Below are 72,089 nucleotides of genomic sequence, written 5' to 3'. Positions count from 1 at the left end.
GCAGAAAGGGATGATGCTGACCTGTTCGGTAGGGATGAAAAGGAAAATGCAGAGTTCGCAAGATTCAGAGAGGAGAGATTGCCTCAGTACATCAAGGAGAAATCTAAAAAACGCGGACTGATTGCCAAATCCTCCACCTTGTTGGATGTGAAACCGTGGGATGATGAGACATAGCAAAACTGGAAGAATGCACGTGCAGCATTCGGATGCACAGGCTGCTGTGGGGATCCTCCAAAGGCCGCTTTCACACAAGCGAGTTTTCCGCGCAGGTGCAATGCGTGACGTGAACACATAGCACCCGCACTGAATCCTGACCCATTCATTTCCATGTATCTGTGTACATGAGCGTTGTTTTTCATGCATCAGTTCTGCATTGCGTGAAAAACGCAGCATGTTCTATATTCTGCGTTTTTCACGCAGCCCTGGCCCCATAGAAGTGAATGGGGCTTCAGTGAAAAACGCATTGTATCCGGAAGCAAGTGCGGGTGCGATGCCTTTTTCCCTGATGGTTGCTAAGAGATGTTGTTTGTCAGTTTTTTTTCTTATCACGCGCGTGAAAAACGCATCAAAACGCATTGCACCCGCGCGGAAAAAACTGAACAACTGAACGCACTCGCAGACAAAACTGACTGAACTTGCTTTCAAAATGGTGCGAGTTTCACTGAACGTACCCTGAACGCATCCGGACCTAATCCGTCACGCTCGTGTGAAAGAGGCCAAACTGGTGCATGTGGGTTCCTGAAAAGAAGCTGCACATCCAGTGTGTGGTGGAGGATGACAAAGTCTGCAAAGACACGCAGGAGGAGATCACTTTGGCCCCTTTCACACGAGCGAGTACCATGGTAAAAGATCATGTGACGTACCATGTGATGACCGGAGTGACGTCATCACAGGTCCTTGAACTATAATTAATGCTCACCACAGGTCTTTCAACAAAGGAGACACAAGGGGATGCCGGGCTACGCGAGCAAGTGGATTAAGGTGAGTTAAATTATTTATTTATTTTTTTTAACCCCTCCAGTGCTATTTTACTTTGCATTCTGTATTCAGAATGCTATTATTTTCCCTTATAACCATGTTATAAGGGAAAATAATACAATCCACAGAACACCGATCCCAAGCCCGAACTTCTGTGAAGAAGTTCGGGTTTGGGTACCAAACACGCACGATTTTTCTCACGCGAGTGCAAAACGCATTACAATGTTTTGCACTCGCGCGGAAAAATCACGGGTGTTCCCGCAACGCACCCGCACATTTTTCCGCAACGCCCGTGTGAAAGAGGCCTTTGGCTTTTAACAAGATTTAGCCTGAAGCATACAGACTGGAGTGTGAGCAACCTGTAACCTCACAGAAAGAAGAAAGAAGAAATGGGAAATGGTAACATACATTTCCAGAAGGAATAATGGTGGGACAACACAATGAAAAGGTGATCTGGCAGTGTTATTTCATATGGAATACAAGTATTTACTAAAAGTAAAGAAGAATGGACAGATAAGTTAAAGGGGTTATCCAATGCTTAAAAAGACCTCAGAGAGTGGCCGCAGTGGGGTTCATACATACCTGGTCCCGCCACTGGGTTCTGGCTCCATTTCTCCCCAGCCGTTTCGGCCGCTTTGTGATGCTCTGGCATTAACATCCTGTTGACGGGCACCACATGACTGCTGCAGCTAATCACCAGCCGCAACGGTGACCTATCACCCATGCTGCATGTGACTGGGCCATGTGTCTTTTTAAGGGCTCTTTCACACCTGCGTTCTTGTCTTCCGGCATAGAGTTCCGTCGTCGGGGCTCTATGCCGGAAGAATCCTGATCAGGATTATCCCCATGCATTCTGAATGGAGTGAAATCCGTTCAGGATGCATCAGGATGTCTTCAGTTCCGGAACGGAACGTTTTTTGGCTGGAGAAAATACCGCAGCATGCTGCGCTTTTTGCTCCGGCCAAAAATACGGAACACTTGCCGGATCCGGAATTAATGCCCATTGAAAGGCATTGATCCGGATCCGGCCTTAAGCTAAACGTCGTTTCGGTGCATTGCCGGAGCCGACATTTAGCTTTTTCTGAATGGTTACCATGGCTGCCGGGACGCTAAAGTCCTGGCAGCCATGGTAAAGTGTAGTGGGGAGCGGGGAGCAGTGTACTTACCGTCCGTGCGGCTCCCGGGGCGCTCCAGAGTGACGTCAGGGCGCCCCAAGCGCATGGATCATGTGATCGCATTGGACACGTCATCCATGCGCATGGGGCGCTCTGACGTCATTCTGGAGCGCCCCGGGAGCCGCACGGACTGTATACTGCTCCCCCGCTCCCTACTACTACTATGGCAACCAGGACTTTAATAGCGTCCTGGGTGCCATAGTAACACTGAACGCATTTTGAAGACGCATCCGTCTTCAAATGCTTTCAGTAAACTTGCGTTTTTCCGGATCCGGAGTGTAATTCCGGCAAGTGGAGTACATGCCGGATCCGGACAACGCAAGTGTGAAAGAGCCCTAAAGGGAACCTGTCACAATGAAAATGCTAATTAATCTGCCTGCAGCATGTTATAGAGCAGGAGGAGCAGAGCAGATTGATATATAGTTTTGTGGGAAAAGATTCAGTAAAACTTGTAATTTTTCCATTTATATCCCTGCTCATTCTGTGCCTTGACATCAAGGAGTCGGTCCTATCAGTGATTGACAGCCTTCCCTCTATGACTGTGTATAGAGATAGCCCCCTTGATTTCAAAACCCAGAATGAGCAGGAATATAAATGAATGAAATACAGGTTATACTGAATCTTTTCCAATAAAACTATATACGGTACATGCTATCTCAGCTTCAGTTCAGTTCATCATGACAGGTTCCCTTTAAATCTTGGATAACCAGGGTCGGGACCAGGTAGTTCGGATTCCTAGGTAGAGCAGGCAAATTGCACCCCTTTCCTCCAATCAATTTAAAGTGACCCTACTTACTAATAAAATGATTAAAAACCATTTAAAATAAGCAGTCAGGAGCAGATCCAGTGACTTACAGGTGACGTCTCCACGGATTTCAGTTCTTCACTTCCCTTTTCATCTCCATTTGGTACAGACAATCATGGCCAGATGTTGCTGGTCATTTTTGTGCAGCCCCCTCTGCAACATAAGAGTAAGAAGACCCCAGTATTGCTATATGGCGCATGGGGGACTGTTACAGATTTTGCAAATCGGCCCCCAAATTTATACAATTCACTGTCATCCTGCTGCTACTCCAGATACTGTGCCCCGCTGCGCTTCCTCATGCCCAAAAACACTATACTGTCAGAAATAACAGTACCATACAGATAACCCCCCTATAGTAATAGTGCTCCCCCCAATAGTGATAATACTACCCAGGAGTAGTTAGTAGCAATGCCATCCATAATATGCTCAATAATAATAATGCCCCTACAGTATGCCTAGTAGTATTAATATAACCATAATGCCCCCTATATTTATATTTCCCCTCCTGCAGTGCCCCCTGTAGCTCTATTGCCCCCTTGTAGTTATAACTCCCCTGTAGTGCCTATATATATATACACTGTATATATATTTATACCCCCTGTAATGCCAGTATATAATGCCCCCCTCCGTGTCAGTATATAATGCCCCCCCTTAGTGCCAGTATATAACGGTGCCCCCCCAATGCCAGTATATAATGATCCCCCCTTATAGTGCTAGTATATAATTCTGCCCCATTAGTGCCAGTATATAATGCTGCCCCCCCCCCCCCGTGACGGTATATAATACTAACCCCCAGGGCCAGTATATAATGCCACCCTTAGTGCCAGTACATAATGCTATTCCCCCTTAGTGCCAGTACATAATGCTCTCCCCCTTAGTGCCTGTATATAATCCTCCCCCTTAGTGCCAGTACATAATGCCCCCCCCCCCTTAGTGGCAGTAGACCACTGCCTAGTTTTAAAAAAAAACATCTCGCGCTGTTCCCCAGCCACTGTCTGTGCTGTAGGCCACAGACCTCCTCCGATCTGTGGCCTATGTTACTGCTTCCCGGCACAGACGGTCCACATGACATCCCCACTCCTGCACCGTGTCTCGCGCGACCTCTTGTGCTGCTCTACTCCCTCATAGGCTTCACGTCCGCAAATGCATCCATGATTGCACCCCCATCGTGGGTAGCAAGGTGGTGCCTTAGGTGGGTGCCTACCCTCACTCGCCCCTTGTCCTGGTCCTGTGAATAACCCCTTTAGAAGCTTTTTATCTCTTACACTCATTTATTCATAAATATGGCTACTTTCACACTGGCGTTTTGGCTTTCCGTTTAAGAGATCCGTTCAGGGCTCTCACAAGCGGTCCAAAACTGATCAGTTTTGCCCTAATGCATTCTGAATGGAAAAGGATCCGCTCAGAATACCTCAGTTTGCCTCCGTTCAGTCTCCATTCCGCTTTGGAGGCGGACACCAAAACGCTGTGTGCAGCGTTTTGGTGTCCGTCTGACGAAATGGAGCCAAACGTATCCGTTCTGACACACAATGTACACTGACCTAAAGAATTATTAGGAACACCATACTAATACGGTGTTGGACCCCCTTTTGCCTTCAGAACTGCCTTAGGCTACTTTCACACTAGCGTTCGGGGCTCCGCTTGTGAGTTCCGTTTGAAGGCTCTCACAAGCGGCCCCGAACGGATCCGTCCAGCCCTAATGCATTCTGAGTGGATGCGGATCCGCTCAGAATGCATCAGTCTGGCACCGTTTGTCCTCCGCTCCGCAGGCAGACACCCGAACGCAGCTTGCAGCCGTGCGGAGGCAAACGGATCCGTCCAGACTTACAATGTAAGTCAATGGGGACGGATCCGTTTGAAGTTGACACAATATGGCTCAATTTTCAAACGGATCCGTCCCCCATTGACTTTCAATGTAAAGTCAAAACGGATCCGTTTGCATTATCATGAACAAAAAAAAAAATATATATATATTTTTTTGTTCATGGTAATGCAAACGGATCCGTTCTGAACGGATCTAAGCGTTTGCATATAGGTGCGGATCCGTCTGTGCAGATACCAGATGGATCAGCAGCTAAACGCTGGTGTGAAAGTAGCCTTAATCGCTTCCTGACCGCCTAACGCACGGATGCGTCCTGCCGGCGGTCGATTCATTCCTCCTGGACGCATCCGTGCGTCATCTCGCGAGACGCGAGATTTCCTGTGAACGCGCGCACACGGGCGCGCGCGTTCACAGGAACTGCAGGTAAGCAAGTGGATCTACAGCCTGCCAGTGGCGATCGTTCGCTGGCAGGCTGTAGATGCGATTTTTTTTAACCCCTAAAAGGTATATTAGACGCTGTTTTGATAACAGCGTCTAATATACCTGCTACCTGGTCCTCTGGTGTTCCTTTTTGCTTGGATCGATCAGGAGAAGTTGGGGAATGTGTTTTGGGGTGTCATTTTACATATACCCATGCTGGGTGAGATAAATATCTTGGTCAAATGCCAACTTTGTATAAAAAAATGGGAAAAGTTGTCTTTTGCAGAGATATTTCTCTCACCCAGCATGGCTATATGTAAAAAGACCCTTTTGTGTCTATGTTTTGTTTGTCAGGTAGGGGTCCATTTCCCAGTTGGGATTCATAATTATCCTATTAAAAGTTAGGTTTTAAAACGTTACTACCCCTTTTTTTCATTTTTTCTGTCTATTTACGAGTAGTCTATTTGGGGGGTGCCCTTGCACCACCCCCAAGGGACCACCCTTTACTATTTAAAAAGTGGTCTGGTCATTAAGGGTGTTTAAGCTAGGGGAGCTGAGGTGGTTAATTCTACGTGGCATTGATTTAACAAGGTGCTGATAGCATTCTTTAGAAATGTTGGCCCATATTGATAGGATAGCATCTTGCAGTTGATGGAGATTTGAGGGATGCACATCCAGGGCATGAAGCTCCCGTTCCACCACATCCCAAAGATGCTCTATTGGGTTGAGATCTGGTGACTGTGGGGGCCATTTTAGTACAGTGAACTCATTGTCATGTTCAAGAAACCAATTTGAAATGATTCGAGCTTTGTGACATGGTGCATTATCCTGCTGGAAGTAGCCATCAGAGGATGGATACATGTTCTCATTCTGTTTACGCCAAATTCGGACTCTACCATTTGAATGTCTCAACAGAAATCGAGACTCATCAGACCAGGCAACATTTTTCCAGTCTTCAACAGTCCAATTTTGGTGAGCTCGTGCAAATTGTAGCCTCTTTTTCCTATTTGTAGTGGAAATGAGTGGTACCCAGTGGGGTCTTCTGCTGTTGTAGCCCATCCGCCTCAAGGTTGTGCGTGTTGTGGCTTCACAAATGCTTTGCTGCATACCTCGGTTGTAACGAGTGGTTATTTCAGTCAACGTTGCTCTTCTATCAGCTTGAATCAGTCGGCCCATTCTCCTCTGACCTCTAGCATCCACAAGGCCAGGGGTGTCCAAACTTTTTTCGAGGAGGGCCAGATTTGATAAAGTAAACATGTGCGAGGGTCGACCATTTTGCCCAACATTCTTTGAACCATTAAAATGACATGCAAATTAACTATTTTATGCAAATTTTATTGCAAACGGCATACCTTTCATTTTGTGACTTGGATGACAAATCTAAACAGGTGTTAAATAACTCTGCCTTCAATATAAAAAGCAGGAGGCAGAAATATGTCGGAAACAGTACATTACAAGTTTGTCTGTTAACTTTTAAATTCCAAAAATGTGAACAGGAACATAGCACCAAGTATACACATATGTTCAAATATATTTATAACTGATTGACCAACTGACATTGAAGGGAACCTGTTATCAACTTTATTCCGCCCATACTATACTAAAGGCAGAATAAAGTAGAGACAGGTGAGTTGATTTCAGCGGTCTGTCATTTATAAGTTAAAAGTAAGTGTTGCCAAGAACCAACATCACAATCATTGCAGACTGGGCCTGGAAAAGAGTCACGGCCACCTGAGAAGAGTCCTGGTTATCCATGAATTCCTGCTCTCCCTGCTGATGGTTGACCGTCTTCTACCTAGTTTTCTCCTTTTCTCTCTAGCAGAGAACTGCCAATCATCAGCAAACGGGTGAGAGAGCAGGAGATTATGAATAACCAGGACTCTTCCCAGGTAGATTTGACTCTTTTCAAGGCCTGGGCTGCAATGATTATGATGCTGGTTCTCAGCAACCACTTACTTCTAGCTCATGAGTGACACACCGCTGACTCAGCATTTCTGTCACTATTTTATGCTGCCCTCAGTGAGATTAGCATAAAGTTGATGACAGGTTCGCTTTAACTGAGATTTTACAATGTATTCATCTCAACTGAAAAAAATCTTGCCTGCACTAATGTGAAGGGTGAAACTGAGATCTGGACTGCAGCAGATAGGCTAGATCTGGTTCAAAGGCTGTGGTTTTGATGCGCAAAATATCACGCAAGTGAGAGTCACTTAGTCTTGTCCGCATGCGATTCTTGTTAAGGTTCATAACAGAGAATGTCTTCTCACACAAATATGTTGAGCCAAACAAGCTCAGCATTTTCTTTGCCAATGTTCGAATCTCTTTAAAACGGCTCTTATCCAGTTGGCTATAAAATTTCACAAGAGAGAGCTGTTGGTGCCGACTGCGTAACTCACTGTCACAATGCAGGTCAATGAGCTCGAGCTGCAGCTGATCTGGAGCATTGTCGGGGTCAACAGAGAATGGAGAGGAGAAAAGGCCGATCTCCTTATCAATAGCTGCAAAATCTTGAAAGCGCCGTCTAAACTCCCCAGCAAGAGATACGATGTCTGCTGCATACCTGCTAGTTTGCGCACTGATATCATCCTGTGGAAAACTGTTCATTATTTCCTGCAACGCTGAGAAATGAATGGTATTGGGCGGTGTTTGTGACAAATGCTTTTGGAAAAGTTGCAGCTTTGTTCCAAAGGCTTTGAGGTGTGAATAAAGCTGGTTCACCGCTGCATCTTTGCCCTGAAGACTCGTGTTCAGTACATTCAGAAACCCTAAATCAGCCAGCCAAATAGGATCAGATAGTTCTCGCATCGTTTGTCCCTTTGTTTCCAAGAATTCTCCAATTTCTTTTCTGAGAGAGTAGAAACGCTGCAGTGCAGACCCTCGACTGAGCCATCTTACATCGTTATGATATAAAACATATCTCGGACGTCGCCGCGAGATTTGGCCTTTGCTGATGCAGCCTCTTCCTGTGAAGCTGTGGGCTCCCGGTGAGTAGCTGGCGGTGACTGGTGAGAGAGGCCGGGGGCCGGAATACCAACGATTAAGGCTACTTTCACACTTGCGTTCAGAGCGGGTCCATCTGGTATCTGCACAGACGGATCCGCACCTATAATGCAAACGCTTAGATCCGTTCAGAACGGATCCGTTTGCATTACCATGAACAAAAAAAAAAAAAAATGTTTTTTTTTTTTTGTTCATGATAATGCAAATGGATCCGTTTTGACTTTACATTGAAAGTCAATGGGGGACGGATCCGTTTGAAAATTGAGCCATATTGTGTCAACTTCAAATGGATCCGTCCCCATTGACTTACATTGTAAGTCTGGATGGATCCGTTTGCCTCCGCACGGCCAGGCGGACACCCGAACGCTGCAAGCTGCGTTCAGGTGTCCGCCTGCTGAGCGGAGCGGAGGACAAACGGTGCCAGACTGATGCATTCTGAGCGGATCCGCATCCACTCAGAATGCATTAGGACTGGACGGATCCGTTCGGGGCCGCTTGTGAGAGCCTTCAAACAGAGCTCACAAGCGGAGCCCCGAACGCTAGTGTGAAAGTAGCCTTAATCAAACCTCTGGGGGGCCGTTTTACTCCGGACCGCGGGCCGCAATTGGCCCGCGGGCCGGACTTTGGACATGCCTGCACAAGGCATTTTTGCCCACAGGACTGCCGCATACTGGATGTTTTTCCCTTTTCGCACCATTCTTTGTAAACCCTAGAAATGGTTGTGCGTGAAAATCCCAGTAACTGAGCAGATTGTGAAATACTCAGACCGGCCCGTCTGGCACCAACAACCATGTCACGCTCAAAATTGCTTAAATCACCTTTCTTTCCCATTCTGACATTCAGTTTGGAGTTCAGGAGATTGTCTTGACCAGGACCACCCCCCTAAATGCATTGAAGCAACTGCCATGTGATTGGTTGACTAGATAATTGCATTAATGAGAAATAGAACAGGTGTTCCTAATAATTCTTTAGGTGAGTGTAAGTCAATGGGGATGGATCCGTTTTTTCAATGACACAATCTGGCACAATAGAAAACGGATCCGTCCTCCATTGACTTTCAATGGTGTTCCAGACGGATCCGTCTTGGCTATGTTAAAGATAATACAAACGGATCCGTTCTGAACAGATGCAGACGGTTGTGTCATCTGAACGGGTCCGTCTGTGCAGATCCATGACGGATCCGCACCAAACGCGAGTGTGAAAGTAGTCTAATATACATCAAAAATAGTTAAAAAGAATCACATCGCTACAGCCCTTGAAATTCAGGTAACTAACTGCAATATTCTGGAGCTGAGGTTAAACATCTGCTTTTACTTTCATGTCTGCTATGTGTATCGTTAGTATCTACCCTAAGACTCTTCTGAACCTCCAATTATCTTGTATCCATAAGCATTTAAGAACCCATGCTTGACCATCCAATTACATTTTGCTTATTTAAGCGACTAAAGAATGATAAGTATGCTAGACTATAATGAGTTACAGTATATTCTAGGATACAATGAAAGCACTGATGAAACCAAGTAATAGATATGGGATATAAAATCCAGAGACTCAGGGCAATTATTCCTATTATGGCTCTACTCTTTCATAATTCTTTACCGAAAATATGTCCCTAAAATTCTGACAAAAGGCAAGCTGTATGACGATAAAGTCAGAAGAGAAATTAGCTTCAATCGATGTCTCTGCTGACATCGGCAAGGGCAATTTTTAGGGCACAATTAAGAAATGTGGCGCACAGGAAGAATGTGCTGCTGTCACCGGAAGCACAACTTGCCATTTCTTTGGACCATCCAGCCAGTGACGTTGGTAGCCACTGCATCCTTCTGCAAAACTGTAAATCTGGTGTCATTTTAGCCAATATCTAGCTTTTTTTTAAAATTTATATTGAAGCTCAGATACATTTTTTACCTAAATTGCAACAAATTTATGACTGACTGCATTTGCCTTCTTTAATAAATCTGTCACAACTACATAATCGCCATTGACTTTCACATGGGCTAAAATTCCAGAACTTTTTCTTCACCGGGGTCTGGGTGGAGTAAGGGTACATGCACACGACCCATGCATTTCTATGGAGCTGTTAAAATTGCGGTGTAGTCAACCATTTCTTTTCCGCGTCCGCTGTCCGTGTTTCCCGTCCGTAAAAAAAAGTATTGCATGTCCTATTCTTGTCCGCAATAAACGTTTTGCGGACCCATTGAAGATCAAAGGAAGCCATCCGTATCCGTTTTTTTTTTGCGGATGGTTGCTGGGAAACCTGTATATATAAAATTTCAACAATTACAGCCTTAAAGTTTTTTTTGCGGACCGCAAAAAAAAACCTGAAGACACATGGAAACACAACCTACAAAATTTGCGGACAAACGGAACGGATGTGGATGTCAAAAAAACAGGAACACGGATCCACTATTTGCTGACCGCAAAAAAACAACTGTCGTGTGCATGTAGCCTAAAGGTGCAACTTTTTTTTATCATTTGGGATTTTTAGCCAAGCTCATTTTGTATAGACACTTTCAAAAGTGCATAAAATTGGATGCAAACCAGTAATAAAGAGAACCAGGGGTGTAGCTAAAGGCTCATGGGCCCTGGTGCAAAAGTTCAGCTTGGGCCCCCCTTCCCTCAATGCTTTGTGGACAGGGGCAGGGAAGCACCCCTGCCCCCTCCATCCCAAATTCTTACTTAAGAATTACCTAACCCCTTCACTAAAGCCAGAGGTGACCTTGACCAGCATGCACTTTCTATAATACCGGTGTCTTCTTATGCGGCAAAAGGGTCTCTGGCCCCCTCAGGCTCCTGTTCCCAGTAGTACGCCCCTGAATAGAACACTATTTACACCTAAAAGGCAAAAATGTTGCAAATACCCACAATGACTAATTCTATCACATGGTAAATATATCTGGGTAAATTACTAAAAGATTATTATCACTAATGTTGAGCTAAGCGCGCTTCGGAGGCTTTATCCGAAGTCGCTCTGCTCGCAACTTCGGAATAATACTGTACGGAGATTCGTCTCCGTCTCTTATGAGCCGAAGTAAGTTATTCACAAAGTCACTCGAGACTTTGTTGAATAACTTCGGTAGCTGATTTTTAAAGTGGAAAACAACTTTAAAACTGAACTCGGCTTCAGTTCCAAGGTACTAGTCGAGTTCAGTTTCAATTTTTAAAGTGGTTTTCCACTTTAAAAATCAACTAACGAAGTTATTCAATGAAGTCACGCGCAACTTCGAGAATAACTTACTTCGGCTCATCGAAGCCCATACATTCTAATACTGTACGGAGATGAATCTCTGTACAGTATTATTCCGAAGTTTTGAACAAAGCGACTTCGGATGAAGCATCCGAAGCTCGCTTCGCTCAACACTAATTATCACTATTTCTTGGTTGTTATAGGTCATAGAAGTGATGATGTCATAATGAGCAATGTCAGTGTGTGAGAATGGGTGATGATGTCACAGGTGAGGGCATGACAGTGACGGGACTATCTTTTTTTCACTGATGGTTGTTTGCACATTCTAAGATTATTCTTCAGGGTTTTTTTCACGCACGTGAAAATGCGCGAAAACTGATAACATCTGATTCAAAAAGAGTAAGAACTGAACAAATTTGCAGAAAACTGATGCAAAACTAAGGCCCCTTGCAGACGAGCGTGTCCGGATTAGGTCCGGATGCGTCCCGGTGCATTGCGGCAAACCCACGCGAGTAGGAACGCAATTGCAGTCAGTTTTGACTGCGATTGTGTTCCGATGTTCAGTTTTTATCGCGCGGGTGCAATGTGTTTTGCACGCGCGTAATAAAAAACTGACTGTGGTACCCAGACCCGAACTTCTTCACAGAAGTTCAGGTTTGGGTTAGTTGTAGTGTAGATTGTATTTCCCCTTATAACATGGTTATAAGGAAAAATAATAGCATTCTGAATACAGAATGCATAGTACAATAGGGCTGGAGGGGTTAAAAATAAATAAATAAATAATTTAACTCACCTTAATCCACTTGTTCGCGCAGCCGGCATCTCTCCTGTCTTGTTGTGTGAGGAATAGGACCTTTTGATGACGTCACTACGCTCATCACATGGTCCGTCACATGATCCATCACTATGATGATGGATCATGTGAAGGACCATGTGATGAACGTAGTGATGTCATCAAAGGTCCTATTCTTCACAAAAGAAGACAGAAGAGATGCCGGCTGCGCGAACAAGTGGATTAAGGTGAGTTAAATTATCATTTATTTATTTTTTAACCCCTCCAGCCCTATTGTACTATGCATTCTGTATTCAGAATGCTATTATTTTCCCTTATAACCATATTATAAGGGAAAATAATAATGATCGGGTCCCCATCCCGATCGTCACCTAGCAACCGTGCGTGAAAATCGCACTGCATCCGCACTTGCGATTTTCACGCAACCCCATTCATTTCTATGGGGCCTGCGTTACGTGAAAAACGCACAAAGAGGAGCATGCTGCGATTTTCACGCAACGCACAAGTGATGCGTGAAAATCACCGCTTATGTGCACAGCCCCATAGAAATGAATGGGTCCGGATTCAGTGCGGGTGCAATGCGTTCACCTCACGCATTGCACCCGCGCGGAAATCTCGCCCGTGTGAAAGGGGCCTAAGAGAACATCATCAGTTTTTCTGTATCACTTGTCTGCGAGAAGCCTAAGCCATTAATGCATGAATCTTCCAGAACAGGAGGTGAAATTACAGGTGGGGACATTGGAAGTTGTGTCAGCCCTATTAATGAAGTACCACTACCCATATCTGCCACACAGTGACTCCACACAGGAACACCGGTGACGTCATTGATTCTTGTGATGGTTGTAACGTGGTGTGTGATTGCGGAAATGATGGGAAAAATAACACTTCAGGTTCAAATTCGGATGCTGACGCTGCTTTTTAAGACCTTTTTAAGGCATTGCCAGATTCTACAGATCACCGCTGGATTCTTATTGACTATATTGGGATCTGGCAGTGATCCGGGCGCTTTCTGGCATAAATGCCGGGTTTCACCTGGACAAAAACTGTTGCATGCAATGGTTTTTGGTCTTGCTAATAGCCGGCATTTGTGCCGGTACCATGCAGCCAGATCATCTTGCTGCGCATGCGAACACAGCCTAACTCAACACCATGGGTGTACCTACCAAGAAAGCAGGCATAGCATCTGCCATGGAGGAGGGGCCAACAACTAAGGGGCCCATCTCCACACACGTAAAGTGTAGTTAGTGAAATGAAGGAACTTGTGGAAGATTGACTATAACCCCAGCTTTTCTAAGGAGCCCCATAGTTATCCCTGGTGTGTGCATTATACCACCTCTACGGCACTATATTTTACAGTATTCCTGTAATGTGGCATTACATGTGCAACTGTGCATGATATCTGCGTGGCACATCATTATTTTTTTTTTCAGCGCTGTGATGTCATAGTGTACATTGGAAGTTTGGTGCCCTTTTTGTGCCCTATATACCTGTACTGTTACATCATTGTGTACATACTTTTTGTAACATGATATCGCTTTCTGTTACACTGTTTTGCTGTGGGGCCCTATGGTTACTTGTTATGCCGCTGCTCGTCACTGAAGATGACATCACAAACGTGGGAGTGGTGGGTGCCAACCATATAAGCTGGGACCTACTGTGACTGCACCTGTGAGAAAGGATGGTCTGTGCTAAAAATGTGGCGTGTCCTTTTGTGCTACACAACATATGCCGAAGCTGTGGATATCATCGTAAATGCCTTGGTAATTTCACCGCTGATGATGTCATTGGAAGATTATCAGGGATATGGACTGGATGTAGGGTGCAGGTGCATGTGGCAAGGTCACAGGGTTAAGGGTAGTGTTGAGCACGAATATTCGAAAAGCTAATTTTTATCGCGAATATCGGCACTTCGAGAATTCACGAATATTTAGAATACAGTGCTTTATATTCGTAATGATGAATATTCGTTTTTTTTTTTTTAACACATTACACATCAGGTGATCATCCCTCCCTTCTTCTAGCTTGTGGGCCAATGAGAAGGCTTTGTCACAGCTTAGCAACATCCCTAGCAACCAATAGAAAAGTTGCCTGCCCCTTACTATACAAGTTGCACGTATTGCAAAAAAAAAAAATGTGCGTTTCATTAATTGCCGAGAATTTGCAAGCGCAAATATATTGGAGCTCTCTATCTGCATATAAAGCTATTGTAATATTCTGCTGTGCCAACCGTTTTCTCCAGTCTCAGGAAACTTATACCAGCATGAAAAATGTAGCATAAGTGACCCATAATAATCCGAGTTTCGCAATCAAGAATATAAGATTGAATTCTCGAATTCACGAATATATGACGAATATTCTACAAAATATTTGCGAAATATTGTGAATTTGAATATTGCCCCTGCCGCTCGTCACAAGTTAAGGGGTGACGCATGGTTAAATATTACATTTCTTTGCTAGATAATGCAAAATGTAAAGGCTGTGGACACCTCTGGATATTTTTCTTATTTTATTGCACGTATTTGGGGCCTAAAATCCTTTTTTTCCAGTTTAAGAAATCTGACCGTTTTCATTCTGAGGCTGCAGAATACCATACAAGGCAAACTCTGTCAGTCAGACTATCTGAAGGTTTGATCTCATCTGAGCTCCTGAATGCTGATCTAATCTCATTTATGATCAAATCAAAGTTGATCAACTGCAGAATGACAACAGTACAAAAGTCCTTATAAAAAAAACAAAAAGTATTTTTAGCCTAAAATACATGCAGTATAGCGAATAAACTATAGTCATTTAGCATGGCTGCTACATTACACTACATTTTGCCTGCAGTGAATGATCCTATTTGCAACAGAAGAGGGATTGAATTTTGAGTCCTTAAATGGTCTTTCCCACTATAAGAACATATTCCCTATCCACAGAAAAACGGTTAAGTATCTGATCGATAAAGGTGAGACCACTGGGACCCCCACTGATCACAAGGATAAGGGGACGGAATCCTGGGTTCTGATGTACCTTTCAACTGTGTGGGACTGCTGAAGTGGACCTGAGAACAGTGCTTGGGTGTCTCCATCAGTCTCACACAGTCGAATGGAGCACCAACACCTATGCGTGATCACCCCTCCATTCATTCCAGGGACTCTGCACCGAATAAGGGTGGGTTCACATCAGCGTTATGGATTCCGTTGTGGATTTCCGTTATAACATGGTTATAACGGAGAATAATGGAATCCATAAGACGGAAATCAAAACAGAAGCCGTTAAGAGGCATTCCGTTTTGATCCGTCATAATACAAGTCTATGGGCAGCAGAACCGATCCCTCCTGGTTTCCATTATGCAGGAGTCCAGTCCTGCATAACGGAAACCAGGACGGATCCCATAGACTTGTATTATGACGGAATGCAAAACGGAAGCCTTTAAAAGGCTTTCCGTCATAATAGAAGTCTATAAAAATCATAACGGATTCTTCCTGTTTCCGTTATGCAGAACGGACAAAAGAGTCCTGTCGACAGGACTTTGTTTTCCGTCTTGCATAACAGGAACCAGACGGATCCGTTATGATTGCCAATGACTTCTATTATGACGGATCAAAACGGAATGCCTCTTAAAGGCTTCCGTTATTTTCCGTTATAGCCATAAAATAACGGAAAGCTAAAACGGAATCCATAACGCTGATATGAACCCACCCTAATTCTGATTGGTGAGAGTCTCTGTGATAGTAACCCCCACAATCAGATCCTGTGGATAGTGGATACATTCTTATGGTAGGAAAACCATTTAAAGTGTGTTCACATAGGCGTGGCGATTTGAGGTAGCCTCTCTCCTTGGAGGCTGTGCCCCATTTGGGGTCATTGTGTGCTGTACAGAGAGGTGGATACCCAAATCAGTTGTGTTTGGCTCGGGTATAAACTGGCTATGCACAAATGAGATATGTGAACCGAGCCTAAAGCCGATCATACACGAGAATCAGTGGCGTAGCTAGAAATGACTGGGCCCCACAGCATATTTTTGAATGGGGCCTCCCTCCCCCAGTAATTTTTTCGCAACCCCTTCCTTTCATGCCGCCCCCATTCCTGTGGCTAGTAAAGATCAGTCTCTCAGACCAGACCCGGCAGCTGTTCCATCCGTTTCCTACACTGTCTATACTGCCACTGTATATCATTTATTGTGTAATACTGTTGAGGGGGCCCTGACAAAATCTTTTAGTCCTCCTCCTCCTGGATGGGCCCCTTCGGGGTCAGGGCCTCAAAGCAGCCGCTTCCCCTATAGTTACGCCCCTGACGAGAACGACTGTTCTGTCTACAGCTCTCTCTCCTGATTCTCCAATACATATGGAGGCTCACTTCAGCCGTTGGGGGAGAGTCCGGAGCCCCTATACACATTAGGTGGTCAGCTAAGTCGCTGAGATTGGTGGGTTTGGCCGTCATAGATCTAATACTTATGGATGAAATGAGTCCGTGCCTGCCCCTATAGCTCTATATCAGGGGTGCACAACCTGCAGCCCGAGGGCCACATGTGGTCATTGATACAATTCTATGTGGCCCCCAACTGTCTGACATGTATGTCTATATCTTGTGCCTGCTCACATGTATTTCTCCCATTAGATGGGAGTCCTGGAAGTGTAACTAGACATTAATGCTGTATACTGTGTATTCAATATGCCATAAATACAGTATTTCAGTTGTCAATACCCCTCCAAATGTTATTTTCGGCCCTTGTCATTGGTTCAGTCTGGCAATGTGGCCCCCAACCAGAGAACGTTGTGCACCCCTGCTCTATAATCTGTGACCTAAACCTCCTGGGAGCCCATACATACATAATTGTCCCTCTGCTTTGAGGAAAGGGGATCTCCTGGAGTCCTGTTATTTATGGTAGTGTGGTAGAAGTCTAGGGTAACAGGGAGAAGGCTCTCTTGGCCCGAACATTTTGGACCTGAGTGGTAAAGTGCAGCAACTTGTGCATATGACAAACTCCTAGAGAGCTGGCAGCCAGTGATTGTGAGGACTGTCCACACTACTACACCACCGCACTGCTCCAGTTGTGTCCTCTAGTGAGAAACCTGCAGCCAGAATACTCAGCCCCGGGATGTACCAAAATACTGCAAGATTCATATTCTCCTATAAACCTCGATGTATTGGTTTCACATATTTATCATATTTAGAGAAAGTGACTGGCCTAAGCTTATTCCTATAAGGCGCCCAAAGTGCATCACATGTCGCTTTTCCCTCCAATGTTGCCCCCCCATGTCTGGTGCTGAATGGTATGTTCCATTGAAATGCCTGTGCAGCGCTCGGCGCCGGGGCTCACAGAGGCTGAGCGCTCGCTGAGGGAGGGCAGGTGCTGCTGCCGCCGCCGGGTGTCCGCTGTGGAACTCCTGCAAATGGTTCTAAAAATCCCGCTTCGGAGATCTGTCAGCCTGAGCCCGGAACATCAGCCACCTGTGTCCCCAGCAGACATGACTGGACCCGCTGCGCTGAAAATGGAAGCAAATATCTTAGTCCTTGGTGCAGACGGGGTTGGAAAATCAGGTGAGTGGCTTTAACAGTGCTTTACAAACTGTGGTGGCACCACAACTCCAAGCATGCTCTGTCAGTCGCAGACCTGTGTGATATGTTGGGGGTTGTGCTTCCCCGTCAGGTATAGAGGTGTGATTTCATGGGGATGTGCAGAAGTCTGCTGTATTACTACATACCTGCTCCCACAAATCTCCTCAGATTGTCATAGGCTTTATGATATAATCACAATCCTTAAGTTTAGTTTCCTGTCATTTGGACATCAGATTTTTAGGCTTCATGCACACAGCGCGTAATGCTGTAATAGCAAAGTAGATGGGATTTTAATAAAATGTCATCCGCGTACAGCAGAAATCGTCAGTGTGGATTTTAAAACGTATTTTGCGAATTTCACTCCTTTTCTGGTACAACCCCACGGCGCCATCGTGATGCGACTGCACAGGGCTCCAAATAACGAATTAGGACTGCATTGTTAATGACCACGCGTTACCCACAAAACCACCCGCACACGTTGAGGAATACGTGCGGTTTTTGCACGTGGATTCCCGTGCAGAAAAACCACCGCGTAGCACAGTACCCGCAAAGTGTATGCAATAACACAAATCTCATGTACACTTTGCAGATAATTTTTTTTTTTTTTTTTGTGGATTTCAAAATCTGCGGCATCTCAATTATGTTTGTGGTTTTGGCTGCAGATTTCACACTGCTCAATGGAAAGCGTGAGATCTGCGGCAAAACCGCATCTGATCCTCGCCAAAAACCACGATTAAACATTGTAGATTTTGATGTGGATATGCTGCAGAAACTCACATAAATCTGCACGGAAATTCATGCGGATCTTGTGTGTATTCACCCACTCCCGTGTGCAGGTGGCCTAAAGGGGTATTCCGGTTACATTGAGTTATCCCTTATCCACAGGATAGGGGATAACTATTAGATCAGTGGGGGTCATTTATTTCTATGGGAGTTCCGGATATACATAGTTAAGTGCAGCGCTCGGCTGTCCCCAGAATTTCCATATAAATGAGTGGAGTGGACCTGCATGCCCGACCAGCTGTTCTGTTCATTACAGGGGGTACAAGGCCCCTGTTGTTGTGATAGGTGGGGGTCCCAGCGGTAGGTCCTCCACTGAACTAATAGTAATCCCCTATCCTGTGGATAAGGAATAATTTCATGTAACCAGAATCCCCCTTTAACAATGAAGACTGACTAAGCAGTGTAGTCCGAATTAGTTCATTGTAGTTCACTGCAGCTTGTGTAGTACTCTGCCACATCGCGAGCATGGCATGGCTACCCTGTGTGGTCATACCCTAAGGCCTCGTAGAACATGTCCTATTCTTGCTCGTATTACGGACAAGGATAGGACTAGTCGTTTTTTTCCACAACGCACATGGCTGGTATCCGTGTTTTGCGGATCCACAACTGTTTTTGGTCAGTGATTTCCAGCCAAAACCAGGTGCGGCTCTAAACACAGAACAGGAGCAGATCTTTCCCTTATACCTTATGTCTGTGGAGGCTCCAGTTCTGGTTTTGGCTCCCAATCACTGACGTGTGAATGAGGCTTAAGGCTGCTTTTACACAGTCAGTGATTTCCATCAGTGATAGTGAGCCAAAACAGACGTGGGTCAAAAACACAGAACAGGTACAAATCTTTCCCTTATACCTTATCGCTGTGTAGCCTCCAATCCTGGTTTTGGCTCAGTCACTGATGGAAATCACTGACCAAAACACTGACTGTCTAAAGGTCCCTTTACAGGGGGCGGCAGATTATCGGGAGGGAAGTGTTCCTTCCCTACAATCTGCTTCTCGCTGGTGGAGGAGACCATTACATTTCCATGCAGCGATCTCCTCCTGAGTATGGAAAGGAGCGATCGCTAATGCCATTGCTCTTCCTCATAATGGTACGTTGTTTGCCGACTGCAGATCGTGTTTGCACAGCACAGTCTGCTGGCGGCAAACGATGACTTTTGTGTACGCACAAACGATCTAATTATCAGATGAATGAGCGTTTCGCTCCATCGGGTAATTGGCGGTACATTTACACCGTGAGATAATCGCTAGCGAGCATTACTATGATTCTTTAATGTGAAGGGTGAAATCCGATGCAAAATCTGCCACATTTGCAAATGCCATATTAGTGGTGATGACTAACTACACTCACCTAAAGAATTATTAGGAACACCTGTTCTATTTCTCATTAATACAATTATCTAGTCAACAATGGCAGTTGCTTCAATGCATTTAGGGGGGTGGTCCTGGACAATCTCCTGAACTCCAAACTGAATGTCAGAATGGGAAAGAAAGGTGATTTAAGCAATTTTGAGCGTGGCATGGTTGTTGCTGCCAGACGGGCCGATCTGAGTATTTCACAATCTGCTCAGTTACTGGGATTTTCACGCACAACCATTTCTAGGGTTTACAAAGAATGGTGTGAAAAGGGAAAAACATCCAGTATGCGGCAGTCCTGTGGGCAAAAATGCCTTGTGGATGCTAGAGGTCAGAGGAGAATGGGCCGACTGATTCAAGCTGATAGAAGAGCAACGTTGACTGAAATAACCACTCGTTACAACCGAGGTATGCAGCAAAGCATTTGTGAAGCCACAACACCCACAACCTTGAGGCGGATGGGCTACAACAGCAGAAGACCCCTACCAATCATCTCCACTACAAATAGGAAAAAGAGGCTACAATTTGCACGAGCTCACCAAAATTGGACTGTTGAAGACTGGGAAATGTTGCCTGGTCTGAGTCTCGATTTCTGTTGAGACATTCAAATGGTTGAGTCCGAATTTGGCGTAAACAGAATGAGAACATGTATCCATCCTCTGATGGCTAATTCCAGCAGGATAATGCACCATGTCACAAAGCTCGAATCATTTCAAATTGGTTTCTTGAACATGACAATGAGTTCACTGTACTAAAATGGCCCCCACAGTCACCAGATCTCAACCCAATAGAGCATCTTTGGGATGTGGTGGAACGGGAGCTTCATGCCCTGGATGTGCATCCCTCAAATCTCCATCAACTGCAAGATGCTATCCTATCAATATGGGCCAACATTTCTAAAGAATGCTATCAGCACCTTGTTGAATCAATGACACGTAGAATTAAGGCAGTTCTGAAGGCAAAAGGGGGTCCAACACCGTATTAGTATGGTGTTCCTAATAATTCTTTAGGTGAGTGTATATGACAGTACCCATGTGAACCAGGGCCAGCGGGCACCTGCCATCATATTGTAAGTATCTGTTGATGTCCCCTTGATTTCCAGTATAAAGAGTCTATATAGCATTCAAACCCCCCGACTCTTCCATAGATTTCAGTTTCTGACATTTGAAAATATTCTGGCAAACTTCTGACTGGTCCTTTTGCTTAGGTCACATGCACACGACTGTATTTGGGATTCACGATCCCATTCAATGCTATGGGGCTAAAAAAAAAATGGGCGACACTCATGTCATCAATCGTGTGCTGTCCGTGTCCGTGTGTCCATGTCTTATCTGTTTTGTGGACAAGAGTAGCCATTTCTATTGGGCGCGAGAAAACTGAAATACACACGGCCGGTACGTGTATTCTGTGGATCCTTAGTTTGCAGATCACAAAATGGATAAGGTCATATGCATGAGGCCTCATGATGAGGTAAAAAATCTCTGTGCAGTGTCGAAGGGTTTTACATTCCCTTTGTTCCTGCCTATAGACACCACGTTGTCCTAAACATCTATTTTTGATAATCACATGATATATTGCATATTTGCCTTTTTTTTTTTTTTTTTTTTGTTGTCACATTTGCGTTTTTGCCATTTCACAAAACGGTTTGTGATTCACCAGCTACAGACTACACTAAGGAAAAATAAATCCTAATTGCCGTGCAGTTGGTAGCATTCTTCTAATGCCCAACTTGTGGCCCTCCAGCTGTTGCAAAACTACAAACTTCCATCATGCCTGGACATCCTACAGCTATGAGGGCATGCTGGAAGTTGTAGTTTTGCAACAGCCGGAGGGCCACAGGTTGGGCATCCCTGTTCTAAACTGACAAATGTGAGTCAAGCTAAACATTTGCTCCTCTTTAACCCCTTCCCATCAGGGCAATTTGCCCCCTTCCCATCAGGGCCATTTGCCCCCTTCCTGACCAGGCCTAATTTTGGAAATCTGACATATCTCACTTTGTGATAATAACTTTGGAACGCCTTTACTTATCCAAGTCATTCAGAGATTGTTTTCTCGTGACACATTGTACTTCATGATAGTCAGTCATAAATTTGAGTTAATATATTTCTCCTTATTTATGAAAAAATCCCAAACTTACCAAAAATTTTTTAAAATTCTAAATTTCAATTTCTCTACTTTTAAAACAAAGTGATGCCTTATAAAATATTTATTACTTAACATTCCCCATATGTCTACTTTATGTTGGCATCATTTTGGAAATGTCACTTTATTTTAGAAGTTTAGAAGCAATTCTAAAAAATTTTAAGAAAATTGCCAAAACCCACTTTTTAAGGACCAGTTCAGGTCTGAAGTCACTTTGTGGGGCCTACATAGTGGATATTCCCATAAATGACCCCATTGTAGAAACTACACCCCTCAAGTTACTTAAAACCGATTTTGCAAACTTTGTTAACTCTTTAGGCGTTCCAGAAGAATTAAAGGAAAATGGAGATCAATTTTTTTAAAATTTTATTATAGTTTTATCACTTTTTTCATTAGAAACGAGGTAAGGTAACAAAATACCAAGGTAAATTTTATTCCAATTTTTTCTTTAACACCTCAATGGTTAACAGCCAAACAAAACTCAATATTTATTACCCAGATTCTGCGGTTTACAGAAACACCCCACATGTGGTCATAAACTGCTGTATAGGCACACGGCAGGGCGCAGAAGAAAAGGAACTCCACATGGTTTTTAGATGCCATGTCCCATTTGAAGCCCCCCTGATGCACCCTTACAGTAGAAACTCCCAAGCAGTGACCCCATTTTGGAAACTAGGGGATAAGGTGCCAGTTTTATTGGTACTATTTTTGGGTACATATGATTTTTTGATCATTTATTATAACCCTTTATGGGGCAAGGTGACCAAAAAATTGTTTGTTTTAGCAAAGTTTTTATTTATTTTTACAGCGTTCACCTGAGGGGTTCGGTCAAGTGACATTTTTATAGAGCAGATCGTTACGGATGTGGCGATACCTAATGTGTATACTTTTTTCTTTTTTAAGTTTTGCACAATAATAGCATTTTTGAAACAAAAAAAATTGTTTTAATGTGTCCATGTTCTGAGAGCTATATTTTTTTTTTTATTTTTTGAAAGATTTTCTTATGTAGGGGCTCATTTTTTGCGGGATGAGGTGACTGTTTTATTGGTACCATTTTGTGGGACACGCCTTTTTGATCACTTTTTGTGATGTAAAGTGACAAATGGATTTTTTTTTAAAGTTATATATTTTTTTTATGGTGTTTATCGGACTGGGTCGATCATGTGATATATTTATAGAGCCGTCACGGATGCGGCAATACCAAATATGTCCATTTTATTCAATTTTTAACACTTCCTTTTTTTTTTTTTTTTATCCCTTGGGGTTTTTTGTTTCTTTTTTACATGTGAAACCTATTTTTATTTTACCCTTTTTGTCCCCCATAAGGTCATACAAGACCTCTGGGGGACATTTTACTTCACTTTTTTCTCTGAAAGACCTCACACAGCCCCTGCACTTTCCGGTCTCGGCGATCACATGACCGTCGGGCCGGAACAGGAAGCGTATAGTGCTTCCTGCTCTGTATGCACAGCGCTCGGTGAGCGCTGTGTATACAGTGATCTAAAAGGCAGGGACACCTGGGCACTGTCCCTGCCTTCTCTAAGGGTTGCCCTTCTGTCACTGACAGCGGGCAACCTGATCAGTAGCTGCACGATTAGCATGCATCTGCAGTTTCTGAATGGACGTTCAGGAACATCCATTTAGAAATATAGAACCACCTCCCGGCTGGTCTATGGGCAGACGGAAGATGGTTAAAAGGGTATTCCCACATTAAGGCCTCATGCACTCGACCATTGTTTTGGTCCGTATCTGAGCCGCAGTTTTGGCGACTTGGGTGTGGACCCATTCACTTCAATGGGGCCGCAAAAGATGCGGACAGCACTCTGTGTGCTGTCCGCATCCGTTGCTCCGTTCGGTCGTGTACATGAGGCCTAAGTGGTGACATATCAACGGAATATGCCACTACTTTATAATCAGTTGGAACTGTTTGAACTCTGGGACCCCCACTGATCCAGAGAATGAAGGGGCCACAGCTCTGAATTATTGTTGCAGCCACTTCTTCCCAGGGGAACTGCAGAGCTTCATTCAAGGGAATGCGGCTGGTCCTAGTTTTCTGCACTTCCAGGTGGCCAGAACTGCCACTGTATAGGGCCTGAAAAAAAGTTGCTTCACCATGCTGCATTTTAAGAAAACACCAGAGAAATGAAAACTGCACTGATTAGTAAAAAAAACCTTTTGAGTCCTGCATTTCATATTTCTCAGACTTTCAGCTAACATCTGGGGCTAGTGTTTTTGCCTCAAAAAATAAATAAATGATAAAACATGCTGAAAAATGGCACAATACCTGTGAATCCAGCGTAATGATGGCATAAACATGACAAGTGTTAATACTTGTATGAGAAGTCATGATGTCTATGTTCGGCTCACACTTGATTCCTGCTAATTGTCACCTTTTTGGGATTTTTTTTTTTCTTTACAGCGCTGACTGTTCGATTTCTAACCAGACGTTTCATTGGAGAATATGGTGAACTTGGTAAGTGTGTATTTTATATTGTCAAATGTGACACATCTGTGTGCATTATTGCAAATTTATTCACCAGTTTTAGTGATCTGCCTCCATTAATTTTCATGCTTGGGATATACTTTTCCTAAATTGAAGGGGTTTTCCAGGACTTGTATTTTTGGTGGCCTGTCCTCAGGATAGATCAGCAATATCAAAATGGTGGGGTTCCGACAGCTGGCATCCCCTCTGATTGGCTGTTTTGGGCAGCTTTAGGCCCCTTTCACACGGGCGAGTATTTTGCGCGGGTTGAACACATTGCACTTGCACTGAATCCTGACCCATTCATTTCCATGGGGCTGTGCACATGAGCTGTGATTTTCACGGATCACTTGTGCGTTGCGTGAAAATCGCAGCAAGCTCTATATTCTGCGTCTTTCACGCATGGTTGCTTGGTGACGATCGGGCTGGGGACCCGATCTGTATTATTTTCCCTTATAACATGGTTATAAGGGAAAATAATAGCATTCTGAATACAGAATGCAAAGTAAAATAGTGATGGAGGTGTTAAAAATAAATTAACTCACCGAGTCCACTTGATCGCGTAGTTGCGGATCTGTCTTCTGTAATGTTGAGCTGCCTAAGGACCTGTGGTGATGTCACATCACATGATCCAATCACATGGTCCCTCACCATGATGATGAACCATGTGATTGTACCATGTGATGAGCACAGTGACGTCATCAAAGGTCCTATTCCTGTGCACAGCAAAGACAGAAGCGATGCCGGCTGCGCGATCAAGTGGATTAAGGTGAGTTAAATTTTAATTTTTTTTAACCCCTCCAGCCCTATTTTACTAAGCATTCTGTATTAAGAATGTATTATTTTTGCCTTATAACATGGTTATAAGGGAAAATAGCAATCTACAGAACACCAAACCCGAACTTCTGTGAAGAAGTTTGGGTGCCAAACATGCCGATTTTTCTCACGCGCGTGCAAAACTCATTACAATGTTTTGCACTCGCGCTGAAAAATTGCGCATTTTCCCGCAACGCACCCGCATCTTATCCGGGCAAAAACATGACGCCCGTGTGAAAGAGTCCTACAGTGGATGAGGTTTGAAGTAGAAGGGTCTGCCTATCGTGTAGTGGCAGTGCCCGGGTACTGCAGCTCAGCTCCTATACAAGTGAATTGAAGCTGAGCTGCAGTATGCCAACAATGGAGCCGTCTATCCACTGTATAGTATCCTGTGCTGTCAACTGCCCAAAGCAGCTGAGGATAGGTCATCAATATCTAAGTCCCAGGAGGCCCCATTAGTGTGAATAATTGGCAAATTAATCTGTAGTCTGAAATGTCTGATCAACAGACCTCTGCATCTGGTGGTTGGATTTGCTCCTTATACACTCTTATGCTATACACTAATGATAAAAAAAAAAAAAAAAAAACACAAATCGAAAACCCATAAATGTCTATGATGAAAAGGTCAAGTGATTTACTTTGGTGGTTTTAGACAGAATCTGAAAGCCTTGCATCGCCTGAGGTGTCTGCATTTTATTGCTGAGCATTCAGGTTAAAGGGAGGAGATTTTAAGACCTATAGTAAAACACATGAATCCTAATGTATAATATATTTGGGCTATATATTTTAAATCGCTGTACTGTGAATGTATTCCCCTATACCTCACACAGGTGGTAAAGGCTATTTGATGATGATGATAATGCCATAGACAGAAATGGGTTGGCAGCGGGAGAGGGTTAACATAGTAACATGGTTTATAGGGCCGAAAAAAGACATTTGTCCATACAGTTCCGCCTGTTGATCCTGAAAGTTGATCCAGAGGAAGGCAAAAAAAAAAACTGAGGTAGAAGCCAATTTTCCCCACTTAAGGGGGAAAAAAATTCCTTCCCGACTCAAAGCAGGCAATCAGAATAACTCCTTGGATCAACGACCCCTCTCTAGTAACTATAACCTGTAATATTATACTCCAGAAATACATCCAGGCCCCTCTTGAACTCTTTTAATGAATTCACCATCACCACCTCCTCAGGCAGAGAGTTCCATAGTCTCACTGCTCTTACCGTAAAGAATCCTCTGTGTACAACCCTTCTTTCCTCCAGACGCAGAGGATGTCCCCTTATTGCAGTCCTGGGGATAAATAGATGATGGGATAGATCTCTGTACTGACCCCTGATATATTTATACATGGTAGTGTTGCTCGAACACCAAAGTGCTCGAGTAGAACACAACTGGATACTCGGGTGCTCTACCGAGCACAATGGAAGTCAATGGGAGAACCCGAGCATTAAACCAGGCACCCCCTGCTCTGATTAGGGGAGGGTGTCTGGTTCACATGAAAAGGTCAGAAATTGATGAAACACCACTGAAATGATTCGGGAACAGCATAAGGGAGGATGTAAAAAAAAAATATCATGATTGATGGCCTGCTGGTGACCCTCAAACATCTGACCATGGAAATAATTAGGGGTGAGGGTCTGCTGCTGAGCTGACCCTCAAACATTAGGAGCGAAGGCAGATTGTACCATATAACATTAGGAGCGAAGGACGAGAAAAGGAAGATTGTACCATATAACCCTTTTTGCGGTGGAAGGGGTGCATGGGAATACAGTGTATTCAATACACCATAAAAGTCACGTTTAAAGTGCCTTTATGTTCAGCCACTTTCCTCTGGTGAAGTGGTGAAGTAGAGAAGTCAGGGACAATCCAGGCCTTGTTCATTTTGAGAAGAGTCAACCTGTCAGCATTTTCAGTTGACAGTCGGATGCGCTTATCAGTTATGCCCCTAGCAGCACTAAATACCCATTCTGAAAAAACGGTGGCAGGGCAGGCCAGCACCTCTAAGGCGTAGAACGCCAGTTCATGCCACGTGTCCAAGTAGTTGTAAGGCACACAGGGATCATTGAGGACGCTGACATGGTCTGCTACGTACTCCTTCACAATTTTCCAAAACTTTTCTCTTGTGACACTAGGCCGCGCATCAGGGTGAGGTTGCTGGTGGGGTGTCATGAAACTGTCCCAGGTCTTGGAGAGTGTTGCCTTGCCTCTGTTGGAACTGCTGTGTGTTCCCCTTGGCTCCCCTCCTCGGTTGCCCAAGGAACCATGTACTCTGCTGCCATTGTTCTCAGCTGGAAATTTTTGGATCAATTTTTCCACAATGACCTTCTGGTATTGCACCATTTTGCTAGTGCTCTCCACAACAGGAATGAGATGAGAAGTTTTCTTTGTAGCGGGGGTGGAGAAGGGTGAACAACCAGTAATCGGTGTTAGCCAAAATGCATATAACTCGAGGGTCATGGGAAAGGCAGCATAACAAAGTCATCAATGTGTGCCAGTCCCAACAGGCAAGATTTCGCTGTCCTCATCAGGAGGATGACTCTCAATATCCTCATCCTCTTAATCTTCTTCGGCCCATTCACGCTGAACAGATGGAATAAACCTGCTGTGGGTACTACCCTCTGTAGCAGAGGCAACAGTCTCCTGCTCCTAATCATTCAATTTGCGCTGAAAAGACAAATGGAGGGTGGTCTGGCTATCACTCTGTGTACCGTCTTCCTCCACTTCCTCCTCTTCCACATGCAAAGCATCCGCCTTCATTTTGAGCATCAAGCGTTTCAGTAGACACACAGAAGTGGGATTTTTACGCTGATGATAGCGTTATCGGTGCTCACCATCTGTATTGATTCCTCAAGTTGCGTAAAACATCAGAGGTCAGACATCCATGCCCACTCGTCGCTTGTGAAGAGCCGAAGCTGACTGGAAAGGCAACGACCATGTTGCAGCTGGTATTCCACTATTGCCCTGTGCTGCTCACAAAGCCTGGCCAACATGTGGAACGTGGAGTTCCAGAGCGTGCTCACATAGCACAACAGTCGGTGAGCTGGCAATTGCAAGCGCTGCTGCAGCGTTGCCGGACCGGCGGCAGCTGTAGATGACTTTTGGAAATGGGCACACACGCTGCGCACCTTCGCCATTAGCTCAGGCAAATTTGGGTACGTTTTGAGAAACTGCTGTACCACTAAGTTGAACACGTGGGCTAGGCTCCAAAGCGGCCAACAAATGTGCAGGGAGGAGACTCTAGCATGGCGCTCGAGCACACGTGGTATTCGGCTGAACACCGCGATGTGCCGAGCATCGCGATGCTGGAGCTGAACTGGTGTTTTGCTGAGCATACTCGATCATCACTAATACATGGTTATTAGATCTCCCCTCAGTCGTCTTTTTTTTTTTTTTTTTTTTTTTTTTTGTGAATAACCCTAATTTTGCTAATCGTTCAGGGTACTGTAGTCCCCCATCCCCCCCCCCATTCCAGTTATTACTTTAGTTGCCCTCCTCTGAACCCTCTCCAGCTCTGTCTGCCTTGCTCACAGGAGCATAGAACTGTACACAGTACTCCATGTGTGGTCTGACTAGTGATTTTTGTAAAGTGGTAGGACTATGTTCTCATCACGGGCGTCTATGCCCCTTTTGATGCAACCCATTATCTTATTGGCCTTGGCAGCAGCTGCCTGACACTGGTTTCTACAGCTTAGGCCGAATGCACACGGCCGTGTTCTGAGAGCGGTCCGTGGTATGCCGGGCTGGATTCCTGTTCAGAGCAGGAGCGCACGGCATTATTGGTTGCTATGACACCGTGCGCTTCATGTTGCCGCTGCACTACAGTAATACACTATATGAGTGCATTACTGTAGTGCAGTGGCGGCATGAAGCGCACAACGTCATGGCAACCAATGACGCCGTGCGCCCCTTTTGCATGTCAGTGTTACCCAGTGTTTTACCATTTTTAGTATGTACGGGTGACTTGCTTTATTATTAGTCAGTGTCAAACCTCATCTGCCACGTCTCTGCCCAAGCCTCCAATCTATCCAGATCCCTCTGTAGCAGTATACTGTCCTCTTCCATGTCAATTACTTTACACAGTTTAGTGTCATCTGCAAAAATTGATTTCACTGTGCAAGCCTTCTACAAGATCATTAATAAGTATATTGAAGAGAATAGGGCCCAATACTGACCCCTGTGGTACTCCGCTAGTGACAGTGACCCAATCTGAGTGTGTACCGTTAATAACCACCCTCTGTTTTCTATCATTGAGCCAGTTACTTACCCACTTACAGACGTTTTCTCCCAGTCCGAGCATTCTCATTTTATATACTAACCTTTTTATGTGGTACAGTGTCAAATGCTTTGGAGAAGTCCAGATATACGACATCCATTGAGTCGCCGCTGTCAAGTCTAGAACTTACCACCTCAGAGAAACTGATTAAATTAGTTTGACATGACCGATCCCTCATGAAGCCATGCTGATATGGTGTTTGCCTATTTTCCTTGAGGTACTCCAAGTTGGCATCTCTTTGAAGGTTTTCTAACAGTTTACCCATGACGGATGTTAAACTTACCGGCCTATAGTTTCTGGGCTCTTTTTGGACCCTCTTTGAATATTGGCACTACATTTGCTATGTGCCAATCCTGTGGACCACTCCGTCAGTATAGAGTGTTTTAACCGCCTCTAAAGACCAGACCACTTTGTACACTTCTGCACTACACTACTTTAAAGGGTTTCTATCACTTCATATGACATAATTAGCTGGCAGACACTAGCGATCTGCTAGTGTCTGCTCTGGCCAACCATCCTACTATAATCACTTGTGGGGCAGCGGTTTTGCTAAAAAACTAACTTTTATAAATATGCTAATGAGCCTCTAGGTGCTATGTGGGCGTCATTAGCACCTAGAGGCTCCGTCTACCTTCATACACAGCGGCCGCCCAGCACGTCCCTCCAGCCCGCCCATGTCCTCCTCCGTGTGACGCAGCTGCCGAATTCTCGCGCATGCGCCGTGCGCGGCTGTATTCGGCGCATTAGAGATGTCTGAGCTCGGAGCGGTCAGACATTCAATGCGCATGCGCGGAACAGCCGCGCATGCGCATTGAATGTCTGACCGCTCCGAGCTCAGACATCTCTAATGCGCCGAATACAGCCGCGCACGGCGCATGCGCGAGAATTCGGCAGCTGCGTCACACGGAGGAGGACATGGGCGGGCTGGAGGGACGTGCTGGGCGGCCGCTGTGTATGAAGGTAGACGGAGCCTCTAGGTGCTAATGACGCCCACATAGCACCTAGAGGCTCATTAGCATATTTATAAAAGTTAGTTTTTTAGCAAAACCGCTGCCCCACAAGTGATTATAGTAGTAGGATGGTTGGCCAGAGCAGACACTAGCAGATCGCTAGTGTCTGCCAGCTAATTATGTCATATGAAGTGATAGAAACCCTTTAACGGTTTATTGCTCGGTCATGCAACTTACCACTCAAATGAATTTTACCTTCTTTTCTTCTCACTAAGTTTTCATTTGGTGGTATTTCATTGCTGCTGACATTTTTACTTTTTTTGTTATTAATTGAAATTTAACGATTTTTTTTGCAAAAAATGACATTTTTCACTTTCAGTTGTAAAATTTTTCTAATAAAACTACATTTCTATTTAATTTTTTCTCTAAATTTATTGTTCTACATGTCTTTTGATAAAAAAAAAAAATGTTTGGGTAAAAGTTATAGCGTTTACAAACTATGGTACAAAAATGTGAATTTCCGCTTTTTGAAGCAGCTCTGACTTTCTGAGCACCTGTCATGTTTCCTGAGGTTCTACAATGCCCAGACAGTAGAAAAACCCCACAAATGACCCCATTTCGGAAAGTAGACGCCCTAAGGTATTCGCTGATCGGCATAGTGAGTTCCTAGAATTTTTTTGTCACAAGTTAGCGGAAAATGATTTTTTTTTGGGGATTTTTTCACTAACTTGTGACAAAAAATAAAAACTTCCATGAACTCACTATGCCAATCATGAAATACCTTGGGGTGTCTTCTTTCCAAAATGGGGTCACTTGTGGGGTAGTTATACTGCCCTGGCATTTTAGGGGCCCTAATGCGTGAGAAGTAGTTTGAAATCAAAATGTGTAAAAAATGCCCTGTGAAATCCTAAAGGTGCTCTTTGGAATGTGGGCCCCTTTGCCCACCTAGGCTGCAAAAAAGTGTCACACATGTGGTATCGCCGTACTCAGGAGAAGTTGGGCAATGTGTTTTGGGGTGTCTTTTTACATATACCCATGCTGGGTGAGAAATATCTTGGCAAAAGACAACTTTTCCCTTTTTTTTATACAAAGTTGGCATTTGACCAAGATATTTATCTCACCGAGCATGGGTATATGTAAAATGACGGCGATACCACATGTGACACTTTTTTGTAGCCTAGATGCGCAAAGGGGCCCAAATTCCTTTTAGGAGGGCATTTTTAGACATTTGGATCCCAGACTTCTTCTCACGCTTTAGGGCCCCTAAAATGCCAAAGCAGTATAAATACCCCACATGTGACCCCATTTTGGAAAGAAGACACCCCAAGGTATTTTGTGAGGGGCATGGCGAGTTCATAGAATTTTTTTTTTTTTTTTTTTTTTTTTTTTTTTTTTGGCACAAGTTAGCGGAAATTGATTTTTTTTTATATTTTTTATTTTTTTTGTCTCCCTTTCCGCTAACTTGTGACAAAAAATAAAATTTTACATGAACTCTCCATGCCCCTCACAAAATACCTTGAGGTGTCTTCTTTCCAAAATGGGGTCACATGTGGGGTATTTATACTGCCCTGGCATTTTAGGGGCCCTAAAGTGTGAGAAGTCTGGAATATAAATGTCTAAAAAATTTTACGCATTTGGATTCTGTGAGGGGTATGGTGAGTTCATGTGAGATTTTATTTTTTGTCACAAGTTAGTGGAATATGAGACTTTGTAAGAAAAAATAAAAAAATATCAATTTCCGCTAACTTGTGCCAAAAAAATGTCTGGAGTTTTACAGGGGGGTGATCAGGGAGTCTATATGGGGTGATCACCACCCTGTCATTGATCATGCCCCTGTAAGGCTCCATTCAGACGTCCGTATGTGTTTTGCGGATCCACGGATCCATGGATCGGATCCGCAAAACACATACGGACGTCTGAATGGAGCCTGACGGGGGTGATCAGGGAGTCTATATGGGCTATATGTCATTCAGACGTCCGTATGTGTTTTGCGGATCCATCGATCCCAAGCCCGAACTTCTGTGAAGTTCAGATTTGGGTACCAAACATGCGCGATTTTTCTCACACGAGTGCAAAACGCATTACAATCTTTTGCACTTGTGCGGAAAAATCGCGTGTGTTCCCGTAACGCAGTATGGTTTCAATGGTCTGGGGACTAATTCCTGTTTCTGTCCTTTTCTCAATTTTTTTTTTTTTTTAAATATAACTTATTTCTCTTTTAATAACTAATATAGCCACAAAAAACATATATATTTAAAACTCAATATGGAGGGCAATTAGGGGACTGTAGGCTTGACACCCACTGCTTGTCTCATGGGTGAGCTGAGATCTACGTTCTCTTGCAAGGGATTGCGAGGTGCTTGTCTGTAATGTCAGCCGACATCAGATACCTTGCAGCTATCGTTTTTGGGATTAAAGCCCTACCTAAAGTGCTTTATTTGACCAAGTGCGATATTTTATCTAACACTCATAGCGGCTCCTACCGCCCGCACTTCTACCTATTAGCTGCCCCTACAGTATAAGTATCTATACGGTGTCTGCAGATCGCCGTTCAGTGATCATTCCTTTGCCCTACCATAGTCATTTAAAAGCTAAAGGGGGAGCTGCATCATTAGCTTTTAAATGACTATGGTAGGGCAAAGGAATGATCACTGAACGGCGATCTGCAGACGCCGTATAGATACTTCTACCTATTAGCTGCCCCTACAGTATAAGTGCGGGCGGTAGGAGCCGCTATGAGTGTTAGATAAAATATCGCACTTGGTCAAATAAAGCACTTTAGGTAGGGCTTTAATCCCAAAAACGATAGCTGCAAGGTGTCTGATGTCGGCTGACATTACAGACAAGCACCTCGCAATCCCTTGCAAGAGATAACGTAGATCTCAGCTCACCCATGAGACAAGCAGTGGGTGTCAAGCCTACAGCCCCCTAATTGCCCTCCATATTGAGTTTTAAATATATATGTTTTTTGTGGCTATATTAGTTATTAAAAGAGAAATAAAAGTTATATTTTAATAAAAAATTAGAGAAAGGCCAGAAACAGGAATTATAGTCCCCAGATTACTGAAACCATACTTTTGACCTCCTGGGTCCAGTGGATCATCTGTAAATATTCCCGTAACGCACCCGCAGCTTTTTCCGCAAGGCACGTCTGAAAGAGGCCAAAGCCTTCTCACGTCCTAAAAAAATAAAATGACATTTCCAAAATTATGCCAACATAAAGTAGACATATGGGGAATGGTAAGTAATAAATATTTTGAGGTATCCCTTTCTGTTTTCAAAGCATAGAAATAGAAATTTTGAAAATTGCAAATTTTATCAATTTTTGGTAATTTTATTTTTCCCATAAATAAAGGTCAAATATATTGACTCAAATTTATGATTAATGAAGCACAATGTGTCACGAGAAAACAATCTCTGAATGGCTTGGATAAGTAAAAGCGTTCCAAAGTTCTACTACATAAAGTGACACGTCAGATTTGCTAAATTAGGCCTGGTCAGGAAGGGGACAAATGGCCCAGATGTGAAGTGGTTAATATCCATTTTTCAGGTGACAGAAACCCTTTAATACAAACACACACTTGAACTCAAACTCGAGTTGTTTGGCTGCAGCTCTCAAACCAGACTTTTTTTTTTTTTTCCCTTCTCTGGATTCAAAGGGAATGATATAAACAGATTATAAGAAATATATAGTACAGTAAATATTGCATGCAATGTATAGTGTTTTACAGTTTGAACAGTATGTAGTATATAATATACTGTTTAAGCAGTGCATACTATAGCGGTAGAAGCTGCTGTAGGCTACCTTTTTCCATTTTCTGCACGCCTAATGCCTGGGAAACATCACTAATGTAATTACTACAAAGGGCCTTGTACTTGTTATCCTCCGGTTTGATCCAAACGTCATAATAACACTATTTTTAGAGGCCGTCATTCATGTAAAATAAAGAAGCCGCCTAATTGGCTTAGAAACTGTGGGATAACATCATTTGTCTGCTGTTCTCCGCAGAATCCTACATATAGATGTAATGAAATAAAGGCAGACAAGAAGCAGATGTCTAGATATTTTCAAGTTCTATCAAACACGCTAACCGGCAGTCCTGCAGCCCACGGTATTAATCCTGGAGTCGGCATGCTATGACAGTGCTTGTGTTTTCATTGCAGAATCCATATATAGCCATAATGTTTTGGTGGATGGAAAGGAAGTCGTCTTTAATATTTGGGATTTTCCATATTCAAAGGTGAGTTTTTCACATTTCTCACTATGATTTTCTCTAAACACCGTACCCTTTGTTTACATAGTGTGGACACTAAGATCTTGGCGTGAAACCAGATTCATTAAAGGAAATCGGTCACCACCTTTATGCTATCCCCTCTGTGGGCAGCATATGGTGCTGACAGACATGTTGACTTGTAGGTGTGTGTCCTGTAGTTTGGACACTCATGAGTGTGGCAGCTAATAAAATGTTAAAGTAGTCCTCACAATGGTGAGTGCAGGCGCTGTGGCCGTTTGCAGGCTAACAGATTGACAGCTTTCGCTCTCATCCCCCACCCTCCTCTCTGTACTTTGTCTCCTCATTCCTACAAAGATTCAGCTGGAGATCTTAGCAGCTGTATTCAGGATCATAATCCCTGCTAAGTAGGAGAGGAGGCTGAGGCAGCTCTTTACCTCAGTGTTATGAAGTAACTTGTCCTACTGTGGGATTAGGACAGATTTTGTGTGTACTAATAGGACTAATAGGATTTCTCCTAAGGATTGCTCCCCAGACAAAATGAGCCATTATAGCTAATGAAGGGTATTTGGAAATACATATTAACATATTACTTTATTATAAATATATTTTTATTTTCCTAATTTCCGTAGAACCCCTTTAAGGAGACCATGGATAGAATTAACAAAAGCTAAACTTTGTCATTGACCAGACACATTAATCTTGTATGACCATAAAATGGTCATACAAAGCTTCACGTGGCTTGTTTAATAAGTTACTTTTAAATTCATTTAATACATGACTGAAAGGCGCAGAGAAAATACCAGTGACTTTCCATTGCCTTTCTCCTCAGATCCACAATAACATTGACACTGTAAAGACAGGTCAGCCATCTGAAGAGACTAGCATGTAGAGATGTAAGCCTGCTGTGTTTGATCTTGTATAGAATGTCAAGTGAGATAAGGAGATTACTACCACCTGCCGGACTACTGACAAGTGTCTTATCTTCATGCAATTTCACAAATGGTTTTCACATATTTTCCAGTTTGATCCATGATTGAGGAATGTACTAGGTTAAACTGCTCGGAAGGGAAAGTACAAATGCCATATGGATTAAGCTCTGCTTACACTCGAGGTCCTTTTTCACAGACTGATCATTGGGTCAATTATCAGGGATGAGCATTTGTAGAAACACTTGTTCCCAATAATTGCACCATATAAAGGTGCCAGAGATCACTCCATAAACAAGCAAACATTTATTTATCGGATGATTGTGCATTTCGACAGAGCCAAATTCCCTGTAGTAATTGCTGGTCCTTATAAAAAGGAGATGATTGCTAAATGTATATGGAGCTCTCACCTCCTGATGTCCCAATAATTGCCTTAGTTCATCCTGCGTAAAAGGAACATCAGGTTTGATTTCTATTTTTTAATGGATCAAAAAGAAGAACCTGATTAAAGAGGTTGTCTGAGTGTTTAATACTGATGACCTATACTCAGGAAATGGAGGCTGGCACAAAAGAGGTATTATTATATAGTGGGCTCGGCATGCATGTGGAACCTGAATTCCCTGAATATAATGGAGGCCAGTATGGCACCAGTTAATGTGGTATTTAGTGTAAGTTTCCCGTCTTACTGAGATCGCCTTGACGTTTGGCAGATGGGCCCAAATAATTTTGTACAAAATGATTTGCCAAGGATCTCAAATTTATTAGTGTAGCATTTGCACCAGAATACAAATATTTTTGGCATTATTGTACTTTATTTGGTTTGCAGAGTGCTGTTGCATTGTATATTTTTTTGCCTTTGTGCTTTCAGCCATGGCAACGCGCACCTGCGCACTGGATGTGCTGACTGACCCCCAATTTTTCTTTGCAGTCTATACTCAGGATAGGTCATTGGTATCTGATCAGGTGAGGTCTGAAACCCCCTCTGCTGTTTGAAGAATCCATGGTGTCCAGTGAACGCCACAGCCTCCTTGCAGCTTAACGAGCATAGCACCGTCCATTGAATAGCAGCTGTGCTTGGTATTGCTGCTCAGCTCCTTTCACTTGAATGAGACAGAGCTTCGCCTAGGATATGTGACCTGAAAACATGGCATCACTAGCTTAGGAAGAGTCAGTTACGCTCAGAGCGCTGCAGTCTCTTCAAAGAGTTGATAGTTGGGGTTGCTGGGAGTCAGACCCCCACCGATAGGACAGCCTCTTTAAAACATTACAGCCAATGGAGCCTAATGCTCTGTTTACATCTAGGTGGAATTTTCCATCATAAATGTAAAACATGATGCAACATCAGATCCGGCGGTGACCAACAAACCCCGTTGACTTATAGCGGGTTCTGCCGCAGTTTTCGCCATTTTTTTTATAAGAAGGATAGCACTACACACAAAGCTATTCTTCCTATTATGTGACAACTTGTGCTGGGGGATGATGGAGCCTCTGCAATATGAACATGGCCACAAGTTGTAATATGCCATTCAAGAACTGCCCTGTAAATTAAGACATGTTAGGTGAATACTGTATTTAGTTCATTCAGTCACCATGGGTTTTTGGAAAAATCCAGGTGACCTTTTAAGTGTAGTCTCTCACTATTAACACATTGAGGTCATTGAAGGGTCTCACTCCAGTGAGGGCAAAGGGCTGCTAGAAAGTGTCTTCTGTTTTGCAGAACAGAAATCATGCCTATTGATTTTTAACCAAGTGATAAGACGTTGGGTGGATCGGGTGATCTTTGGGGAAAGCAGCATTAAGATTGATAATTGAAGGACCTTCTACATGAACTGGGCTTGTTCAAAATGTAATTATGTGATTTTTTTTTTTTCCATACTTAACAATGCTTTCTTTAGCATTTAGGTTCCTCGTCTTTCCTACAGTAAGCAGTTCTGTGAAATCAATTATGTCTGTGGTGTTTACTAATGACATTTCCTTACTTTGCCATAGGAGCCTACAGAAGAAAGCTGTGCTGAGGAGGAGAAACGTATTCAATGGGCAGATGGTTTTGTCCTTGTCTACAGCATTTGTGACAGAACAAGTTTTAACATTATCTGCCAGACAATCCAACTCATCAAAGCTTCCAAAGACTGTTTAGGGCCGGAAAAACTGCCCATTGTCATTGTGGGTAACAAACGTGATCTTCATCATCTACGAACAGTGTCTAGTGAAGAAGGAAGGCTCTTGGCTCTTTCTATGGACTGTGACTTCTATGAGGTTTCAGCAGCAGAGGCCTATCATGGTGTCCTCATGGTATTTCATGGATTAGTAGACAAAATTAAGGAATCCAAACTGGTTACGAAGAAGGGGACGGGAATACGAGGCATTGTAAAGAGTATGTCGGCAGTGTTTGCCAGGAGAAGAACGGACTCTCTGTAATACCAGAGATATTTTGCTGACAGGGACACAGGACATCTGGTGTGCTTGCGCCTACTTCATTTCTGTCTTGACTGTGGATTTCTTACTCTGCAGTGTACAGGCTATCTAGGACTTCTTTCTCTGTACTGTTGATCATTGTTCTTTTCACGTGTGGGTTAATGGTTTACTTAACAGTTTCTGAAGTTGGCACTAACATACAACAGTGGTAAGAATAGAGAAGTCAGAATAGCTTGATGTGAAGTGGTGGAAATATCAGTCTGAGATTTACCACAAATTAGGAAGATCAAAAGCGTCCTCGGCTTTCATCTTCCTATTATCTCATCAGGCCTGTTGGCTCTTGCTGCTGTCTGCACCGCTGTTTTGCTTTGTCATGTATCTTGGCTCCATCATGTTGATCTACATACACAGTGAAAGGTACATGAATATGAGCAACCTGATCCTGCTTGTTAAAATGATTCCACACGTTTTACTATTTGTGCCTTATTTCTGATCTTTGTGTTGTCACAGCAATGTCCCTTGTGTGCACTGGGAGGAATGCACTTTTTATGAGGGTAAGGAATGTGTGGAGCAGACATACCATGCTGTGACTGTACAGAAGCACCTCATGGCTAATTGCAGAAATCACAATAAACAGATGTCTGTATTCTTTTCTGTGAATCCAGAAAGTGAACTTGTTCATTCCCCAACCTGTGAATACAAAGCTGAGGGGCTCCATGCTGAACCAGTTCAGCCACTTGGACAAGGCATTTTGACAGGAGGATCACTAGTCTAATGTGTATGGGCAACTAGTCTTTTTCCTCTGTGCCTCGTTCTCCCTCTGTGGAAAGTGGGCAATCAGTGAATGGGACCTACATGTCCACTGTTTGCTTATGGGAAATGTCTCCTCTAGGCTCCGTGTATTCTACTGTTCACCGACAATGTTGGCCACTCCTGTAAAATATACTCTGTACTGTCCGTGCCTACAGGAAGAGTGCAAAGTCGCAACCAAGCAGGGGTGAGGAGCTGTTTGTACATTGGGGTGCGGTGCGCATGCCGAGGACGGTGTGACCGTGCAGACACTCTCACCAGACAGAATGAGGAGGATGCTCACACATGCTCGTCCTCATGAGCAACCAGGTAGACACAAGTTCCTATCATGGTTCGAGCAGTGCGCTTTGATGGCAATCGCTTGTATTTGACAACTTTTTTTTTTTTTTCTGGAAATAAGATTTATAGGACCATTATGTTAGGATTATTTGCTTGATTGGAATTGTCCTTAGGTTGCGGCCACACTTGGGGAAAGCAGAGAGAGCTGCTGCCAGACACCTCTGTCAGCGGCCTATCTCCTGGAAGAACATAAGGATCAATAACTTCATCCAGTCCTTCTCCCTCCCTCCTCCAACATAATCTGTTGGGGAGAGTAGGGCACTCCCCATACACATTAGCATTTTGGGTAAACTTGCTAATACATTAATGTGTATGGAGGCCTTTAGGGTGTAGTAAGGATAGGAACAATTTAAATTTGATTAAAGGGCATTTGTCATCAGATTTGTACCTATGAAACTGGCAGACCTGTTGCGTGTGCTCTTGGCAGCTGAAGGGATCTGTGTTGATCCCATGTTCATATGTGCCAGCATTGCAGAGAAAATATATTTTAATATATGCAAACAAGCCTTTTAGGAGCAACAGGGGTGTTGCCATTACTCCTAGAAGCTCTTCTTTCTCTGCAACTGCTACGCCCTCTGCACTTTGACAGGGCCTGGCAATGAAAACATCATAATGCTTGGCCCTGTCAAAGTGTAGAGGGTGCGACAGGTGCAGAGAGAGCAGAGCCTCTAGGTGTAATGGCAATGCCCCCATTGCTGCTAGAGGCTCATTTGCATATATTAACCAACACAGATGCCTTCAGCTGCCAAGTGCACATGTAACAGATCAACCAGTTTCATAGGTACAAATCTGCTGACAGAGGGCTTTAAGGGATATCCTTTTGCTATTAGATGATTGTAATATTGAAGAAGTATTCTAAAAGGAACCTTGTTTGCATGAATAGCCCGATAGCTTTGGTGATTTGAGTAGGAGGTGAGCAAGACGTATTTTATTTATTCCCGTGAACATATTAATCAGGAGCAGTAGCCAAAGTGAGTCACTTATGTCTGCATTTGAACTGTTATACTAGTTATATATCATCCCCGTAGTAGGTGCTGTCATAACTATGCCTACAGTCTGTGCAGTGTTGTATAATATAAGTGCAGCCTTAACTATATGGTTTTCTGTCTAATGGTGTCTGTCCCCGTCCATTAATGTGCACTGATGCCCGTTCTGGTAATATTGTGTGGTGTGAAGAGAAGCAAAAAATGTACCTGGCGCAAATTGAACGAGCACAAAGATCGTAAATTGCTATAATCAAACCAATGTACTGCAGCTTTAAGTGTAATGTCCATAGAGATCCATTAATAACCTCTCTGGAACAAGTGACTGTCTTGTGTTGCGATATCTGACAATCCGTCCTGTAATATACCCACTAGTTTCTAGAAGTGTAATATATTGTATGTACATATGTAATCTGTATATTTGTATAGAGCTGTGTCCTTTTATTGTATGTGTGAGCAGGTCACGAATGTATATGTACATTGCAAAGTGATATATATATAAAATGCTGTGTATAGTAGTCTATATACAAATAAAATATTCTTAAGACGTGTGCATGTCGTATCTGTTTCTTGTAATATATTTATTGATTATATTCTACAATTCTTTACAATCAGCAGTGAATATTAAAAAATACATAAACCCGTGACAATGAAGCAACAGGACTCCGCATGTAGCAGCTTATAATGTAAGTAATTGCTACGTAACTAGTCAGATACTTCAACATCTTCTGTGCTTGGATCGAAAAAGATGAAATGTAGAAAGGTCGTATGCCTGGTCTAAGGTTGCAAAGAGGTTGTCTCGTGAACCCCTGTTCATGTGCCCTGGACGTATGGCCTTCATAGCAGGAAATGAGTAATAGTGAATGCTCATAAGTATATCTACAAAATATTAAATGGAAGGAATAAAACAGGCACTCACCACCTGGGACCAATAAATATAGAAGACAACTATTTCAAACAACACCGTAATAAAGACCCAAGTAGATTGATATTTACAGCTTTTGAGAAAGTGGAAGTACAATGGAGAGGTGGAAATCATATTTCCAAAATGTCTAGATCGGAATCTAGACTAATCTATGACTTCGAAACTTTAATACATGGAGGCCTCGATTCAGATTTTGAGATCTTTGGTTTTCTGTGAATATGGGTTGTGGGCCTTTCACTGATGGTACATCGTGTGTCTGGCCTATTTTCTTGGCACCACGATTTCCCCTCTGAGTAAGACCCACGACCCTTTTATTACATACGAATATTACATAAAAGTATATATAAAAATTCCACCATAACCGACTGAATTGGAAATCTCAAGAAAATTATGAATATAGTTATCAACTTAGTAATGCCTTCTATTGTGAAAGAAAAGAGAAAGTAAAGAAATAAGGAAAATGAGATTAAACAAAGATGAGGACATCAATTACTAATTTTCTATCCAGAACTCTTTTCTGAGTGTGTAGCAAGCAATACTAAAAAAAAGCATTACTTAAAAAAAAAAACGCATCACAAACGCATGCGATATTTTCTAATAATTTAGTGTCTTTTATGGTTTTTCTATTTTTAAATGCTTTTTACTTCTTAATATAAGGTAAAGGAAGATTATCAATGGGAATAGAAGATATTAACCACTACTCTGTAAACAATTATCTTATTCATCCATCCCACATTTTATGGCATATCCAGAACATGGGCATATAAAAGCAGGAAAGATTTGAGTCCTATTCAAGGCCACTGAGGAAGAGGTAGTACACCTCGAAACGCGTCTGGTATTGGATGGGACCCTCTTTTGGATAATACTACGTGCCCATTATATTTATCTTTAAAGTCGAAGACTGTGGAATCCGTATATAACTCGAATCATCACTCTGTTGCAACTAAAATCAACATCCCGCGATTAATGTGAGCTCATCTATTCTCAAAGTCGGTGACTCTGAAACAGTAAACAATTAGAATACTCCGTTGCAAATATATCAATCGGAATCTCACGAATAAGGAATAACACGTGACACGCCGTGTTATGTGAGCGACCCGAAATCACATGAGACGCAGTCAGTGTAGCGAGGCCAGCTACACGAAACCATCAGACTGAGGGACACAGAGCCGACGCAGATACATCAGGATGGGTGAGTGGCGGGTGGGATGCCCCCGGCTCCAGCCGTAACTATTAAAAGTCTCCTGTGAGTAGAGACGGTCGATACCTACTCTTTTACCCTCCAAGTGTGACTTCCATCAGTTGGATACAAGTTATAAAGTTTTACTAATTCCTATCACCAACCCTGAAAGAAAATATGGGATACCACATCTACAACTGACTTGTGTTCCAGACCCATACTAACTTTTCATTTGTTTTATCAACCTTGAGTGACTACAAGGAGCTACACAACTTGCACTGGAAGCCTATATTTGCGATATTGGTTCCAAATATACCTATTCATTATACAACTGCTACAATAATCAATGAAATTAAGAGACACTACTTTTTACTTTTCACCTTTTTCCTCTTACATTTTTACCATCTTAAAACCATATTTACTTTGATATATCAATATATTTATTCACATTAATTATAAGTATGCACTAATTGTGAGAGATACGCCCTTTAACACCACCTGATTTGTTCTAGGTATTCATCAATGATTGATTATAGGTATTTTATCAGTTTTTACTTTTCTTATCTAATAAAATAGTCGTCTTTTATATATGTATTGGTCCCAGATGGTGAGTGCCTGTTTTATTCCTTATCTACAATTTTTGTGACTGGGTGAGTCACATATTACAGAGCACCCTTACTAAGTTTGAAAAGGAGGGAGAGCCACTACAAATTGTATTTACAAAAATATTAAATGGGTGGTCTCATCTGGATAATTATGGTCATATGCCAATTGGTATCTATTTCTGATTAGCCTTTATTAACTCTGGTCATATTTCTCATCTGGCAGATGTCCATTTCAAACAACCACAACCGTTCTTGGATTTGTGGGGGTCAGATCACTGGGTCCATTAGATGTGTCAAATATACTTCTACAGGATCAACTTATTTTAAACTAACCATTCCACCTTGGTTGAGTGCTTGGTAATCTCCCATTTCAGAAAGGATACCTTATCTGCAGTCTTCTGTCTCTTACTCCTCAGGGCATTCCTACAGATTGATAACTTTGCTTACTGAACTCTGCCATTGCAAGTAGACAAGAGTTGGAAATGTCAACCAGAGCTGAAATGTAGGTCTATATGGGGTTATTTAAGGTCAACCATATGTGAGAGACCTATCGGCTGTATGCTCATGTGGCTGCCAGCTATCTCTACCCCCTACACAATAATGAAATTCAACAGCCTGATTCTTAGATGGATGTCCAGTCAAAATCGGTCGGTTAGGGACGGAAATAGCTGAGCTGGCGCTCCGCTATCTTCAGAACATAGTGGCGAATGGAAAGTGGCCATGCATGTGCGTCTGCTCTGCCTTCAGTTTAGGGGCTTCTTTCTGGAGATAGGAGCGGGTCCCAGAGATGGAACCCACATCTATATGACATTAACACATCCTATTGCAGTGGTGGCGAGCCTATGGCCAGAGGCAGCACTCTGAGCCCTCTCTGTGGGCACCCGCACCCTGGAGAAAGTCTATGATGTACCAATATGCCTTTAGACTTTTCCTGCCATTCATCAGCACAGGGCGCACTGAATGTAGGCAGGCTATTATAGCTAAATGATAAAGTACATGGAAGATATAATATACTGGGCTGTAGTATTCAGGTTAAATTGCCGGTTGGCACTTTGCTATAAATATGTGGGTTTTGGGTTGCAATTTGGGCACTCGGTCTCTCAAAAGGTTCACTATCACTGTCCTAGTGATATGCCATCGCTGTATCAGATGGGAATATCCCTTTAAGTTCAGATAGAACAGAGGTTTAAATGTATAAAATACAAATTGAATCTTTTTCCATAAAACTACAGATCAATCTGCAAATGAGCTCTTAAGCTCTGCCTCTAATGCCAGTTAAGCCAGTACTCTCTGCACTGATGAGGGGCAATCACCTTCAAACAGCTGTCTGCAGATGAGGTGCTGGCTTATTTAATATCAGTCGTGTTTCATAGCTTATTTAGAGGGTCGAACATTGACTTATAGGATAGCTGCCTTACATCTGGTGGCATTAGAGGCAGAGCTTGTTAGTTTATTTGCATCCCTTTCTTGCCAGAATTCCAGAGGAGCATGTATGGCCTATAAGTCTCCTCACACTGATTAAGGAGCTCTCTCCCCAAGAAGAGAGAGTTCCCTCCATCGACGCCCCACATCGATTTAATGCAGGGAAGTAGAATGGGACTGAAGAGATGCTATGATGCATTCCCTCTGGTTCCCCGGTGATGAGGGCAGATGGAATGGTGCTCCAGGGGTTGTTAATGCAGTCAGGCTCAAGACCTACTTGGTTTATGAGCATTAGTTTTAAAGTGAGTGGGGGGCTAAGTGCTGCAAAACACAGCTTTGAATCTCCTTACCTGGTTTGATATGAATGGACCATGTACTGCATCTAATCCAGGCTTGTTGTACTATGCTTGAGATTAGCATTTAATTCTACTATAGTTGTCATGCCTCTCTGGCTAATGGTTTTCCCTATGTCTAGGAGTCCAATTTGATCTAATATGGGACCACACCCCATGGTTGTATGTTGTTAGGGTTGTCTCCCATGTTCTACATGCAGGTAGACTTTGCAGAAAATATTTGGCTGCCAAATAGCATTTACCTTGAGCTGTCTGAGTTTTGGCTTGCAGCCTCTGAGCTTTGACCTCTGCACTTTGACCTCTGCACTTTGACTTGTTGCCTTTGAGCTTTGGCTTTTCCGCCCCTGAGTTTACTGGGTAGAAGAAGTATTTTCATCTGCCTAATTGGGGTCTTACAGCGACCATGAAAAATAGTGAGTTTTCACATTTTCCAAATATAAAAATAGTCCTCACGTTAATAATTTTATTTTTGCTTAGGAAAGTCTTTTCTGCTAAGTCAAAAGCACTCGCTTGGTGATGTCTATCTCCTGGTAGAAGGGATCTTTTGTTGTAAAAGGGAGACGCTGAATTAGAGTTTAGGTCCCTCCTTATAGTTAATTTGTTGGTAGTTCTCAGGTGTGCAATTACACTCCCTAGTATTTGGATTTCCTGGAAGTCTCCACAACAGCACCCATAATTCCCACCCTATGTTGCTTGGATTTAAATATTATAGTTTGCATGTCTTCTTTCTTGGAAATTTACTGAAGGTGGATGATGGGTGCGTGTTTTTTATGTCCAAGTAGGGTGGGGGTAATCTCAGCTGTGCTGTTGTGGAGACTAACAGGAAACCCAGTTACCGGTAAAGCCGAATGCACACGACCGTGGAACACTGACGTGAGCAGTCCGTGGTATCCCGGCCTGGCATTTTGCTGACAGCAGGAGCGCACGGCGTCATTGGTTGCTATGACGTTGTGCGCTTCATGCTGCCGCTGCACTACAGTAATACACTCGTATAGATCATATGAGTGTATTACTGTAGTGCAGCGGCGGCATGAAGCGCACGGCGTCATATCAACCAATGACTCCGTGCGCTCCTGCTCTCAGCAGGATGCCAGGCCGGGATACCACGGACTGCTCACGTCCGTGTGCATTCGGCCTAAGTGTAATTGCCTATTTTCTTTATACATGTGTGAAATGCATTTGTTTCAGACCTTTTTTTTTTTTCCCCCTATACAGAAGGGTATGGAAAAACACTTGAAAAAAATGCATTTGCTACAATGCTGGGATTAAAAAAATAATAAAACTCAATGAACACAAAAATGCAGCTCAATTGAAACGCCAGTGGCATTTACGCCCATCAGTCACATGGCCCAGACACAGCTCCGTTCTACTCAAGTAAATGGGGCTGAGCTGCACTACCAAGCACAGCTGTTATCCAGTGGATGGCATTGTGCTCAGTAAGCTGGGAGGAGGTATGAAATCCGTAAGGAAAAAACATGCATAATCCACATTGTATTCAGGCTCCATAAGAGCCCCTTTGACATGGCAATTTTTAATACGGAATTTTGGTGTAAACAGCTGCACCAGAAATCCGCTGGCCGCCATGTCTATTATGCTCCAATAGATCTCAATGGGAAGCATCACTGAGGACCGTGGAGCAGCGGCCTAAAGCCGCGGCAAGAAGTGACATGTTTGTTCTTGGCGAGTCATGGCTATAAACCACCACTCTGCGATTTGCAACACTTCCTCCCATTGAGATGTATGGAAGGCAGAAAGGACACTGCCATCAGTGGGTTTTTGGTGGAATTTCGTCATGGCTGTCCACATCAAAATTCTGTGGTAAAAACCCACCATGTGAATGGGTCCTAAGAAGTGTGTGCAGCACCTGATGTAGCATTCTACAATGGGACACGTAGTCCTGCACAGAACTTTGTCCACGAGGCATAACTTTGGCTGAACGTGTATATCACGTCATATCGTTTTTTTTACTGGAAATGTCGCCCTTGGCCGTGGGAGAAGTTTAAAAGTCTTTGAGGATCTGCTTGACAAATGAGAGAAATCTGGCAGGTGCCCGTCCCCCTCCAGCTAGATATATTGCTGAAATGAACAAATTGTCAGGAATTGGCTTAGCCCGACGCTGAAGGGAAACCATCATATTTCTACAGAGTATATTCACATGTGGTAGTTCTGTTGTGGAAATTTCCATGACTATCCCATTCATCCAAACAGAGTTTGGAGAAATGTCAAAGAGCAGATGTATGGATAGGATTTTTAGTTGAAGAAATTTCATAACAAATCTGCTAGATGTGTTTTTAGCCTTAATATGAAGTTTTTTAGGGGAACATTTAGGTAAGTATGGAATATTGGGGAACTGCTTTAAATTAGTAATTACAAGTCTGCCCCACCTTGTCCTGGCTCCAAAAAACACTGAATTAGGCCTCATGCACACGACCGTTGTGTGCATCCGTGGCTGTTGTTCTGTTTTCCGTGATTTTCTGCGGACCCATTGACTTTCAATGGGTCCGTTGAAAACTCTGAAAATGCACCGTTGTTCATCAGTGGCCGTGATCAGTGTTCCCTGTCCTATTTTTTGGACGGACAACGGTTCACGGACCCATTCAAGTCAATGGGTCAGTGAAAGAACACTGATGCACACAAGATTGGCATCCGCGTCCGTAGGTTACTTTCATACAGACTGATCCGAAGATCCGTCTGTATAAAAGCTTTTTCAGAGCTGAGTTTTCACTTCGTGAAAACTCATATCCGACAGTATATTCTAACTCAGGGGCGGGCTGGGCCGGGGGGCAGGGAGGCAATTGCACCCCAGGCCGCCCTAAATAAACGTCCGCTGGTCTTTAAAAAAAAAAATATTTTAATTTTTTTTTATTCTTCAGGGCCGCACCGCCGATCACCACAGGCGGCGCGGTCCTGGATGTAATTGTGGCCGTGCTGTGTGCTGTGGGGCAGGGGAGGGAGAGGTGTGTCCCTCCCCTGTTCTTCTGATAGGCTGCAGGAATTAGTGCCTGCGGCCTATCAGAGGCCGGCTCAAGCAGAGCGATGACGTCATTATCATCGCGACGCCTGAGCCAGGCAGCACACAGCAGGGACACAGGCCGGAAGAGGCTTGCATCGCTGCTGATGGAGGTAAGTATTAGTGTTTTTTTTTTTTTTTTCTTCTTTGCGGGGGGCTGGCACTATGGGGGGGGGGGGCTGGCACTATGGGGGGGGGATCTGGCACTATTGGAGGAGCTGGCACTATGGGGGCATTTCTTACTGGCACATTATGGGGGGGCACCATGGGGGAGAGGAGCACTATGGGGGCATTTCTTACTGGCACATTATGGGGGGCACCATGGGGGAGAGGAGCACTATGGGGGTATCTGGGGGCCCTAAAGGGGCTTTTTTTTTTTATTATTGGCACATTCTGGGGGGCACTATAGGGGAGAGCAGCACTATGGGGTATCTGGTGTTACTATAGGGGCATTATTTGGGGGCACTATGGGGAAGTGGGGGCTCTAAAGGGGCCTTTTGTATTGGAACATTATGGGGGGGCACTATAGCATTTGGTGGCACTTTTTACTGGCACATTATGGGAGGCACTATAGGGGAGAGCGGCACTATGGGACATTATTTGGGGGCACTATGGGGGAGTGGAGCACTATTGGGGCATATGGTGGCACTAAGAAGGGGCATTTTTTTACTGGCACATTGTGGGGGAGGGGAGCACTATAGGGGCATCTGCTGGGGGCACTAAGGGGCATTTTTTTTACTGGCATATTATGGGGGACACTATGGGAGAGGGGGAGAGGAGCAGTAGGAGGGCATTTACTGGGGCACTATATAGGGGTATTTTATACTGGCATACATTATGGGGACATTAGCTCAACTGCGGGCACTAAGCAGGGGTATTTCATTTACTGTCATATTATAGGGAAAATTAGTACTACTAGGGGGTATTATGGGGAGCTTTACTACTACTGGGGGGCTATGAGGAACATGATTACTAGGGCACTATAGGGGCATTATTACTACTAAGTGTGCTCTGGCAGAGATTATTTCTATTGGTGGGATTTTGGGGAGCACTGTTACTTTGGGGGCACCCTGGCATAGTATCAGCTTAGCACAATTATTTTTGGGGGACATTATCTTTATACTATTAGTGTCTGGGCGCAGTCATTTTTTAGAGCACTGTGTGCCAATAATTGTTTAAGGGGGCACTATCTGTGTGGTAGTAGTATTCCCAGGGGTACTGTTTCTGCAGTATAGTATTGGGGGTGGCAGGAAACTCTGTTTCTCAATCTCTGCAGAGATGGGAGATGGCCGAAAAATCATCATGGCGGTCTGGTGTGAATGGAGAAGATGAGGAAAGAGAACGTCTACATCAAAAGGTGACATCACTGGATGTAAGAGGTATTTGATGCTATGTAGGAGAGGAGATGCTCCGGCTCCTCCCCCTGCCATTTGCAGAAGGAGGATTCAGAGCTGGGTGAGGACGACGAAAGGGGGCAGCAGGCCACGGGCGGGTGGCAGATGGTGGGGGAAACCACAAGCCTTGAGCAGGATCAGGGGAGGGAGGAGAGCGGAGAAGCTTCCTGGCTGTAGCCGGCTGTTGTCTATTGTATAATGGGAAGCAGGCATGTCCTCCCCTCTCTGTATATAGAGACAGGCCTCAACAATAGAATGTCAGCTGTACAGTGTGTTGGGAGTGGCCTATTATATGTAGGAGGGGCATTTAATAATGGGCAGGGCTAAAAATGGGCCACTTGACTGGATTTGCCCCCCAGGACTAAGGCTGCCAGCCCTCCACTGGAGGCGTTCCCATAGTGATGGGGACGCTTCTAGTTAGAATATACTGAGAACTGTGTACATGACTGCCCCCTGCTGCCTGGCAGCACCCGATCTCTTACAGGGGGCTGTGATCCGCACAATTAACCCCTCAGGTGCTGCACCTATAGGGGGCTATGATATGCACAATTAACCCTTTAAGAGATCAGGGGCTGCCAGGCAGCAGGGGGCAGACCCCCCTCCCTCCCCTGTTTTAATTTAATTGGTGGCCAGTGCGGCCCCCCCCTCCCTCTATTGTATTATTTTCATTGGTGGCACAGTGTGCGCCCCCCCCCCCCCTCCCTTCATTGTATTATTTTCATTGGTGGCACAGTGTGCAGCCCCCCCCCCCCTCCCTCTATTGTATTATTTTCATTGGTGGCACAGTGTGCAGCCCCCCCCTCCCTCTATTGTATTATTTTCATTGGTGGCACAGTGTGCAGCCCCCCCCTCCCTCTATTGTATTATTTTCATTGGTGGCACAGTGTGCGGCCCCCCTGCTCTCTTACAGGGGATTATGATACGCACAATTAACCCCCCTCAGGTGCGGCACCTAAGGGGTTAATTGTGCGGATCACAACCCCCTGTAAGGGATCGGGTGCTGCCAGGCAGCAGGGGGCAGTCATGTACACAGTTCTTAGTATATTCTAACTTGAAGCATCCCCATCACCATGGGAACGCCTCTGTGTTAGAATATACTGTCTGATCTGAGTTTCACGATCTACCTCAAATCCGGTGGTATATTCTAACATAGAGGCGTTCCCATGGTGATGGGGACGCTTCAAGTTAAAATATACGATCGGATTGGAGAAAACTCAGATCCGATGGTATAAAAGGGACTCCTGACTTTACATTGAAAGTCAATGGGGGACGGATCCGTTTGCAATTGCACCATATTGTGTCAGCGTCAAACGAATCCGTCCCCATTGACTTGCACTGTAAGTCAGGACGGATCCGTTTGGGTCCGCACGGCCAGGCAGACACCAAAACGACTTTTTTTTCATGTCCGTGGATCCTCCAAAAATCAAGGAAGACCCACGGACGAAAAAACGGTCACGGACCTACGGACCCCGTTTTTGCGGACCTTAAAAAAAAAAAACGGTCGTGTGCATGAGGCCTTATGTTCATTTTGTCATATAAATATGGAAGGCATTACTGAACTTACCTGCTGTTCTGTTCTTTGGCAATGATCTGTAGTCTGTTATTCAAATGACTTTTTCAGGCCATCATTGAACCACGTGTGACTAACAACCAAACTGATTATCTATCTATCTATCTATCTATCCATCCATTTCTTTGTACCTCCCTATTCATATCCACCCTCAACATTTATCTATTTATTTTATATTGATGTATGATTATAGATATACCATTTATTCCAAAACGCTGTACATATGCATAGGGAGTTTCCATACATAATATAAAACAAAACAAGTACAATGAGCATGAACTTAACAGACTGGTACAGAGGGGGTGACAGGACTAGGAATTTAGTCACCCTGAAAAAAAAAAAAAACATAAAAGTGGCCCCATGTTGTAGGGGACCGAATTGACAGAAGGCTCATGTGTAACAGGCCAGCGACAGAGAGGACGGCTTGAACGGCCCCTTGGGCATCTGCCCACCAGGAAAGTTCCCTGTGAGGTCTATGGCCAATCCGCCCCTGGTGGTGAGGACCCTGCCAGCGAGGGCTTACAATCTGCAATTCCCTTGTAGGACATGGTAGGTGAGGATAAAATCTGCTCATGTGGCTGTGGGGTGGAAGTATGCTCATTGTAGGTGGTAGGCTTTCCTAAAGGGGTGGGTTTTAAGTTTGGACGTTGGTGGAGAGTCTGATGTGTTGGGGTAGTGACTTCCAGAAAATGGAAGATGCACATAAAAAATCTGGAAGACTATTTTGGGAGGAGCAGACAAGAGGAAAGGAAGGGATGTATTAGGAGATTAGGTCAGCCATGTATGGAGGGGAAAGTTTGTGGACGGCCTTGTATGTTGTTGCTAGTATCTTGAACAGAATTTGCTGGGCAATGTGGAGTGACTGGAAGACGGAAGAGTTGGATTAACTGGGTAGCAGAGCTGAGGATGGATTAGGCCTCTTTCACACGGGCGTCCCGGATTTGCTCTGGATGCTTTGCGTGTGCATTGCGGGACACCCGTGCGAGTGCGCACACAATTTCAGTAAGTTTTGACTGCGATTGCGTTGAGTTTTTATTGTGCGGGTGCAAAACTGAATGTGGTACCCAGACCCGAACCCGGACTTCTTCACTGAAGTTCGGGTCTGGGTTAGGTGTTCTGTATATTTTATTACTTTCCCTTATAACATGGTTATATGGGAAAATAATAGCATTCTTAATACAGAATGCTTACTAAAATGTCGATTCATGGGGTTAAAAAAATAAATAAAAATGAAATCACCTCATCCACTTGTTGCACAGCCGGCATAGTCTTCTTTCTTCTTTCAGGACCTGCAAAAGGACCTTTGACGTAATCGTGCTCACCACGTGGTAAGCGCTGTGACGTCAGCGCAGGTCCTGCTGAATGAAGATAGATTACGTCATCAAAGGTCCTTTTGCAGGTCCTCAAAGAAGAAGAAAGAAGACTATGCCGGCTGCGCGATCAAGTGGATAATTGTTAATTGTTTTTATTTTTTAACCCCTCAACCAACATTTTACTAAGCATCCTGTATTAAGAATGCTATTATTTTCCTTTATAACCATGTTATAAGGGAAAATAATTAAGTAAATTGACTTTTATCAATTTACTAACATCATCTTCTAGCAACCACATGTGAAAATCGCATTGCATCCGCACTTGCTTGCGGATGCTATGCGATTTTCACTCAGCCCCATTTCTATGGAGCCTTCTTTGCGTGAAAAACGCAGAATATAGAACATGCTGCGATTTTCACGCAACGCACAAGTGATGCGTGAAAATCACCGCTCATCTGCACAGCCCCATTGAAGTGAATGGGTCAGGATTCAGTGCGGGTGCAATGCGTTCACATCACACATTGCACCCGCGTGGAATTCTTGACCGTGTGAAAGAGGCCTTAGAGGGGCACAAGAGTGTTAAATAGGAGGCAGGAGGTTGTAACTGTCTGGACAGTATGAAGGACAGAGCAAAATCAAATGTTCTCCCAAGGCAGCGGACTTGTGACAATGGGGAAAACGTGGAGCCATTAGCTGTGATTGATAGGCCTGGTGGGAGGACTGAGTGGGATGGTGAAAAGATGACGAAGTCATTTTTCTCCATGACAAGCTTTATATATAAAATTCCCAAAATAAAAGCATGTGAATGACCTATATGTCACAACATGTCTGTACTATGTTTTAGGTACAAAAAGGAAAAATGAAATGCTCGTCAGCTCACCACACCAACACCTTAGTCGTCACAAACAGGGAATTCAGGCGGTGCTCGGAAGAAAAGCTGTTTCGGCTACAGAGATAGCATTTGAAAGTGGAATCCAATATAAAAAATACTTCTTCATTGAAGAAAACCCTACGTGTTTTGGACAAACGCATGGTGTCCGTCATCATGGCATTTCACATAATATGCACACAGCATATTTAAAGGAAAAAGGTGGATTCAATAAATTGGAAAAGAGGACACACTTCCCCCAAATCCAATTTCATAAGCATATTCAAAAGAACCCAATTTAACCCTTTGTTATATGAAAAAGAAAGAAAAGAAACATATTTAACTATTCAGCAAATATGACATATATATGTTTGCAAACCCACAAACAATATGACAATGAATATAAATTTAACTCAGATAATACCTAGTAAAAATAAGCAATATATGATCTCCAATTCATTGTTTCATATAACATAGGGTTAAATTGGTTTCTTTTAAATATGATAATGAAATTGGATGGGGGTGGGTCTCCTCTTTTCCAATTTATTGAATCCACCTATGCTTTTTCCTTACACTTTATGGATTATAAGTGATCAATAAAAATATTTTTTTTTATATTGGACCCAAATTTTTGGCATCAAGGATTTGTTTGTGTCATGTGACCACGGAGCCGGAGTAAAGCGCTTGCTATTACTCACTGCTCCGTGGTCACCCGCCGGCCCGTACCGCGCTGCACTTTCCTCCTGACACATCGTGATGCCGTGTGACGTCAGGACGACAGTGCAGCACACGGAGAAGAGGAGGATGAGCTGTGGAGCGGCACCCCTACAGGAGAGGCAAGTATTTTATTTCACTGGCGCTGGGGACATGGCTAGGAGGAGGCAAGCTGATGGCACTTGGGGGAATCTGGTAGCATTGGGGGTCAGCTGATGGCATGGAGGGGGCAGCTCGTGGCACTAGGAGGGAGCCTGATGGCATGGGGGGGAGCTGATGAGTTTTTATAAAGAAAAACATTATTTTAATTAGTTTTTGTTATTAGAGTACTCGATTAATCGATAGAATACTTGATTACAAAAATAGTCGATAGCTGCACCCTAGTCTGAAAACATGTTTTTGTCTGGAAAAAAACTGCTGCGTCATTGCCATTGATTATCATTGAAGCTCTAATGCAAATCTATGAGAGATGGAAAGTGTAGGTGAGAAGGTTGTAGTTTAGCCAGAGACCCTAGTATTCTGCTATTAGGGAACAGTGCTTAGAAGAGGAGACTCTGCCAGACTACTTGAGTGACCAGAAGAAGACGCTGAGATGGGGATACTCTGCTATAGACCCCGGGCCTCCCGCCTTTGGACAGGGTGCTAGTCTTCTGAGAGAGAAAAGGACAGCTATCTTGGGTATTTCCTCAGCACCAAACCCTTCTTCTGCCTGGTAGGAGACTGGAGAAGCCAGTCCTTTGCTTTGCCTGTATTGTTTTGCACCTGAATTCTTCCAGTAAAGAAGCATACTGGTTTACTGCAGACCCTGACTCTCTGGACTTATTTCCCATTTGGGTGCACCATGCCTTACCATCCCTTTCAGAGAGCAGAAACACATGGTGATACTTTGGGGGTGTCCGAGGGACCCAGCGGTCACTGCAGGTGCTTCTGTCACCATATTTTAACTTTGTTGCAATACTTCAAGGCAAGAATACCTCCATAACATGGCATTAACTCTCAATTTACCAAATATTCTGGATTCTTGAACTTTAATAGTGTACATAAACAATATTTGACTTTATGAATCTCATTATTTCTGCTCAGTCTTCTGCTTACTGTATATTATCTTCCCAGATTATCTTACTTTTCTTTGCTGGAAAGAATTCCTTAAATTTCAAGACTAATAGATGATGGAATAAAGAAATGTTGCTATACATATGCATGAACGTAGGATAGTAAGCACCAGTACCAGGTCTGTATATCATACAACATAACAGACTGCTTTCTGCTTGAATTACTTACAGCTGTAAAAAGGCGAGTATCACGTGCAAAATAAATGAGCCCACGTACAAGTGCAGGCAAAGGGCCTTGTTTACTTTCAGCTTCATTACTGCAGAACCAAACTGTGAAAAGAATGCTTTTGTATGACTGCATTCTACAGCCATCTGACATGTTCTTAGAATTCATTATTGCCCCACAAGTTTTGTAAATACAATCCTAGTTGACTGGGATGTTTTGAAAGTAAGACTCACGTTAGTTGAAAGCGCAGAATTGTCGTGACCGTGGATAGTTAACAGCTTCTAAAAATGCAGCAAAAAACAAAAAGCGCAGCAGAAGATAGTTTATTCACATAAGAGTTGGAGGCTTGTCCTGTCTGAGCATGGTCTGCAGCATCTCATATAGTAACCAATTTCTCCCAAAAATTCCCCTGGGTCTTGCTAACCTACCAAATGCATGTCAGAAGTAGGCAATAATCAGTAGAGACTAGGGCTGCAGGATCTGACTACACTGTTTGCTGTCTGTTACCATGGAGACACATAGAGCTGCATAACAGCTACATTACCAACTATGTATCAACTGACCTCGCAGTACATGTCAACGTTTACTATTTTAGCAAGCTAATTGATGGTCCAACTGGACCTAAGTACGTCGTTGGATCATGTACTGTTTTTATTAACTAAAACTTTACTTTTATTTATTTACTTTTAAATGGTTTTTGTCACCTATCACTATCTATACATAGACTATTAAAACTAATCAGTGGTGCGGGCTGCTCTCTTATTATTCACACCTGTCACTTATAGTACCTGACTACTGTTTTTTGCCACAGTTATTTATGGCCTGTGTTTGCTTGTGACAGTAAATCTATTCTCGCCTGCATAGCTATACATTCACATTGTTCATTATTATCACTGCTGTTAGACGGCTGCTATTTATTGCCACTGTTCTTTCTAACTTATTTTTACTAATGGCTATAGTTCCTTATCACCTATATAGCTATGCATTCGCTACTGTTAAGGAGCTCCCTCACTACCACGGTCTAAAAACTAACACTCATACACTCTGCATCCCGACATGTTTCGCTGGGTAACCACGTCTTCAGGGGATAATACAGGTATATTGATATGCCGTTTGGCATTTCAACACCATTCACTCCAGTTTTGAAATGTGGGTGGGAAACTGCGCATGGTTGGCCAAGTTAATTAGTTTCACTCCAGATTTATTAACTGAGACTTATTAAAAAGTCACAAAAATCTGCACCAAATTAATCAAACACCATGCAACATTTCATAAATGTGTTGCAAATTACCCCAATGCAGACTCAAGAAACACTGACCGGATAAATTTTCCCTTTTTAATCTCAGTAAGTGTCCGCACAGTAGGCAGAAAACATGAACACAGTGAGCCCTGACTGGAACCCAACCCGCTTTCCTTGCCTAGATTCAGTGCAAGCCCTAAGCAACAAGTCCGCAACTGGTCGACGTTACCTGTTGTGCTAAGTGCAAGACAGACGGACACAGAGACGCAACCACACAGAGAAGGGTCGTATGGAAATAGGTAAAAAACGCGAGGACAATACAATACAAAATCAGAGGACAGACCGTAGTCAAAATAGCAAAGCCAAAGTCAGAACCAGACGGGTATCCTGGTACAAAATCACAAGGCAGAGGAAGGTCAGAGGCAAGCCGAGGTCAGTGTACTAAACAATACAAAACACTCACAGACAGAACCAGGAGCACAGCAAAGGAGTAAACCTATAATTGGCGGGGGTAAATTGCGAGCAAGGGATTTAAATACAACGCCGAGTCCCAGGATCAGAACTTGATAGGTCATGACTCGGCGCTCCATTAGTCAGACACAGCACACAGGAACAGAACCGCTGAATAATCAAGCACTGCTAGTTTTTCTCCAGCACACGCCCACTGTGGAGAGAAAAAGAGCATTGCATCCTGTTGCTAGGGATGCTGTCACTTTACCAGGGTGCGTGGCTTCGCAGTGCGTCTCTCCTGGAGCGGTCGCACCAAAGCTGGAGATCTCGCCACTGGAGCCCGGACAGGTAAGTTAGTGACACTATGTTTATGCCACCCCATCCCTTGAGTAAGATTGCACTGTTTTTTGTTCTTTTTTTGCTGCTTTTCAAAAAGATGTAAAATTAACATAACTAACCACAGCCACATTGTGGTAAAACACACAGCTTCACTGCGACACAACCTCAATAGTGCCCTATGGGAAACAAGGTCCTAAGTTGCAGGTTGCATTGATTTTACCATAGCTTGCAACCACTTTGTAGCCATAGTCTTAAAGAGGACCTGTCACCTCTCCTGACATCTGTTGTAGTAACTACTTGCATTCCCCATGTAATAACAGTTCTGGGACATCTATTCTTATGGCTCTATGTTGTGCCATTCCTTCATTAATTATTCTAGAAGTTTATGAATGACTTGTCAGCAGCTTGCAGTAAAGGTACAGATGGATGTTACCAGTTGGGGGGGGGTGTCCCTGCACACTCTGACACTGGTAGCACTGATTGGACAGAGTCAGACACACCTTCTACTGGTAACACCCAGCAGTATCTTTACTGCCGACTGCTGGCAATTTATTTGTACCGGTAAATTTCTAGCAGGAATAATAAAGCCGTAAGAAGAGATGCTTTTTCCCCCATTGTTATTACATGGGGGATGAAAGTAGTTAATAAAAAGGCCTGTCAGGAAGAGGGGACAGGTCCTCTTTATCTTGGCATCTGGATTCTGATGAGATGTTAGAGGTAACACCATCATCATTGGCAACGTATATTTAGCAGTCAGAGAGCAGATGAAAAAAATAAAATATTCCTGGAACTGATTTCATAGTGAACTGTAACATTAAAAAGTGACATTGAATATTACTTAATATTTGACCCATGTGTGCTTCTCTCATGTACCACTGGCCTCTGCAATAAAAACCACTTGTGACCAGACAAGGTGTGAATGAGCCCTGTGGATTGCTATGGCTCAGCGTCTGATTTCCAGTGTATTTATTTGCAGAGGGAGACCGCAGGTTAAGTACAGTAGACAGGACTGTTTTTAATCTGCAGCTCAGTGATGGATGAGCAGTCAGTAAAGGTTAAGAAACATCTCCTAGGAATCAGCCCAAGAGCAGGAACACGTCTTGGAAGGACATACTGTTTCCAGTGTTGCTTCAGGATCTGTTTTTACCAGATTTTATCAAGTATTTCTCCCTTCACACACTGTAATTCAAAAATGTTTTTTTTTTTTTCCCCCCACATTCAAAATATAAGGACTAAGCCTGAGAGTTTTCAGAAAGTACAGTCAGCACATTTATTATGGAGTTATGACATTACAGTTGCAGTACGCCAGTCCTTCAGGGTGAGCGAGTGTGAGGTCACAGGGGTCAATTAACAGACCGAGGGTTACTCTTAGTACTCACAGTTTGTAGTATACCCATGTCAGGCGTACAGTCAGTGATGAAGAGGCTGGCACGTAGATCCTCTGGGGCACTCTCTAGATATAGGGACCAGTCCGGGTGATAGGTGAGGTGCCCTGGGTGTTGAAGGTTTAGCGTGCCTGTGGCAAGATCCCTTACAGTTCGTGACGCCAGTGCCGGTAACGGTGGCACACCGATTGTTAGGAGGAATAATGGAGGTACACACGATTGCAGTGAACTAGAATTCTTCTTTACTGAACAGTTCAAACTATGTACAAACTCCAAACAGTTCCATATGAAGAATATTTAGTACCAGGCAGGCTTTACCCAGGTGCCAGGCCCGAATGCCTAATAGCTGGCTTTATCCTTGGGTAGGGAAACCTCCTCTGGTATCAATTCTCTTGCTGACAAACTTCTGCCCCTCAGCTTTACACTTGGCTGTATAGGATTAGCACTGCTCTGTACTCTGCAGGGTGCAGGATAACTTAGGAGGATCTTCCTCTCCTGGACTCAGGTGGAGGACCTGGACTATCTAGCTGCATGTTCTTGGCTGACCCTCAGCTACTCCATGACTAGAGTCAACACTGGCCTCAAACACCCCCCCCCCCCCAGCTGGACTGGGCCTGTCTATATATACTAGGGGGTTCCCTAGCTCCATCTACAGCTTAGGAGGAGAAACTACACCCCTAGCAGGCCTGGTACACAGGATATGACATGAAAATATTTGACCCTTCAGTAGTGCCCACCTTTACGTAGTGGGACACTACACAGTCACCAGCCGACACTGACTGAGCTCATGTGGGTCACAAAAATGTACTTAAAGGGGTTATGCTATAGTTGATGAATAGATGTGAAGATTTAAACTGAGCGGGTGCGACCACCTCAGTGAGGTGGATGGAAAAATAAGGAAAATAACAAACAGCTACTGTACACAGATACATCTTATTAAATAATGCAGTGGCTATACTAAATGTTGAATTACATGCAAATGTATTCAGATCCAGGTGCTGGTTTGAAAACTGTAGAATATTGGCAGGGCCAGACTGGGAACTTAAAATGGCCCTGGAAAAAATACTAAAAGTGGCCCCATTTTGTAGCGCGGTCGTAATTGATGGAAGGCAGGGCCAACACAAGTAGGCGGAGCTAGCATATTGTGGTATATTAAAGCACCCCAACAGAGCCACAGTCCATCACAAAATACATCCCCAAAAACTTCTGCTGGCTGGCTGTGAGGAGGACTCAGGTGGCCCCCTGAGCATCAGCCCACCGGGAAATTTCCCTGCAAGGTGTATGGCCAATCCGCCCCTAAATATTGGTCGTGGCAGGCTGTTTACCTTTGAAGACCATTTTATACTTTACATACAGAAATAATCAACACAAAAAGTTGAGTAACATTGTAAGTACATTGCATTATTTATACATAGTTCCAACCTGTATTCTGGCCCAGAGCAGCTTTCTCTGATCTGTTGATGCCCCTGGAAACAGTCAGCCAGCTTCTTATGACTAAAGGTGGCCATACACCTTCAATAACTGCTGGACAAATGCTCTTTCAGCGATTCTTTTCAATCCTCATACACTTGGTTTTGCTCAGGGGTGTACACATATCTCATAGGGCCCCCCTGCCCCACCTAGGTTCCCAGTACAAGGGTGACAATCACTCCCAGGTAACGTAAAGCACAATGCTCCAGATTTCTGATGAGTTTTCATTTTTTTTCTGCTTGTGCATCTGGCATAGCACTTTTGGTAGGGTGGCCAGACGTCCGGTTTTCTGGCTCCATGTTCTCCTTCCTGCGCAGGGCCTGAACGGACACTGGGAGGCTTCTCTCACCCCCAATCAGTCACTAGAGCCACAGACATGGCTCCCTGTGGCTGACTGAGGGAGAGAGAAGAACCCCGGCTGCCCCCAGCTCACCTTCCATTCAGAACCTTTTTCCTTCTCCTCCCCCATTTTTTCCCCAGTCGGCAATGGGGGCGTGGCTTCACTGTGGTGGGCGTGGTTTATTGGTTTGGGGGCGTCGTGGCCGGTGAGGTCCGGCTCTCTTGGATGAAGCCAGTGGCCACCCTAACTTTTGGGGTCCCTTATAAAACTGGTGTAAAGTTGAACTGGCTTAGTTGCCCGTAGCAACCAATCAGATTCCTCCTTTCATTTTCCAAAGGAGCTGTCAAAAATGCAAGGTGGAATCTGATTGATTGCTATGGGCAACTCAGCCTATTCTACTTTACACCAGTTTGATAAATGACCCCATTTGTTTTTTCTTGGAATTACATAAAATGGCAGCATCTGTGACAAATTCTGAATAGATAACATGCAATTAAGCCTGTATTAGCCTGTAGGCACGTCATTTCTGCACAGAGTAGCCATGATGCCATGTTTAGAAAGCTCTCAGAGCTACTGCCATTGGAGAGAAACTGACATGCTACAGTGATACAAATCATACGCATTTTCAGTATAAACATTTCTCTTTCATTTATAGGGCCCTAATCAGGACAGCAAGCCAGGAATCGCTATTCCCTGCCATTTGTCCACAACTGTCTCTGCATCCTTAGGGCACAGATACAGTTGAAAGTTGTGGCCGGGGCCGATTCTAGCTTTTCTGCTGCCTAAGGTGAAAACTGAAAAGACACCCCCACCCGAGTGCCAAATTCTCAATCCAATCCCTCAGCCCCACTGTTAAAAGCATATTTGAATGGGTCATTACATACAGCCCCACATACCTGTTACATCCAGTGAAGTCTCCTCTGATGTAGACGTTCCCTTTTCACATCTCCATTTGGACCAGACAACACATAACGAGTTATTTCAGCCATGTCTCATCTCTGCAGAGTTTGCCACACAGACATCTTAGTTTCCTCACTTTTCCATCATCCTTTCTCTCTTGCTACCCCAACAGTGTTATCCTGCTGCCAGCTACAATACTGTGCCTGCTGTGTTCTCCAATACCCCCAAATGCTATACTAAAATATAAATAACAGTGCCATACAGATCCCCAAAGTTCTCCCAAAAGTCCCACCAATTATAATAATTCTCTCCCAGAGTACCCGCATTAAAAATAATGCCCCCAATACTGATAATGCTTCCCAAGAGTGCCTGATTACTAGCAATGTCATCAACATTGTGCCAATAATAATGCAGTTATAATGCCCCCTTGTAGTGCCCCCAGTAGTGTCTTCAGTATTTAATGCACCTAGTTTTTATAATTGCCCCCTCTAGTGCACCCAGTATTTATAATGCCCCCAAAAGTGTCCCTAGTATGTTAAATGCCCCCTGTAGTTCCCCCAGTATTTAAAATTGCCCCCCTGAAGTGCCCCTAGTATGTTTCATGTCCCCCAGCAGTGCCCTCTGTATTTATAATGCCTTCCTCTGTACTATGCCCCCCAGTAGTGCCCTCTGTATTATTATAATGTCCCCCTTTGAACTACCTCCAGTAGTGCCCCCTATATTATTATAATGTCTCTCAGCAACACTCCATGTATTTATAATGCCCCCTCTGTACTATCCCCAGTAGTGCCCTCTGTATTATAATGTCCCGCAGCAATGCTCCCTGTATTTATAATTCCTCCTTCTATACTACCCCTAGTAGTGTCCCCTGTATTATAATGTCCCCCAGCAGTACCCTCTGTATTTAGAATGCTCCCCTCTGTACCCCCCAGTAGTGCCCCCTGTATTATAATGTCCCGCAGCAGCACCCCCTGTATTTATAATTGGAAAATAAAAAAACAAAACCAAAGTACTCACTTGTGCTCCATACCACCTATTTTGCAGGCCCAAATTGCCCATGTCCCGATGGCACAATGACATAGTCACCTTCTCCGAATAAATATATCCACTGTGTGTTTGACTATAAATCAAAAACTGCACCAAACTGCCTGGTGTGAACCTGTCCTGATTACAACAAGCCTTTAACTAATAGGATCGTTTTAAATTCATCTGTAATACAACAAGAAGATATCAGATACAGGATATTGGATATGTTCCAATATCCTGTATATTCAAGAAAGACCGAAATCCAGTTAGAGAGGCAAATACTCAATAATGCTGCTGCTATATTGGAGCCTATTTCAACAACCTTGTATTTTGTGAAACTGGACAATATATGCCAAGTATTGGGAGTTCTGAGTATTGTAATTAAGCAGCATGCACATACTATGGTACATGTATGGAACATGTCAGTGGTAGGAAATAATTCCAATGGCAAATATATTTACAGCATATGCATAAAGCCAAATTGATAAGAGTTGTAGAGTGGGACATAAATCACTCGCCTGGGAAGAGACGTCTCCCAGGAGCAAGAAACCAAGCTTTGATACATTTTTCTTGTATATTGTTGGCTTGATTCTAGCAAGTTCTCCAACTGCAGCAGACAGGGTCTAAATCTTAACTCGTATTTACTGTTTTCCTTCCTTCTTTACTGTTTATTCCCATTTAAACATGTGCTCCATGGATAATACTACCAAGTGTGTGTCCTGTGCAATGTGTGCGTGCCTTGAAGAGCCATTCGAGGGTGAATACATTTGCACTAGATGCAAGCATGTTGCATATTTGGAAGCCCAGATCTTGGATCTAAATAAGTAACTTGAAATACTTAGGGGCATTGCAAACCTGGAGAGAGGCTTAGGCCTCACTGTGCAGGCACTGACTGGGAGAAAGAGGGCAAGATCAGGACTATCAGGTCAGCGGTTGGGTCAATGTAGGAAGAAGGGCTAGAGGGAAAAGTGCCAGGGAGGCTAGTCCTGAGCTGGAACTCCCTAGTAAATATGCCTGTTTGGCTGATATTAGGGAGGAAAGCCCAGGGCCAGAAACACTGTAGCAGGTTGTTTCTCCTAGCAACCAGAAAAATGACTGCTGCAGAAATTATGGGAAAAGGAGAGCAGCAAAGGTCAGACAGATGCTGGTGGTAGGGGACTCTATTATTAGGAGGACAGACAGGGTCATCTGTCGCAGAGACCGTAAATGCCGAACAGTGTGTTGTATTCCGGGTGATTGGGTTCGGCATATTGCGGATCGAATTGACAGATTGCTGAGTGGGGCTGGGGAAGACCCGGCGGTCATGGTACACATTGGCACCAATGACAAAGTCAAGGGGAGATGGAAGGTCCTTAAAAATGATTTTAGGGAACTAGGAGAGAAGCTCAAGTCCAGGACCTCCAAGGTAGTGTTTTCAGAAATACTACCAGTGCCACGAGCGTCACCAGAGAGACGACGGGAAAAACACCACTATATAGACTCCTTCCAATAATCCGTGGATATAGGGAAGCAATAAGGCCACAGAAAACAGCAGAGTCTCCACAGAGCCCCTGACTAAGCTTTTTGGAGCGAAACCCGGGTCGGGTGTATGAAATTGGAAATTATATACTGCCTGTTTTCTATTCACCTTTGTGAGTACACTAAATTCCTTTTATTCCGTTTATGTGATGGTGCTTCACTATTGTGGTTATTCTTTTGGTCTCTGACAGAGGCAAATGAGTGGAGGCTCTGCTGTTTTCTGTGGTCTTATTGTTTCCCTATATCCACGGATTATTGGAAGGAGTCTATAGTGGTGTTTTTCCTGCCTTCTGGAGCAGCCCGGTCCAACTGGAAAAGGATTGAGATTTATGTGAATTGTACCCACTTCACGATTAGGACCTGCGACGCGGAAAAAGGCAACGTACCAGAGACTTTTTATTTATTTATCTTTTTAGAGAGACAACGGGAGCTTAGGGAGTTAAATAAGTGGCTCAGAAGCTGGTGCAGGAAGGAAGGGTTTTGGTTCATGGAGAACTGGGCCGACTTCTCGGTCGGCTACAGACTCTACAGTAGGGACGGGCTGCACCTTAATGGGGAGGGCGCAACTACCCTGGGGAAAAAATGGTTAGACAGCTGGAGGTGAGGATGTAGAAACCTTATGGGTGGAAGTTCAAAGGGATATAAACACAGAAAAAATAATACTTGATATAATCTATAGACCCCCTAACATCACAGAGGAGATAGAAACTCAACTGTAAAACCAAATAGAGCGGGCGGCACAGGCTGGTACATCGGTCATAATGGGAGATTTAAACTTCCCAGACATTGACTGGGGTCATGGTTCTGCCTTAACCATAAATGGGAGATTCCTCAACTTGCTGCAGGACAACTTTATGGGCCAGTTTGTATAAGCTCCCACAAGGGGCAATGCTCTGTTTGGTCTGGTAATTTCTAATGATGTAGATCTTGTTGGTAATGTTACTGTTTGAGAAACACTAGGTAATAGTGACCACAATATAATTATATTCGCCCTACACTATAAGAAGCAAACTCTGTCAGGCAGAGCAAAAACACAGAATTATAAAAAGGCTAATTTCCCTGGGTTGAGGGCAGCATTTCAGGGCATAGACTGGAAGCAGCTACTGTCACACAATAAGGCCTCATGCACACGACCGTTGTGTGCACCCGTGGCCGTTGTTCCGTTTTCCGTGATTTTCTGCGGACACATTGGCTTTCAACGGGTCCGTTGAAAACTCGGAAAATGCAACATTTGTCATCCGCCTCCGTGATCCGTGTATCCTGTCCGTCAAAAAAATATGACCTGTCCTATTTTTTTGACGGACAACGGTTCACGGACCCATTCAAGTCAATGGGTCAGTGAAAAAACACGGATGCACACAAGATTGGCATCCGTGTCCGTAGGCTACTTTCATACAGACGGATCCGAAGATCCGTCTGCATAAAAGCTTTTTCACAGAATATTAGAATTCTGTGTTTTTGCTCTGCCTGACAGAGTTTGCTTCTTATAGTGTAGGGCGAATATAATTATATTGTGGTCACTATTACCTAGTGTTTCTCAAACAGTAACATTACCAACAAGCTCTACATCATTAGAAATTACCAGACCAAACAGAGCATTGCCCCTTGTGGGAGCTTATACAAACTGGCCCATAAAGTTGTGCTGCACCTGAAGGGGTTAATTGTGCGTATCATAGCCCCCTGTAAGAGATCAGGGGCTGCCAGGCAGCAGGGGGCACACCCCCCTCCCTCCCCAGTTTTAATTTCATTGGTGGCCAGTGCGGTCCCCCCTCCCTCTATTGTATTAATATCATTGGTGGCCAGTGCGGCCCCCCCGCCCCCCCTCCCTCTATTGTATTAATATCATTGGTGGCCAGTGCGGCCCCCCCTCCCTCTATTGAATAAAGGAACTGCTCTTACTAATTAGAGTGCTGAAAGGGTTAACCCGCGTCCTGTGAGCAGAGGTGGAGAACGAAGGGCGGAGTGGAGCTCGTCTGAGGAGGTGGCTTACCTGCTGCGCTGTCTGTGACCGGCTGGGAGCTCCTCCTACTGGTAAGTGACAGATCATTAAGCAATGCGCCGCACAGACCTGTCACTTACCAGTAGGAGGAGCTCCCGGCCGGTCACAGACAGCGCAGCAGGTAAGTATGATGCTTCTAATATTGCTAAGTAACCATGGCAACCAGGACTGCAGTAGCGTCCTGGTTGCCATGGTTACCGATCGGAGCCCCAGCGATTAAACTGGGACTCCGATCGGAACTCTCCGCTGCCATCAATGATCGGGGGGGGGGGGGGGGGGGGGGAGGCCGCACACTGGCCACCAATGATATTAATTCAATAGAGGGGGGGCCGGGGGGGCTGCACACTGGCCACCAATGATATTACAATAGAGGGAGGGAGGGGGGCCGCACACTGGCCACCAATGATAATACAATAGAGGGAGGGGGGGGGGGGCGCACACTGGCCACCAATGATAATACAATAGAGGGAGGGAGGGGGGGCGCACACTGGCCACCAATGATATTCAAACTGGGGAGGGAGGGGGGTGTGCCCCCTGCTGCCTGGCAGCCCCTGATCTCTTACAGGGGGGCTATGATACGCACAATTAACCCCTTCAGGTGCGGCACCTGAGGGGTTAATTGTGCTGATCACAGCCCCCTGTAAGAGATCAGGGGCTGCCAGGCAGCAGGGGGGGAGTCATGTACACAGTTCATAGTATATTCTAACTTGAAGCGTCCCCATCACTATGGGAACGCCTCTGTGTTAGAATATACTGTCGGATCTGAGTCTCAGGATGTAACTCAAATCCGATGGTATATTCTAACATAGAGGCGTTCCCATGGTGATGGGGACGCTTCAAGTTAAAATATACCATCGGATTGGAGAAAACTCTGATCCTATGGTATATTAACTCCTGACTTTACATTGAAAGTCAATGGGGGACGGATCCGTTTGCAATTGCACCATATTGTGTCAACGTCAAACGGATCCGTTTGGCTCCGCATGGCCAGGCGGACACCAAAACTACTTTTTTTTCATGTCCGTGGATCCTCCAAAAATCAAGGAAGACTCACGGACGAAAAAACGGTCACGGATCACGGAAAAACGGAACCCGTTTTTGCGGACCACAAAAAAAAACGGTCGTGTGCATGAGGCCTAATACTGAGGATAAATGGGAGAGCTTTAAATCCACATTGAGTAATTGCACAAAAAAAATTATTCCTCTAGATAACAAATATAAATGGCTAAAATTAAACCCCCCATGGCTTACAGCTACTGTAAAAAGGGCAATAAATGACAAAAAAAGGGCATTTAAAAAATATTAATCTGAGGGGTCAGCTGTAGCCTTTGAAGTTTACAAACGGCTTAATAAAATCTGTAAAAAGGAGATAAAATTTGCAAAAATACAAAATGAACAGCAGGTGGCAAAAGAGAGCAAAACAAATCCCAAGAAATTCTTTAAATATATAAATGCTAAAAAAACAAGGTCTGAGCAGGTAGTTCCCCTAAATAATGGTAAGGGGGGGGGGGGGGGAAGGGGTAAATCACTGAAGATAAGGAAAAGGCAGAGTTACTAAATGTGTTTTTTTTTTAGCTCTGTATATACAAAAGAAGAGAATGGAGCTGATATCTGTGGGTTGTTAGTACATCCAGTAATATACTCAACTGGCTAACTGTAGATATGGTCCAAGCTAAATTAAATAGGGTAAATGTAAACAAGGCTCCAGCTCCAGATGGATTACACCCAAGAGTGCTTAAAGAGCTCAGTTCAGTCATCGCTGTGCCCCTGTTTATAATTATTAAAGATTCTCTAGGTTCTGGTACAGATTGGTGCCAGGCAAATGTGGTGTCCATATTCAAAAAAGGATCTAGGTCCTCCACAGGAAATTATTTAACCTCTGTTGTGGGAAAAATGTTTGAAGGAATCTTAAGGGACTATATACAGGAGTATGTGACTGTAAATAATATTATAAGCGATAACCAACATGGGTTTACCAAGGACAGAAGTTGTCAGACTAACCTGATTTGTTTTTATGAGGAGGTGAGTAGAAGCCTGGACAGAGGGGAGGCCTTGGATGTAGTGTTTCTGCATTTTGCAAAGGCTTTTGATCCTGTCCCTCATAGACATTTAATAGGTAAAGTAAGGTCTATAGTCTTGGAAAGTATAGTCTATAATTGGATTGAAAACTGGCTGAAGGGCCGTGTCCAGAGAGTTGTGGTCAATGATTCCTATTCAGAATGGTCCCGGGTTAAAAGTGGTGTACCCCAAGGTTCAGTGCTGGGTCCTCTGTTATTTAATTTATTTATTAATGATATCAAGGATGGGATTAATAGCACCATTTCTATTTTTGTACATGACACTAAGCTATGTAGTACTGTACAGTCTATGGACGACGTCCATAAACTACAAGCTGACTTGGACACTGAGTGTTTGGCCCTCAACTTGGCAAATGAGGTTCAATGTGGATAAATGTAAAGTTATGCATCTTGGTAGTAATAATCTCCATGCTTCATATATCCTAGGTGCTGTAACACTGGGACAGTCCCTTACAGAGAAGGATTTGGGTGCCCTTGTAGATCGTAGATTAAATAACAGCATACAATGTCAATCACCTTCTTCTAAGGCTACCAGGATATTGTCATGCATTAAGCGAGGCATGGACTCGAGGGGCAGGGATGTAGGATTGCCACTTTACAAAGCATTGGTGCGGCCTCATCTGGAATATGCAGTTCAGTTATGGGCACCAGTCCATAGAAAGGACGCACTGCAGCTGAAAAAAGTACAGAGGAGAGCGACTAAACTGATAAGGGGCATGGAGGGTCTAAGTTATGAAAAAAGATTAAAATAATTAAATTTATTTAGTCTTGAGAAGAGACGTCTAAGGGGGGACATGATTAAGCTATACAAATATATAAATGGGCCATACAAAAAATATGGTGAAAAACATCGATTTAAAATGCCCTCAAAAGACAAGGGGGCACTGCCTCCGATTGGAGAAGAAAAAGTTCAATCTCCAGAAGCGTCAAAGTTTCTTTACTATAAGAACTGTGAATCTGTGGAATAGACTTCCTCAGGACGTGGTCACAGCAGGAACAGTGGACAGTTTTAAAAAGGGTTTAGATAAATTCTTGAAAGTAAATGACATTAATGCTTATGAAAATGTGTAGAAATCTGAGTCTCACTTCCTTCTGGGATTCACATCCCCACCTATCTCTTGGTTGAACTTGATGGACTTATGTCTTTTTTCAACCGTATTAACGATGTACTTCCTAATTTCCAATTTCGCTGTTCACACTACACATTTCACACATGACCCCAACTGTCAGAGTTGTAGCTAAAGGCTCATGGTATAAGCTTTGGCCCCCCCCCTTCCCGCAGTACTTTGTGGTAAGGGGCAGGGGTGCACTTAGCCTTTCTGCTGTCGGAGGCAAAAACTGAAACGGCGCCTCCCTATGCCAAATTCTCAAACTAACCCATTCCCACCAGCCCTACTGTTAAAGATATACTTATGGTTGAATCTTTGAGGACCTACTGTTAAAGATATACTTAGAAAACATTATATACAGCGCTACAAAACATACAGGGTAATACAGCACTACATACCTCTTACATCCAGTGACATCTCATCTGATGTAGATGTTCTCTTTCCTCATCTTCTTCATTTGGACCAGACCACCATGATGATTTCTTTCAGCCATGCAGAGTTTGACAAACAGACATCTAAGTTTCCTACTTCTCTATCCTCCGTGCCCTAAAAAATAACTGTGCCCAGCAAATAGTGTCCTTGACACAATTACTGGCGTAAATATAGCGCTCCCCAAAAATATTTGTGCTAAGCTGATACTGTGCCATGGTGCCCCCCACAGTAATAGTGCTCCCCAAAGTCCCACTAATAGAAACAATTATCTGCCAGAGTGCACTTAGTGTTAATAGTGCCCCAATAGTCATGCCCATACTAGTAATCATGTTACCCATAGTCCCCCAGTAGTATTAATTCTCCTTATAATGTGCGCCAGTACAAAAATTACCCCCTTGTAATGTGTGCCAGTACAAAAAAACAAAAACGTACAATGTAAACCAGTGCAAATAATATCCCAATATTAAGTGCGCCAGTGCAAAAAATACCCCCTTACAATGTGCTCCAGTACCAAAAATACCCCTATATAGTGTGCACTAGTACAAAAAATACCTCCTTATAATGTGCGCCATTGCATTCCTCAGGACGGCAATACAATTAAATCTAATGCAGTGGAAGATCTGAAGGACCTGTGGTGATATTACAGGTCATGTGACCAGTAAAACAGGCAGTAGTTGAGAAGGACCTGCCATAATGTCACCATCATGTGACCAGTGCAGGGGAGGACGGCAGTGAAGAGGAGAAGTCTTGGGGGAAGAAGCTGTGGTAATGTCTGCTACAGGAGGAGAGGTTAGTGAAGGGAGAGGCAGAGCAATGCTGGTAGTTGTGGTTATTTAACTGGAGCTGTATGTTAGGGCTGAAGGGAGGGATGTTATTTACATGGGACTGTGTGTTGGAGGTGGCTGGGGAGGAAGTAACATAGTAACATAGTACATAAGGCCGAAAAAAGACATTTGTCCATCCAGTTCGGCCTGTTATCCTGCAAGTTGATCCAGAGGAAGGCAAAAAACCCTATGAGGTAGAAGCCAATTTTCTCCACTTTAGGGGAATAAAAAATTCCTTCCCGACTCCAATCATGCAATCAAAATAACTCCCTGGATCAACGACCCCTCTCTAGTAGCTATAGCCTGTAATATTATTAAGCTCCAGAAATACGTCCAGGCCCCTCTTGAATTCCTTTATTGTACTCACCATCACCACCTCCTCAGGCAGAGAGTTCCATAGTCTCACTGCTCTTACCGTAAAGAATCCTCTTCTATGTTTGTGTACAAACCTTCTTTCCTCCAGACGCAGAGGATGTCCCCTCGTCACAGTCACAGTCCTGGGGATAAATAGCTGATGGGATAGATCTCTGTACTGACCCCTGATATATTTATACATATTAATTAGATCTCCCCTCAGTCGTCTTTTTTCTAAAGTGAATAACCCTAATTTTGATAATCTTTGAGGGTACTGTAGTTGCCCCATTCCAGTTATTACTTTAGTTGCCCTCCTCTGAACCCTCTCCAGCTCTGCTATGTCTGCCTTGTTTATGGTCACTATTTCCCAGGTGTCCCCCAACCTGCACGTCTGTTGTTCTGTCAGCCCAGAACTGTACACAGTACTCCATGTGTGGTCTGACTAGCGATTTGTAAAGTGGTAGGACTATGTTCATATCACGGGAATCTATGCCCCTTCTGATGCAACCCATTATCTTGTTGGCCTTGGCAGCAGCTGCCTGACACTGGTTTTTGCTGCTTAGTTTGCTGTTTATTAAAATTCCTAGATCCTTTTCCATGTCAGTGTTACCGAGTGTTTTACCATTTAGTATGTACGGGTGACTTGCATTTTTCCTTCCCATGTGCATAACTTTACATTTATCAGTGTTAAACCTCATCTGCCACTTATCTGCCCAAGCCTCCAATCTATCCAGATCCCTCTGTAGTAGTATACTGTCCTCATCAGTGTAAATTACTTTACACAGTTTAGTGTCATCTGCGAAAATTGATACTTTACTATGCAAGCCTTCTACAAGATCATTAATAAATATATTGAAGAGAATAAGGCCCAATACTGACCCCTGAGGTACTCCACTAGTAACAGTGACCCAATCTGAGTGTGCACCGTTAATAACCACCCTCTGTTTTCTATCACTCAGCCAGTTACTTACCCACATACAGATGTTTTCTCCCAGTCCGAGCATTCTCATTTTATATACTAACCTTTTATGTGGTACAGTGTCAAATGCTTTGGAGAAGTCCAGATATACGACATCCATTGATTCGCCGCTGTCAAGTCTAGAACTTACCTCCTCATAGAAACTGATTAAATTAGTCTGACATGACCGATCCCTCACGAAGCCATGCTGATATGGTGTTATTTGCTTATTTACGTTGAGATGCTCTAATATAGCATCTCTCAGAAAACCTTCAAACAGTTTACCCACAACAGATGTTAAACTTACCGGCCTATAGTTTCCAGGCTCTGTTTTTGGCCCCTTTTTGAATATTGGCACCACATATGCCATGCACCAATCCTGTGGGACATTCCCTGTCAGTATAGAGTCTGCAAATATCAGAAATAAGGGTCTGGCTATGACATTACTTAATTCCTTTAGGATACGGGGGTGTATGTCATCCGGTCCTGGCGATTTGTCTATTTTAATCTTTTTAAGTCGCTGATGTACTTCTTCCTGGGTCAGACAGGACACTTTTAATGGGGAATTTATTTTTGCATTCTGCATCTCATCTGACAATTTATTTTCCTCAGTGAATACATTGGAGAAAAAAATATTTAACAGCTTTGCTTTCTCCTCGTCGCTCTCTGCGACTCCCCCCTCATTGCTCTTTAAAGGGCCGACACCTTCAGATTTATACTTTTTAACATTTATATAATTGAAGAACATTTTTGGGTTAGTTTTACTCTCTTTGGCAATTAATCTCTCGGTCTCTAGTTTGGCCGCTTTTATTT

At 43.7% G+C, this 72,089-nt stretch overlaps 1 protein-coding gene and 1 pseudogene across 1 annotated transcript; both read left to right on the top strand.

Moving 5' to 3' along the window:
- LOC120986759 overlaps positions 1-1,619 on the top strand; it is a 4,485-nt pseudogene extending 2,866 nt beyond the window's left edge.
- A 15,853-nt stretch (positions 1,620-17,472) lies between these two features.
- LOC120985928 (ras-related and estrogen-regulated growth inhibitor-like protein) lies at positions 17,473-38,948 on the top strand. Its single transcript, XM_040414152.1, has 4 exons — positions 17,473-17,703; positions 24,416-24,469; positions 34,679-34,755; positions 37,665-38,948. The coding sequence occupies exons 1-4, from the start codon at positions 17,556-17,558 to the stop codon at positions 38,091-38,093; spliced, it is 708 nt and encodes a 235-aa protein (XP_040270086.1). The 5' UTR covers positions 17,473-17,555; the 3' UTR covers positions 38,094-38,948.
- The last annotated feature ends 33,141 nt before the right edge of the window (positions 38,949-72,089 follow it).

The sequence above is a fragment of the Bufo bufo genome, chromosome 1 (genome assembly GCF_905171765.1).
Source record: "Bufo bufo chromosome 1, aBufBuf1.1, whole genome shotgun sequence".
NCBI lineage: Eukaryota > Metazoa > Chordata > Amphibia > Anura > Bufonidae > Bufo > Bufo bufo.
This window is presented reverse-complemented; position numbering and strand designations above follow the sequence as displayed.

Excerpts from the sequence above, each read along its gene's own strand:
- LOC120985928 (XM_040414152.1), top strand. The coding sequence starts at position 17,556 with ATGGTTCTAAAAATCCCGCTTCGGAGATCTGTCAGCCTGAGCCCGGAA. Across the intron at positions 17,704-24,415 it reads AGACGGGGTTGGAAAATCAG|CGCTGACTGTTCGATTTCTA; the intron begins GTGAGTGGCTTT and ends TTTTCTTTACAG. Across the intron at positions 24,470-34,678 it reads TGGAGAATATGGTGAACTTG|AATCCATATATAGCCATAAT; the intron begins GTAAGTGTGTAT and ends TTTTCATTGCAG.